A 72,089-nucleotide genomic window follows, 5' to 3' on the forward strand; every position below is an offset into this window, starting at 1 on the left:
GGCCACTTTTGGCTCACATCCAGATGAGACAGTGCCACTGAGCCATATCTTTGCCAAAACTGGCCCAGATGTGTTTTAAGATAACTGGGCCACATTTGCTGAAACATATGTGGGCCACTTTTGGCTCACACCCAAATGAGCCAGTGCTCACTGAGCCATATCGTTGCCAAAACTGGCCCAGATGTGTTTTAAGATAACTGGGCCACATTTGCAGCATTATATGTGGGCCACTTTTGGCTCACATCCAGATGAGCCAGTGCCACTGAGCCATATCTTTGCCAAAACTGGCCCAGATGTGTTTTAAGATAACTGGGCCACATTTGCTGAAACATATGTGGGCCACTTTTGGCTCACATCCAGATGAGACAGTGCCACTGTGCCATATCTTTGCCAAATCTGGCCCAGATATGTTTTAAGAAAACTGGGCCACATTTGCTGAAACATATGTGGGCCATTTTTGGTTTACATCCAGATTAGTCATTGTTGATTGTGCCACGTTTTTGCCATAGGTGGCCCACATTTGGTTTGTGATATTTGGGCCATATTCATTATTTATCATATGGGCCACTTTAGGCTCACATTCAGATTACACTTTGCCATAAGTGCCGCATCTTTGCCTAAAAAGGCCCACATGTAATTTAAAATATTTGGGCCATATTTGCCATTTTACATGTGGGCCACTTCAGGCTCAGACACATTTGGTCCGGGCCATAAGTAGGCCTGAAGTGCCGCATCATTGCCTGAAGTGGCCCACATCCGTCTGCTATCTGGGATCTCTTCCCAGGTGTTGGGGGTTCTAAAATCTGCGTAACAGACTGGATCCAAACTGGAGCTGGCAATAATATCTAGTTGGCATCCCGAGTTAGAAACCGAAAAGCAAGGAAATAATCAGCGTAGCTGCTGTTCATAATATTTCAAGCAAAAAGATAATCATGTGCACTCCATCTGATATAACTGGACTGGAGTATAAGGTTATGAGATGTATTATTTGAATGCTTGGCTAAAGAGATGTTTCTTTAATCTAGATTTAAAGTGGGAGACTGAACATTATCAAAAAGGCTATTCCAGAGTTTAGGAGCCAAATGTGAAAACGCTCCCCCTCCTTTAGTGGACTTAGATATCTTAGGTACTAGGAAAGTCCAGAGTTTTGTGACCTTAAAGAGCGTGATGGATTGTAGGGAGATAGAAGAGCGGAACTGAACCATTTAGGGCCTAATAGGTCAGTAGCAATACTTTGTAATTGTTACGAAACATAATAGGTTACCAGTGTATATGATAAAATTGGTGTTATATGATTATATTTTCTTGACCTAGTAAGAACTCTAGCAGCTGCATTTTGGACTAACTGTAGCTTGTTTATTGAGGATGTAGGACAACCACCTAGTAATGCATTACAGTAATCTAGAGGTCATAGGATATTGGATAATTTAGAGATTTTATCAGGTCATGATGAAATGTATAACTGAGTATCATCGGCATAACAGTGAAAACTAATTCCATGCTTTCTAGTAATATTACCAAGGGCAGCATGTATATTGAAAGTAGCAGAGGGCCTAACACAGATCCTTGCAGCACTCCATAATTTACTGATGTTACCTTGCATAATTCCCTGTTTAAAGAAACAAAATGGTAACGGTCTGATCTAAACCACCTAAATGCTTGTCCCTGAAAACCAGTGTAATGTCATGATGTATAGTGTCGAAAGCAGAACTGAGATCAAGTAAAACTAGTATTGAGATGCAACCTTGGTCAGAAGCTAAAAGTAAGTAATAAGGCCTGAATCCCAACTCAAATGTTTCATAGATATCTTTTGTATTTATTTTTTGCAGGAAGGAGCACAATTGATCGAACACAACTTTTTCTAGTATTTTAGACAAACAGAAGATTTGAAATGGGTCTGTAATTTGTCAATTCATTTGGATCTAATTGTAGTTTCTTAATGAGAGGATTAATAACTGCCAGCTTAAAATGTCCTGGGATAGAGATGAGTTAATAATATTGAGAAGGGGCACGTCTGCTGCAGGTAACAACTCTTTCAGTAGTGGGTATTTGATCTAGTAAGCTTATAGTTGGTTTAGATGTAATAAGTTTATTTAGCTCTTCCTGTCCTATAGCTGTAAAGCACTTTAGTTGTTCTTGAGGGGCGATAATTGAGGCTGAATCATAAACTGCTGTCAAAGGTTGTACATTTACAATTGTATTTCTGATACTTTCCATTTTCTTAGTGATGAAATTAATAGTCATTACTAAATGACAAATGGTGCAAAAACAAGCAAGAGAGAAATATGACAGCTTGTTTCATTTTCATTTTTTGAGAGGATGTGTTGCTTATACAGTATGATGCAATGTCATGATGCATCCTCAGTCAAGGACAATCCAAATCACAGGCAGGCGGTTTGAGCCCTGTGCTTAAATTAAACCCCCTGTCCAATCTGTCCAGTCCTTTACAGAGGTAAACATCTCTCATCACCATAGCAACACAAGCCTTTCTGTCTCTGTTGTCAGTCAATATGCGCTTTTCTTCATCCAACTCGCATGTCAACTCGATACATTGACAACTTCCAGAGGGCCAATTTTTTTTGCCATTTCCCTGGAGAGGGCAATATTTGAGGGAGGGAGACATCGAGAGTGATATGCTTATAAGAAAAACAGCAGCCTGTACTTGTTTCTATGAGTTTTGAGATTGAGTTAGTTGTCTTCGTCATCCTCCTCTCTGCTATGAAGTGGTGGCTGATGAAAAACACTAGATAGATTGGCATCAGAATTCTGCTTTAACCCTCTATTGCATGCATCAAGAAATGTCTATTTCTGTTCATTGAAATGAATTCTGTAATACTACAAGTTGAATGTGTAATGTCAGTGTAATAGACTTTAACTGCTACATGACAGAATCTACAAATCTATTTCAAATAAATGTTCTTTTGTACTTTATATTCCTCAAAGAATCCTGAAAATAAACAAAATGGTTTCCACAAAAATGTGAAGCATTGTTTTCAACATGGATAATAATAAGATTAATAATATTAGAATGATTTCTGAAGGATCATGTGACACTGAAGACTGGAGTAATGATGCTGAAAATTCAGCTTTGCCATCACAATAATAAATTACTTTTTTAAATATATTGAAATCGTCTTCCTTCAGGCATCCTGCACCTGCATTGTTTCAGAGAGCACGTTTAACAGCGAACAACCTGATTATCTCTCTCCCCAATCATTAAACATCTCCTTTATCATTGGAGAGCTATTTTGACTTTTCTCGGAAAAAAGCTCTCCTTTAGACACAAGCCACGGAAATGACCCTTCCACGCATAAGCGAGCCAATGAAGAGGCCTGGAGCTGCATTCATTAAACCTCACTACAATGAAGCCTTTGCCTTCACAATAACTCCTGACGCTCTCATGGCATCACGTTCGCTCTCATCAGAGGTGATAAACATTAGCTCCTGCATGTTTGATGGCATTTTAATACGGCCATCAATACACTAATACTATCAATGCACGCTAACTTCTAACCAGGAGGATGAATGGGGCCCCTGCTAACCTGCTGTCACATTGTATAATTTCCTCATTCCCCCTGATGGTGCCGGTGGACGTCTAGAGTAAAAGGCTGCCTGATTAGTGATTAACATGTTTACAGGGGAAAATGGGTCCAGGCAGCAAGACAACAAATGACGCTGACTTCTCAAAGACAAATAGCTCAACGCCTGATGTCTTTTTAACAATACGCCCCGTTTGCCACCAGACCTCCTTCTCTGAGGCATCGAGGAGGAGTAATGTGTAAAATCATAAAAACTGACAAGTGTGCACTTTAATTTTAATGCTGTTGGCCACAGATGAATGCCTTCACAATCAGACAGAATCAGACGATAATGTTACAAACTCATTGCAGGAGGCTAATGGCTCCCTTGTCAGTGTAGCAGATGTTGAAACATGGCGGACTTACTCTTGCGATCAGCATTGGAGGTTATTGATCCGTCATCCTTCTCCTGAAGGCATTGAGTTTTCATGAAAGTTAGAGGAATCTCAGCAGGCTTTTTACATGGGCAAAACAGCCATTTTTAATTGATGATGTATTTATATGTCCTCAAAGAGGAACTTCTTTTCCACAGTGGTGCATACATAATGAAGACACATAGAACATTCAGACTTCTTATACAATAAATAACACACCAAATTACAAACATTGACAAAGGCGTAGCACACCAGTGGCTGATCCTCTCTGTGCATTGAATTGTTTGTTTAAAACCCGTATGGAAGTAGGGATGAAGCTCTTATAATTAGCCTTTCTACACATGGGTATTCTGTTCCTATGGCCAGAAGGGAGGGGGGGTAAAATATTGATGAAGTGGAAGATCGGAATCATGTATAATTGTTAACACTTTACGGCTCATGAATGACTTAACAGTCAGAAAAATTTTAAGGTGAAACACCAATAATTTTGCTGGCTAACTGAGTTATCTTTACAAGTTTGTTCTTATTAGTGACTAAAAGGATATATAAAAAAAATGGCACCATACAGAAGAACTGGTTTATTATAAGTGCTCTAAGCGATGTCACGTGTTTTTTAGGCCAAAACATTTTTTGGTCACATACGGCAAACATCTCCTCACCATCCGCTAGCTGCCTGTCCCCTGAACAGACTGTAAAAAAACGCGTCTCTGTAGACAGCCTTAGGCTACGTTTACACGGAAACGATCTGAAGAGAAAACGCAACTTGATCACTATTTATTCGGCGCTTAGACGAGCGTTATGGGGGGGAAATCTGCGTGCATATGGTGACGCAAAAGTGTGTGAAATTCAATGTAGTATGCACTCCAGGCGGCTAGGTGGCAATGTGAAGCACTGATCGGTGCCTTCACTGTCTAGCAGACTTTTGCGTTTTACCCTTTAGACGGGAACACGACGGTGGACGGTGGAGATTTCCACTCTGGAGGGTGGTTTAACTTTTTTGCGTTTTTAAGCCCCAAAAACGCCGTCGCCGTCTAAACGAAAGGCACATCTGATAAAAAATGTATACATTTTCACCCGCGAGCGTTAGGCTCCACAAACGGCAACAAAAACAAACTGGGCTAACCCGCACCACGAAACATAACAAACTGTTCCAGCCAATAACCGACAAGAAGGATTTGGGGGTGGGGGTTGGGGGGTTAGTGCGCGGATGAGGAGGAGGGAGGGTCTAGCTAGCCTCCGTTTTGATTGACAATACTTTAAACGTCAACAAGAAGTGACGTCACTCAACATCACTTAGAGCACCTTTAATACTACGATACAGAAGAAGAAGATGAGGTTGGTTTTTAGTTTTATTTAAAATAGTTAATTCCATTTCATATAATCAATCACATTAGGGTGGTGTACACATAATCCTTATTTTTGCATTCAAAAACAGCTTGTTGAAGTGCAAAGTAGATGTAAGAGATCTCATGAAAGGATGGGCATTCAGAGAAATTTGTAGTCGAGTCAGTGTTGTTTAGTATAATTGAGATACTATTATAGTTTCTATTGATATTTCCAATTAGTTATGGATAGGGTTAGGTTTAGTGGTAGGGTTAGGACAAAATTTTCGACCCAGGAACATGTCTTGGCAAAATCGTTGTGACCACCATGCAGTGTTCTTGGTTAATGAATTAACATAGCACAGTTAATCAGATATTAACATTCTGTTTTATTATTATATTAAATGCAGCTTTGTCATTGTAGGGTCTTGGACTTAAAGTGAAGATCTGGCATGGGACTGGAAACGTTTAATACTGAAAGGTGAGAGGTCGTGTGAGGGAACCTGCCCCATGGCCAATTGAGAGAGCACCTTCCCTATGATAGGGCCGAACTTGAAGCCGTGGCCTGTGGAGAAAGAATGAGGAAAAAAAATTAATAAATCAAATTAACTGAGAGGTGAATCATCATAGGATGGAGTTGACATTCATACAATCCACTGGGGTAAAAGAACCGCACCTCACGGGAATGAACAACGGACCTCTATAAATAGCTATTATCTGTCGTCCACGGTCTGACTCAGAAAGCTTTGCATGAGAGAGCATAGAGAGAGAAAGAGAGAAAAAAAAAGCTGCCATGCTGTCATGGGACATTTAATGTTTGGGTGGGTTTTGGCAAAATGGTACAGTACATTAAGAAAATTGTTCTCCTTTATCGAAGGGAGTGGACTATCAGAGGCTTCATTTTAGCATGGTTCTGTACATGTATGTTTTATTTTTTTGTTGTGTTAAAGAGATATATTTAGCTTAAAATGAAAATTCTGTCATTATTACTCATCCTCATGTCATTCCATACCAATCTTTCATTCAGAAAGAAGTAATAATGTACACTACTGTTCAAAAGTTTGGGGTCGGTAAGATCTTTCAATGTTTTTACTGTATATGTCTCTTATGTTCACCAAGGCTGCAGTTATTTTATTTAAAAAACAAAAACCAGTAATATTGTGAAATATTATTACCATTTAAAATAACAGTATTCTGTAAATTATTAAATGCAAATTATTCCTGTGATGTCAAAGCTGAATTTTCAGCATCATTACTCCAGTCTTCAGTGTCACATGATCCTTCAGAAAACAGTAGTTCTGCTTAATAGTTTTGTGGAAACTATATTACATTTTCTTTCAGGATTCAAAAATAGATTATTTAAAAGAACAGCTTGTATTTGAAATAGAAATTGGATTTGTGACATTATAAATGTATTTACTGTCACTTTTGATCAATCTGTTCTAAATTTTTTCTAAACTTTTGAACGATAGTGTACTTGTCTGTATTTTCCATGCAATTACAATGATCAGAGACTTTTAAGCTTCTAAAATAACTCAACAGCACCATCAAAATATAATAAAAAGTGGCCCATATGAAATATAAACTGTATATTTTGTGTGAGAAATTTTAGTTATATCTACTGAAAATCTTGATATTATCCATCCCTGAGTTAATGGGATTAATAATAATAATAATAATATCTGATTCATGAACAAATAGTTAAGTGATTTTCTTTTTAATGAATCAGCTGATTAGGTTCACAAAACTAGCCATGAATCAAGCTGATACGATTCTCAAATTCAAATCATGAGTGAATAATGATTGAATTTCAGTCTGTTCCTCACAAAAAAAAACTATTCTATGACTTTAGAAGACATGGATTGTAAAAACTGCTTTTATAATCCTTTGACATGTTTTTGAAAAAGCTTCAGTCCCCATTTATAGTGACTGCATGGAACAGAACAACCAGCACAATCTTTAGAATTTCTCCTTTTGTGCTCCACAGAGGAAAGAATCCAGTTGAGTACATGACAGAATAAAAATTTTCAGGTGACCTATCCCTTTAAGAAAGAGATGGAGATGGAGCTGGGTGAGATGTTTAAAATGCACTGCATTCTTCTCCGACGCTCTCAGCTCTTGCCTTTGCGGATTGGGTGGCTGTTTGAAGTCTGCGAGGCTGGTCTGTGAGTGGATATGGCTTCGACCGGCAGATGTGCGCGTGGAGGGTCTTCTGTTCTTGCTTAAACCCCACTGATGTGACTGGGTATCCATGGCAACTGGAGGGCCTTGAGCTTGGAGATTGGCTTGAGACAAATTCCGAATGGAAAGAAGGGCAACTTCCCGCCCAAACTCTGTAGTTTGTGTGTTTGCCCCTGAAACTGATCCAATTCGCACCCTTTAGTTTTTCCCAAGCCGCAAATACAACAGCTGCGCCGAGGGCAGGAGAGCAGCGGGAAGGCGAAGCGCTGTCATTATGGTAGACAATAAAATGAGAAGAGGCAGGGAGAGGTTAATAGTGAGCATTCCTCTGCTCCTATCAGAGTTGTAATGTATTATTAAGGCAGAAGAATATATGTCATAAATCATTAGTGCGCGATGTGCCAGAGCAATGGGACGGTACCGGCAAAGTGAGGCAGCCACACAATGCTTCCTGTGACACCTCCAAAGCAGCTCCTTTAACTGGAGACAATGCATCACAAGATGAATAGCTACACAGTGCCGCCATAATACTGAATTTCTCTTCCTAACCCCTTCTTCCACCAAACGCCACTATCCGCGCCCCGTGCTGCTAACCAGCGCTTCTCCGAAGTGATTACCAGCGGAATTTAATTAGCCCCATAATTAGTCTAAGGAGGAGGTGATGTGAACAGATGGAACAAATGTCAGGTGAACCCTTTGGCCCCCTGAGAGGCGGGTTCGGGAGCACGCAGGAGCCTGGGGAGCCAGCAACCGCCTTTAATTAAACGATAAAAAGACCCCCGCACTGGGGGCTTCGCTTCCTGTCCTTCACCAGCGCCCTGTTCCATTCCCTCATTAAAAAGTTAAGACACCTCTCCGAGTCTTTGTGACTCTGTGCCTGTGTTTTACAGGGACGGGAGTGTACAGAGTTCATTAGAGCTCGAACTGACCTGAGAATCCAGCACCGATGATGATGTTGCCGTAGGTTGGGTGGGAATCAAGGACAAAGTGGTGGTCTGGTGTGACCTACAAACAACGAAGCAGGGGAATGTTAAACATCAAGACTAGATTGTAATTATTTCTGCAAATATTTGACCTCTCCGTACTATGAACATGCACACGGCATGAATTAGAAGCGCTGTTTGAACTGAACTTAAAAATTAAAGATAAGCTTAAGAGATGAACAAATTGACTGAGGAATGACAAACTTTAATTTTAACTACTTCGTTAGGACATGTAGTACACTACCGTTCAAAGGTAGTTTTGAAAGAAATGAATACTTTTATTCAGCAAGGACACATTCAATTGATCAAAATTGACAGTAAAAACGTTTACATTGATACACTGAGAAGATTTCTATTCCAAATAAACTCAAATGTTCTTATGAACTTTCTATTCATAAGAGAATGCATCACAGTTTCCACAAAAATATTAAGCAGCTCAACAGTTTTAAACAATAATAATAATAATACAGTAAATGTTTCTTGAGCACTAAATCAGCATATTAGAATGATTTCTGAAGGGTCATGTGACACTGAACACTGGAATAATGATGCTGATCACATGTTAGATATACTCAAACCTGATCTTTAAAAAAAGTTTTTTTTTTTTTTGACCATATTGCTGTTTTTACTGTGTCAAATAAATGCAGCCTTGATGAGCACGAGAGACTAAAAAAGACTTGAAAAATCGTACCGACCCCAAATTTTTGAACAGTTGGTTTGTTTCTAAAGACGCTTTTTCACTTCGTCCTAAACAAATGTCATTTCTGATTACTACAAACAGAGACCGGTTCAGCAGAAATGATTGTTTTGATTCATTTCGAGCCACTTGTATATTTTTCCTTTGAAGTATGAAAGTAATCGATACAGTGGTTGGCTGACTGAGATGTTGCTCTGTTCTGTAAATTGTATCGAAGAAGGCAGCTCTGTGCAGCATGCTTCTGGAGAACTGCTTTATAATGTTCCACTCAGTTTCTTGCTTTAATACTGAACTTTATCTCGGTGTGCTCACAGACGTTCTGTGGATCTCCTGACAGGGCAGTTTATAAAGGATTTAGGTTGTGTTGCATCATCACTGTCCTTTTCATGTTTGATGTGATTGTACCTTGCATTTGTAAGCTGTGTTTGTATTATTTTTTCATTTCACCCATCTGGATGGAAACTTTGCTTGGTCATGCTGAAAACCTGCTTTGAGAGAATTTACTTTTTTGATGTACTGATGCATCAAAGGCACTATATGCACAATTTTTGGATTAAAATATCCAAAACCCACTAGATCAATGTTACATATTTTGTTGACTTGTGAACTTACATTATCCCATTTTTTTTTGCGCAATTTTAACCAGTGTAACAGCTTGTGTCATTGCGTCAATGTCATATCCGTGTTACCCTCGATTTCCCATTTTTAATTGCATGCATTTAGCAACAGAAGTCATCCAGCTTTTATGATATTCCAATATCGATCAATATCGAACAAGTAAAGCACTGCGTTATAATATTCAATAACCCAAATATTTAATTATTCAAATAAAGTGACCTGTATGAGTAGTAATTCAGCTCTTGCAGCTGTTTCATTAGAATGAAATAAAATAATGTGAATTTAAGTGGTCAAACGTAACTCTAACAAACTTCAAGTTCAGGAAAGAAGAAGGCGGGAACCGTCAACCTCCCACGGCTCTTGGCCCCACCCTGCTTCATACCATAGTAACGTAAATAAAACTTTAATACATTAGCTCATCCATGAACATGATTTCTACCTGAGTCCCGTCGGATTGCTTTCCATCGGCTGTGGAGGTGAAGACGACAACTCCCATGATTTCACGCCATAGCCGCTTCACGCTCATTCACGCCGACATTAAGCTACGCCTTTGTTATTGTTTTGAATAAGCGACCTCTTGCGGCGAAACTTGCATAATGTGCCTTTCAATGAGAGGCTAACACTGTGACCCACTCAGATGTGATGCGACAAGTAATTGGTCGTCAACAAACATTAAATGGGCTTCTGTATCCAGTATAGACAGAGTCAGTGGTTATAAGTGTCAGACTGAATGCCATTGGGTGGGGCTTATGGTTTGATAATGTAAAACTATTGTCAATGTCTTGCTTTAGAGGAATATGCAAATGTATTTGGCTGTGTGAGATCACATATCCAACATAACCATTTTTGGTTTTGGTTAAATGTTTTTTTTTTTATAATGAGGAGAATGTTTTAAACTATGAAACTTGCAGAATGTTTTAATGGTACAAAGACCTCTCCCTCTTATATGACAAAAGATCAAGGACATTTTTTATTTCTCATGTAATGACCCCTTTAAAATATATATATATTTTTTTTTTATGACACTGTATTTTGCCTTACATTAATGAGAATGGGTTTGGGGGTGGGGTTAAAATTTGCTGAGGTTCACTGTAAAAGTGAACTGAAAAAATTTCTGAAAAAGAAATCAAGCATCCCACAAAATATCCCATCATGGTCATGTCTGATTAGGACAAAAGTCTGATTTACATGAAAGAAATAGCTTTAATCGCTTTTCACCATATCAGGTCATGTCAGAAGTAAAAAAAATCAAATAAATACATTTCATTTTCAAACCCATGTAGAACTGAAATGAATGGCTTGGTTCGATTCCAGCAACCGTTTAATCAAATGGCATGTCAGAATAAAATATGAGCCATGCATTCAAATACGGTATCCTTCTTCTCTCCTTAAGTGAGAAAGAAAGTTTGGTCTGGGGCACACAGTGGCAGATCAGTGATGGCACCTAAGGACAAGCAATGAAGTCACTCACCGTGTACATGCAACTCTCCACCACAGCGGGCACTGGCACCAGCCCAGGGAGACAGCGGGTGATGTAGCGCATGAGAATATCGATGTCGCCTCTATCCGTCTGTTTATCTCGCTCATCCGGTTCAGTCTCGCTGCCCATGTGGTAACACACCTGCTCAGACACATGCACGCACACTATGATCCATAAAGCCAAACTGACCTATGATACATTACGGATCTGTGATCCACCGCTCGGTATGCTTGGAGGAGCAGCAGATATACGTGCAGAAGGCAGGCTCCAGCGACTAGAGCAGACATAATGCATCTAACATGACACAGCCATCTGTGCTCTCCCATTCAGCCTTGCTAAGTGTGATGAGACTGAAGACTCCTGCTGGGCTCTCCTGCATACTGAAACTGGGCCATTAGTACCAGGAGAACACAGACCAGAGGAGAGTGCTTCTTCTCTGCTTCTGTAAAAGCATCAAGGACTGTGTATCCATTCGGAGAGCTATAGAGTCACTGATGTACTCGGTCTCTGAAAGCTCTCTGAGTGTGGATGTGTACTGTATTGCGACATGAGGGAATTGTGGATTAATTAAAGGATGAAACACTATGGTGTTGAATCTTTGTGGCTTTTTTATGAGATGTGGGCAGGCGGTACAGTAACGCAATGGTCTGTGGTACATATTGTTATGGTGGTTTAGAGTAGGCTATATCTATTGTTGCCAAGGAGAAGTGCTTTTTTAAATGAAAAACATGGGACAAACAGAAGAGCAGGCTAAGGGGCCATTCACACAGAACGTGTTTTTGCAGTTAAAAACACGAGACACAGGTCAGTGGAAAGAAAAAAACACCACAAGGTCTTGAGATGAGTTTTTTAAAAGTTTAACAACTTTTAACTTGAGAGCCACATTTTGCTGCAGGTGAGACGCGAATGTAATGGTCAAACACGTCCGTCTAGCGTGTTTACATATAAAACAATCGAAAAGTGGCACGGTGCAATAAAAAAAACGTGGTTCTGTGTGAACGGTCCCTAAAGATGTGGTTTAAACTGTATTTGTACCTTTTTGTCCTTTTTTTTTTGTGTGTGAAACATGTCATGGACAGGAACCAGGGTTTTTAATTTTTTTAATTTATTATTTATATACTATTATAGTATTTATTAATATTTTAAATGAGCTTTTATTTTTATATTTAATTTTGTGTTTATTTTAGTTTAATTTTGTTATGTGTTTTTGTTAATTTTTTTAAATATATATTTCTATTTGGCTTTAATTTATTTTTATTTCAGATTTTAGTACTTCAACTTATCTCAGTAGCTAATTTTCGTTTTAATTTTTTTAAGATGTTCATGTCATGTCATTTTATTTCAGCTTTATTTCATTGAATGGAAACTATTATTAATAGTTTTAGTTTTAGGAATCTATAACAACACTGACAGGATCTGGAATGACGCAAGCCAGACTTCAACCTGAGCACCACAAGCTAGATAACCACTTGGCCATGGCTCCAACCAAACCTGTTCTTTAAAAAAACAAAAAAAAACAGCAACCCTGCCGTCACTCACCTTCATTAGTCCTGGATACTCATTGGACGGGAGGCCGTAAATGTCATATTCACCCTCTTTCGGCTCCATCTGTATAAAACATGGAAAACGTTGGCTGACACTATAGGTGCCTGGGATCTTCTCCTTCCAGTAGCATACGTTAATCTTTACAACCTGCACAAAAATAAATGACCCATATTACAGATAAAAAGCAGCATGTAAATTAAAATGAATATAAACACTGATATTGAGCACGCATCAGGGTAAATGTAATAAGGAGTGAAGATTCGGTATAGCTCAGAATATTCCAGCCTCTCTTCTCATTCAGAGACCATAAAAATTCACCAGTGCAAAAATTCATTGCTCATATATTGTCGTGCTCACCCAAGCGTAGACTTTCAAGCCTGTGCTATCCTGAAAAATGCAATTCCAATTCTAGGTCCAATTCGGAGTTTAACTAACACAGAGTACTTTTTCCATCACTTCTCTTGTGGCGTGTGACGCATAAGAGATCTCTGTGGACTGGAGACTCTGGGAGCTGTTTATAGGATTGGGAGGTGAGTAAAAGGTGGTTTCTGTACATTCACAAATAACTCACTTTTCATTCTGCCTAGGGGTGTAATCCAGATCAATCTATATGTGTCTGGGTGTGTTTCACAAGCTATGGCTGTTAGTCAATATGCTTTATATATTCCCACGCTCACATTATTCAGAACTTGTTTTCCAAACCCAGACATTTCACACTGATATATTGTTCCATGATGCCTTTAAAGAAAGAAAGAAAGAAAGAAAGAAATTATAGGTGAGAAAAATTAAATGATGGATGGATGGAAGAAAGGAAGAAGGTGAATGAACAGATAGATTGAAAAAGTGAGCAATTGAGAAAATGAATGAATGAACAGATGAAACAAAGAGGGTAAGTAGGTGAAGAAAGAGATATAACAACTGGATGGATGGAAAGATGAAAAAATAATGTGTTTAGATGAGTAACTGAAAGAAACAAAGAAAGAAATATGTAGGTGAGAAATATTTAATGAAATAATGGATGGATGGACGGACGGAAGAAAGAAGGTGAGAAAATTATTGGAAAAATGGAAAAAATATGACAAAAGAATGTATGAATTAATGAAAAATGTAATGTTACTAGGTGAGTAATTAATCACATAAGAAAGAAAGCAAGCAAGAAAGAAAGAATAATAAAAAATTATGTAAGTGAGAAAAAAATAAATTGATGGATGGATAAAAAAAGTGACTAATGAGTAAACGAGAGACTGAATGAATGAACAGACGAAATAAAGAGGGTGAAGATAGAAATATAACAAATAGATGGAAAGAAAAAAGAAAGAAAAGGTAAGAAAATGAATGGATGGAAAAGCAAATAAATGAAAGAATGAATGAATAAATTAATTAATTATCAAAATAAAGAGGGTAAGTAGGTTAAGAAATATAAGAAACTGATGGATGGATGGATGATGGATGGATGGATGGATGGATGGATGGATGATGGATGGATGGATGGATGGAAGATGTAATTAATTTAATCATTCATGGATACATGAAAAATGCATGAAAGGTGATTGGTTGAAATAAAAAAAAGTAGGTGAGTGAAAGAAAGAAAGATGAGTAAATAAAAGAATGCATGGATGGATGGATGGATGGATGGATGGATGGACAAAATAAAAGGTAGGTAGGTGAGTAAATGAAAGAATGAATGAATTAATGAAAGGGTGAGTAAATGAAAGAAGGAAGATGACAGTATGTATGCACCTTGAGTGGCAGCTGCAGTCCAGTGTGTGTCAGTAGTCTGTTAGCCCAGGGTCCAGCTGTGATCACCAGGCTTCTCCCTCTGTAGACTCCAGAGCCTGTGGTTACAGTGACCACAGCGCCAGGCGTAATGTCAATCACTTTCTCCCCGTCCTTTATCACACCCTCACTGGACTGAAAGAGCCTCTGAGAGAACACACACAGACAAACACCACATGCACAAGCAGATTAAAGCGCTTCAATCTGACTACAGGATGTTCAACTTTACTGCATAGACGAAACTTCTTCAAACCAGCTCACCTAAGACAGAACCCCCTATTAAGAGCAGTGAGGAGAGCCTGGTTCAAATTTAACAGCGGCTGAGTTTGACACAGAGAGATGTCAACGGGGATCAGTTAAAACTGAAAAGATCTGGTCAGATTCGGGCAAGAGATAATAGAGTTTCCTTAGTGAGAGCCAACAGGGAGCTTATCACTGCACTCTGTAGCTGCTGTAGGCAGAGCTTATTGAATCCAGAGAGGCATTGTGTATAAAAGTGCATGACCATATTCCCTAGATAGGGTGTAAGGAGCCTTTAACAAGCAAGTTTTGCAGCCATATCTTATCTCCGAGAGCTTTAAAAAGCACAGTGAAGGCGACACTGAAGTACAGTTATGTACATGAACATTTCTCACAGTGAAAGTTTAGGAGTCTCACACACTAAGAGATTTATTTCCACAGTACACTGAATTTATTTCACTCTACTTGAATTGCTTTAACAGAGCTGAGCACTCTTATCTGGCAACCGAAATAACAATTTGAATAATAATAACAGCATTTATCATAAAAAGAGAATCTAAAATGTCAAATAAAAAGTCTACACTTGAAATTATACCCGAAAGTCATATCATTGTTATTCTTGTGTTATTCTTTTTCAGTCTGTATGCCTCTTTGCCAACTGCTACAGTGAGCTAAAACTGATTCTGTGGCTCCCATGAGGAGAACATTTCAGTGATACTTCTGTAAGGATGTGATGAAACACAATCGGTCCAAAGCGGGGTTTTGGAATGCTAGCAAATGTATTCATTTTGCATACATAATTAGATGAGCATCTGATAGCTTTGAGCTGCCAAGCTAAATATAAGATTGACGTGTGACATTCCAACAGCCTCCTGGAGATTTTTTAAATAAATATTTTAATAATATGATTCACTGAAACAAGAATAAAAAAAAATAAAAAAAATCATTTTACACTACCGTTCAAAAGTCTGGGATCACTAAGATTTTTATGCTTTTGATAGAAGATTTTTACGTGCAAGAATACTTTATTTACTTTCAAACACTGTAATATAATGAAAGTCATCTAATGACATATTCATTTATTGTATTTTAATATATTTTACTTTTTTATTCTGTGATGGCAAAGCTGAATTTTCAGCATCATTACTCCAGTCTTTAATGTCACATGATCCTTCATCCTTCTAATATGTTGATTTGGTGCTCAAGAAACATTTCTTGATCAATATCAATTCGAAAATAGGTGTTTTGCTTAATATTTTTCTGTGTAAATCATAAAAGTTACGTAAGTCATGATATAAAGAACAGCATTTCTTTGAAATAAAAATCTTTTGTGACATTCTAAAATATTTACTGTAACTTAATGTGTGTTTACTGATTAAAAGTATCAATCTCTAGCAAAAAGTCTTACAGACCCTGAACTTTTGTACAGTAGTGTATATGATCAGCTGACCTGTACAGCTCGGAGGGCTCTGTCCGCATACAACACCCCGGCATTGGTGTCTATCAGCGCTCCGTTCCCGTCGGTGAGATTCACATTGGGAATGTGCTGCCTGAACTCCTGCTTCTCCAAAACCACTCTGGGAATCTTGTGGCTTTGCATCGTGGCCTGTAGGCGTGAGAAACCCTCGCTGTTCTCGGGACCCATAACCAGTAGGCCTGTGCGCCTGCGAAGGGAAGCGCATAAGATGACTTACGTGTCCATGTTGAACAGCTGCACCTTGATTTAGAAGTGGAAGTGCTTTGAGGCATGTGTAAATTGCCGTATGCGCCTGCTTGTGATGCAGGTGTCTTAATGTTAGGAGTTATGGCACTATGGATGAGAGGTTGGGAACACAGGTTTTAAATCAACAATGTGTGATAGATGGTCGTGCTGTTTTCTGTGGATACTGTTTTTCAAGGCCTACTTCATCTGCCAGCCATCATGATGCATGGGCAGCACGAGTTCACAGGTCCAAGTCATTCATCAGAGATTTTTATGACTGAATCCCCCACTGCGTGTGTGTGTGTGTGTGTTTGATTTGGGACACTGAAAGAAGGACTCCTTGCAACATTTGTAAATGCCCTTGTCCTTAATAGCAAAAGGGTCAGGTCACATAATGGTGGGGCAAGATCCTTTCTGAAGTAAATTAGTGTTTCAAAGATGTACTTTCAATTTGTCATTTTAATACTGACCGAATCAAACATGCATAGAGGAATCATTTCCTTACACAACCTTAAAAATGCCTGCTGTTTTTAACTACCTCTAATCCTGTCTCGTTAGGAACGTCTGTAATTGCACAATCCTCATTTATTTTGACCTTCGTTGCACACTTTAACTAAAGCTAAATGAATTTTGACCTTTTTGGCAGCCCTCTGGGTAAAATAACAGTTGGTGGTTCAAGCTGCTGGAATCCCATCTATTGTAAAAAGAAAATGAATCAAAAATAAGAGTCAGAACAGCAACTGTAACAGTGTCAGGGATGATCTCCACCTTAATTATATGCATAATATTGTAGTTTTCGGAAACGCCCTAGACAATTTCAGCATAAATGTATATCATTTTGTGAGAACTTTGCACTGATAATGGACAACACAACCTACTGTATGTTTCAATAATGAATTCATACTATGACAAGGACTATTTATAATAAAGCATCTCTAAACTGTGTTCTAATTGGTCTGTCACGTAATAACCTTAACTGGCAAACTGTAAAGCTATAAAGGTGTTCTGATATTAATCAATAATCTTCAGAAAAAAACTGATTTTGATGTATATGTACTATTCAAAGGTTTGGGGTCAGTAAGATTTTATACTGTTATTCAGCAAGGATGCATTAAATTGATTAAAAGTGAAAGTAAAAACATTTAGAATGTTACAAGCTTTCCATTTCAAATAAATGCAGTTTTTTCTATTCGTCAATGAATCCTGAAAATGTCCCACAGTTTAAATAATATTAAGCACAGCTCAACAATATTAAGCAGAACAACAGTTTTCAACATTGATAATAATAAAAATAAATATTTTTTGAGCAGCAAATCAGCATATTAAAATGATTTCTGAAGGATCATGTGACACTTAAGCATGGCTGCTGAAAATTCTAAATATATTAACATAAAATCACTATTTTATATTGTAATAACATTTCACAATACTACTGTTTTTACAGCATTTTTGATCAAATAAATGCAGCCTAGGTGAAAATAAGTGTCACGCTGAGGCAAGGATGAAGCAGAGAGAGAATCCAAGTGCAAGCATACATTTAATAAAACAAACAGGTAATCCAGGCAGAACACGGAACTCAGAACAAGAACAGGTAACAGTACATTAAACAACGACCGACAACCAACAACTGAAGCACAGAGGTTTAAATACACAGACAAACAAGCTAAACAAGATAACAAGGGAGTGTGGCTAATTAGAAACACCTGGGAGAACTAATAAGCAAGAAAAACTACAAAGGACTACAAAACATGACACAGAACAGGAAATAACAAAAGTGCACACAAGACAAGGGAAACACAGGACAGGAAACATTACATAGCCCCCCACCTAAGGAGTGGATTCCAGACACTCCTCAGAAAATAAAAGTCCAGGAGGGTGGTGGGTCTGAGGCGGATCCGGGGGCGGATCCGGATCCGGATCCGGAGCAGGCTGTGCAGGCGGCCAGGGCGGAGCAGGCTGTGCAGGCGGCCAGGGCGGAGCAGGCTGTGCAGGCGGCCAGGGCGGAGCAGGCTGTGCAGGCGGCCAGGGCGGAGCAGGCTGTGCAGGCGGCCAGGGCGGAGCAGGCTGTGCAGGCGAACAGGGTGGAGGCGACCGTGCAGGCGGCCAGGGAGGAGACGACCCTTCAGGCGACCATGGCACAGGAACAGACACGGGCTCAGAGGAGACCATCTTGTCCGAAGATACAGGCGTGGTTTCGGCCATCTTGTCCGAAGACACAGGCGTGGTTTCGGCCATCTTGTCCGAAGACACAGGCGTGGAGTCGGCCATCTTGTCCAAAGACACAGGCGTGGAGTCGGCCATCTTGTCCGAAAACACAGGCGTGGAGTCGGCCATCTTGTCCGAAGACCCCTCGGGCGGCCACGGCGGTCATCTTGTCCGAAGACCCCTCGGGCGGCCATCTTGTCCGAAGACCCCTCGGGCGGCCACGGCGGTGAAGACCCCTCGGGCGGCCACGGCGGTGAAGACCCCTCGGGCGGCCACGGCGGTGAAGACCCCTCGGGCGGCCACGGCGGTGAAGACCCCTCGGGCGGCCACGGCGGTGAAGACCCCTCGGGCGGCCACGGCGGTGAAGACCCCTCGGGCGGCCACGGCGGTGAAGACCCCTCGGGCGGCCACGGCGGTGAAGACCCCTCGGGCGGCCACGGCGGTGAAGACCCCTCGGGCGGCCACGGCGGTGAAGACCCCTCGGGCGGCCACGGCGGTGAAGACCCCTCGGGCGGCCACGGCGGTGAAGACCCCTCGGGCGGCCACGGCGGTGAAGACCCCTCGGGCGGCCACGGCGGTGAAGACCCCTCGGGCGGCCACGGCGGTGAAGACCCCTCGGGCGGCCACGGCGGTGAAGACCCCTCGGGCGGCCACGGCGGTGAAGACCCCTCGGGCGGCCACGGCGGTGAAGACCCCTCGGGCGGCCACGGCGGTGAAGACCCCTCGGGCGGCCACGGCGGTGAAGACCCCTCGGGCGGCCACGGCGGTGAAGACCCCTCGGGCGGCCACGGCGGTGAAGACCCCTCGGGCGGCCACGGCGGTGAAGACCCCTCGGGCGGCCACGGCGGTGAAGACCCCTCGGGCGGCCACGGCGGTGAAGACCCCTCGGGCGGCCACGGCGGTGAAGACCCCTCGGGCGGCCACGGCGGTGAAGACCCCTCGGGCGGCCACGGCGGTGAAGACCCCTCGGGCGGCCACGGCGGTGAAGACCCCTCGGGCGGCCACGGCGGTGAAGACCCCTCGGGCGGCCACGGCGGTGAAGACCCTTCGGGCGGCCACGGCGGAGAAGACCCTTCGGGCGACCACGGCGGAGAAGACCCTTCGGGCGGCCACGAACCTTCAGGCGGCCAGGGCGGATCGGACTGGTCCGGAGGTGTTTTGCCCCCCCCCAAAATTTTCTTGGGGAGGCTCCCCGGTAAAGAGTCCTGGACCAACGGTGAAGAAGGTTTTGAGCTGGGCAGATCCAGCGGTGAGGGCTCTGTGCTGGGCAGATCCAGCGGTGAGGGCTCTGTGCTGGGCAGATCCAGCGGTGAGGGCTCTGTGCTGGGCAGATCCAGCGGTGAGGGCTCTGTGCTGGGCAGATCCAGCGGTGAGGGCTCTGTGCTGGGCAGATCCAGCGGTGAGGGCTCTGTGCTGGGCAGATCCAGCGGTGAGGGCTCTGTGCTGGGCAGATCCAGCGGTGAGGGCTCTGTGCTGGGCAGATCCAGCGGTGAGGGCTCTGTGCTGGGCAGATCCAGCGGTGAGGGCTCTGTGCTGGGCAGATCCAGCGGTGAGGGCTCTGTGCTGGGCAGATCCAGCGGTGAGGGCTCTGTGCTGGGCAGATCCAGCGGTGAGGGCTCTGTGCTGGGCAGATCCAGCGGTGAGGGCTCTGTGCTGGGCAGATCCAGCGGTGAGGGCTCTGTGCTGGGCAGATCCAGCGGTGAGGGCTCTGTGCTGGGCAGATCCAGCGGTGAGGGCTCTGTGCTGGGCAGATCCAGCGGTGAGGGCTCTGTGCTGGGCAGATCCAGCGGTGAGGGCTCTGTGCTGGGCAGATCCAGCGGTGAGGGCTCTGTGCTGGGCAGATCCAGCGGTGAGGGCTCTGTGCTGGGCAGATCCAGCGGTGAGGGCTCTGTGCTGGGCAGATCCAGCGGTGAGGGCTCTGTGCTGGGCAGATCCAGCGGTGAGGGCTCTGTGCTGGGCAGATCCAGCGGTGAGGGCTCTGTGCTGGGCAGATCCAGCGGTGAGGGCTCTGTGCTGGGCAGATCCAGCGGTGAGGGCTCTGTGCTGGGCAGATCCAGCGGTGAGGGCTCTGTGCTGGGCAGATCCAGCGGTGAGGGCTCTGTGCTGGGCAGATCCAGCGGTGAGGGCTCTGTGCTGGGCAGATCCAGCGGTGAGGGCTCTGTGCTGGGCAGATCCAGCGGTGAGGGCTCTGTGCTGGGCAGATCCAGCGGTGAGGGCTCTGTGCTGGGCAGATCCAGCGGTGAGGGCTCTGTGCTGGGCAGATCCAGCGGTGAGGGCTCTGTGCTGGGCAGATCCAGCGGTGAGGGCTCTGTGCTGGGCAGATCCAGCGGTGAGGGCTCTGTGCTGGGCAGATCCAGCGGTGAGGGCTCTGTGCTGGGCAGATCCAGCGGTGAGGGCTCTGTGCTGGGCAGATCCAGCGGTGAGGGCTCTGTGCTGGGCAGATCCAGCGGTGAGGGCTCTGTGCTGGGCAGATCCAGCGGTGAGGGCTCTGTGCTGGGCAGATCCAGCGGTGAGGGCTCTGTGCTGGGCAGATCCAGCGGTGAGGGCTCTGTGCTGGGCAGATCCAGCGAAGAGGGCTCTGTGCTGGGCAGATCCAGCGGCGAAGAGGGCTCTGAGCTGGGCGGAACCAGCGGCGAAGAGGGCTCTGAGCTGGGCGGAACCAGCGGCGAAGAGGGCTCTGAGCTGGGCGGAACCAGCGGCGAAGAGGGCTCTGAGCTGGGCGGAACCAGCGGCGAAGAGGGCTCTGAGCTGGGCGGAACCAGCGATGAAGAGGACTCTGAGCTGGGCGGGACCAGCGGCGAAGGAGACTCTGGGCTGGCGTGAAGTGCAGGCTTAGCTGGACTGGCGTGAAGCTCTGGATCAGCAGAAGCGACGTGAACCGTCTCTGGATCAGCAGAAGCGACGTGAACCGTCTCTGGATCAGCAGAAGCGACGTGAACCGTCTCTGGATCAGCAGAAGCGACGTGAACAGTCTCTGGATCAGCCGAAGCGACGTGAACCGTCTCTGGATCAGCAGAAGTGACGTGAACAGTCTCTGGATCAGCAGAAGTGACGTGAACAGTCTCTGGAGCAGCAGAAGCGACGTGAACAGTCTCTGGATCAGCAGAAGTGCGCTCTGAGCTTGACGGAACCAGTGGCGGCGAAGATGCGGCTGAACTGGACGGGACGTGAAGATCAGGTGTTGACCTTGTGTGCCACGGGAGGAAGCTCTTCAGACATCTGGAGAGTGCCTCTCTCCAATCCAGACCGGAGAGATTGGGAAGCTCCCTTGGGTCAACCTCCCTAGCCCCCAGCCGGTAACACACTTTAATTGCCTCGTCACCCAGAGAGCAAGAGGCAGCTAGAGGAATAAATCCCCAGGTGTACTGGATCAGATCGAGGCTATCCAGGGCCAAGGCCGCGATCTGTCCAGCAAACTCCCGGGTCAGGCTGTGAAAATCAGGCATGACGTGAAGAGACTCAGGCTTTGCAGGCATGACACGAAGAGACTCATTTAATGCTGCTGGATTCATCGTTTGGTCGGTCGTTCTGTCACGCTGAGGCAAGGATGAAGCAGAGAGAGAATCCAAGTGCAAGCATACATTTAATAAAACAAACAGGTAATCCAGGCAGAACACGGAACTCAGAACAAGAACAGGTAACAGTACATTAAACAACGACCGACAACCAACAACTGAAGCACAGAGGTTTAAATACACAGACAAACAAGCTAAACAAGATAACAAGGGGGTGTGGCTAATTAGAAACACCTGGGAGAACTAATAAGCAAGAAAAACTACAAAGGACTACAAAACATGACACAGAACAGGAAATAACAAAAGTGCACACAAGACAAGGGAAACACAGGACAGGAAACATTACAATAAGATACTTCTTTCAAAAAGGTGAAAAAATCGTATTGACCCCAAACGTTTAAATGGTAGTGTATATTTCCATTTAAGATAATGTTGCCATATGCATTTAAAAAGAAATTCAATAATGCCGGTCTTAAATGATTTTGCAAGCCGCTGCAAGAAATAATACAGAATTATTATCCAAAACCCCACTTTGCTTAAAAGTGTTTTTAAACTTTTGGAAGGCACTGAATGTTTATTCCAATGGATTTTGTGACAGACGCATCCAGCGTAAACGTCTTTGCATAACCCCCCACAATCACACAACAGACACTTCCACCTGTGTGAAAACTAGTCCTGACCAAACCAGTAATAACAACTGCCACTCATTTGGAAAGCAAGTGCCATCTAGTAGTAGTGCAAATATCTGAAGAAAAGAACAGAACAAATCCAGCACTCTTTAAAACCTTCCACACATTTGTCAGTCCCTGCCCAGCAGTCTCTGGGATGCTCAAGGGCACAGGTGGCCTCTCATCAGGACCCATCCATCAGAGAGCTGGAGATGGATAGCAGCGACTGATTCTGCATCAAGGCTGAGTGGGCTTGATCCACTTGTGATCCATTAGACCTCTCCGACACTGGAAAAACAAGTGTGCCCCACGGTCTGCGGATGATGCTCAGGGACTAGATTGAAAATGCTCCTTTAAGATATGATGAGTTCTATGACAAGTTTTAAAGTACTTCACACGCTGTACACCGAAACCTGGCATAGCACTCACCATAATTTTAAAGGAGCATTTTCGTTCTAGCCCCTTATCATCATCATCATTCTCAGACTGTGGGGCACACTTGTTTTTCCAGTGTCTACATGTTGCATAGGGGTTAGAAAATGTTATAATTCTATTCCTTAGATGCGTACATGCACTCACCTGTACAGCTCAACACCTGCTTCTTCCTCAAGCTGAGCCCAGAGCTCATAGCTTTCCTGCATCATCTGTATGTAGAAATTTTCCTCATAGGCTTTCCGTATGATCCTGGTCTGGCCATGAGAGCTCCCTCTGGAGTGGGGCAGAACAAACTGGGGAAAAGGGGGAATTCGAAGAACACTACTTATAAACATTATCTTGTTTCAATAATAATATAATATAATATAAACCGACCATAACCATCGAGTCCAAATGTTATATGCAAGAATTAATTCTGTCTTATAATTTTCTAACTGCTTTGGGTAAGTATTCTGCCTTGATAAGATAAAACTTTTCTAACATTTGTTTAATGCTGTCATTTGGGAATGAATAAGTCCGCAAATCATGCTGAAACCGACCTGCTCCAACAGTAAAGTTTTCTGCTGGTTTTTGGCCAGCTGATAGGCAGTGCAGGACCCCTGGATCCCTGCGCCAATGACGATGCAGTCGTACACTTCAGACGACATTTCCAGCTTTAGTTCTCTCTCGTGAGATTCTTCTGACACACAAACACGATGAAGTTGCCGTGACCTACTTTTCGTAGTAGTTCAAAGTTCTCCGGTTTCACTTATGTAACCATGATCAGCTGAATGTAAGAACCGCCTTCTGGGTTTATAGCACACACAATTTTTAGTGAATGAAATTTAGTTTCATTCAAAGAAAGTAGGACCGGTATACGTCATGACGTAATGACGCCAATTACATCGCGGCGTAAAACTTTTCCAATATTATTTTTGGATTGGGAAAATGTTTACAAACGCAAGGAGAAATCGTCAGGAGGATCCAAGCCAAATTTAATGTATTTCCTCCAGGAGTCCAAGGACTGCAGCATTTGTTTGGAGAACATTGTAAAGCAATTACAATATATATATATAAAAAATATATATATAGGCTACACACACACACACACACACACCAATATGTGCTTTATTGTAACGTTTTTTTAATAGAAGAAAGTATACAGCGGTATTCAAAATATTTACAAAAATGCCAGCGTGTACATAACAGCATTTTATTAATCAAAAACTATTATAATTTAGTAAAAAAAAAAAAAAAAAAAAAAAATAAAATATATATATATATATATTATAATTTTTAATTTAATAATTTTATATGTGTGTGTGTGTGTGTGTGTGTGTACTTGTACAACTATCTTTGTGTGGACCAGTTTGAGTTTTAGACCATTGGAGTGAGGACAAAGAGAGTAAAGTGAGGACATTTTGGCCGGTCCTCTCTCTGAGAGCCTTTAAAGGCCTGTTTGAGGGTCAAGACTTGGTTTTAGGGATAAGGTTATTAGGTTAAGGGTAGGTTTAGGGTCAGGGTTCGGGTTAGGCACTTAGTTGTGATGGGTAAGGTTAGGGTAAGCGGCTAGAGATTGCATTGTGTCAATGAATGTCCTCATAAAGAATGTGTGTGTTTTTATTAGAATCAGAATCAGAATGAGCTTTATTTATGTTTACACAAGGAATATGTCTTGATAATAATTATGTTTATTGTAATTTCAATTTGTTTAAACCTGATTTAACTAATAAATAAAATTTAAAATTTAAAACTAAATTTAACTAAATAATTTAGAACCTAAACATAATTGTACATAATGCAACAGATGTACTTTCTTGGCTGAAATTGTTTTGCAGGTTTTAATAAAATGCTATTTACTTAAACCAATGTTCTGTATGATTGTTGAAAACAGTATCATAATCATTTCGTCAACATATTTCCAGTAGACTACCAAGTTCATTCCAAGACAGTTATCTTATTATCAGCTCACTCACATATCAAGTTGGGTTTGACTTGAGATGCGCACGCACGCATCGATTCTGTCCGAATCATTCAGCCATTTTTTGAATCAGTTCAACAGATTCATTGAAAAGAACGATTCATTCATGATCCGGACACCATAAGCTAGTTAATCGAAACTATGGGGTCGCAGTTACTACGTGCTTGTAGTGCCTGCTGTGATTCGTTATTAGGATGTCTTTTCTGTGTTCTAAATTATGAGAGTTTATCTAGTAGTGCGATAATCGGACTTTGGAAAGCCAGTGTGTCTCCATCTTTTGTGCTTGCTTGCTTTCGTTCGTAGCAGGTTTTTCTCAACAGTGAAACACAAAATCTGGAGTGAAGTTATTTCAGAACACATAGGGAATATCTTTTGTCGCTCCGTTCCACTCCCCGTTCCAGACTTTCAAGCTTAAAGTTTTGGATTATTTGTTTGTCTGAGGTAATTTACTCTATATTTATTTATTCAAATGTACTTTTTACATTAAACTGTTATATAAAACAATAGATTAAACTGTTGTGTAAAGCAATATGTATAAAGCAAATGACCTATATGGGAATTATATTGTTCACTAGAAGCAAACGTTTTGACCAGTAGCTAGTTGCTTGTTGTAACATCAATTGAATGATTTTACAAAGCTAATTGTTCATTTTTGTATACTTTTTTAAAACAATTTTAACAATTTTTTAATATGTTTCAGACAGGACGGATATATTTATTTATGGTTTACTTGTCCAAGAAAAATGCAAATAGCAGTTTGTTGTGAGTTGTTTGTTGTGACAAACTGACCACAAACCTGTGTTGAGAAACGTGGTAAACTGACTGTTAGTAGGCTATATTGAATGTGTAATGCATGTTTGTTTTAAAAGTCAGGTCAACGAAAGAGAGACGAGTAGCAGGACAGGAGGGACAGGTGACATGGAGGTGAGTAAGATAAGTGTGAATGGGTCATTCCTATTATACTGTACATTTAGTTTGTTTTAGGAGTCTTGAGCAGATGAATATGAGAACAGGCCGAAGCAAAGAGAGAGTGCTGTGCCTGGCAGGGTTGTGACTGGGTTCCTATGTGTGTAACATGGTACTGTGGAGTCAGTTGCAGGCTGAGCAGATGGATCCTGTGGATGGTCAGGTCTGGAGAGGGTCAGATGGTCCTGTCCCCTGCCGCTGAGGCCTGTCATGGACAGATGTAGTCTGATCTTCCCCACAGACATGCTTGGTAGAGTGCCTTTTGTGTTTAGTATGCAAATAGGTCTACTGAAGATACAATATTTTGATTTCAATAGTTACAAATCTGTTTGTGGCATTATAGAAACGACAACCAGTATGGCTGGTTCTTTTTTAAAAATTTTAATTGCAAGTTAACAAAACATAGTAGCTTATACAAGATAAAAGATCAATGACATACAGTATATACACATACAGAAGAGAGAAAGACATAAACAGAACACACACACAAAAAAAGAACATCATAAATAAATAAATACATCGATATAGTGATGTATACAGGTACATTGGTAAGTTTAAGCAATGGGATATTTTAGTGATATAGATAGAGGCAATTTGAGACAATCATAGTAATAGTAATAGTACTACTACTAATAATAACAAAAATAGTAGTAGTAGGTAGTGGTAGTAACAACAATAATATTCATAATAATAGTAGGAGAAGTGGCAGCATTGTAATTTATAATAATAATAATAGTAATAGCCTACTACTACTAATAATACATTTAGACCAGTCAATAAAATTATTGTAGATATACACTATTCTCAGTGAGCACAACCAACAGACCGCCCCAACATAGAAGGCGCCCCCATAGATGGAGGTATGGCAAATGCTTTTCCATGCCAATACAACAATGCTTGACTAATGCATATAATCAGATCAGATTGGATTTCTAAATATTACAGATAATTATTCATCTTACATAATTAGGTTTGGCCGACCATAACTGGAAACTCGTGGCAGAAAGACATGCATCTGACAGAGAGCTATTGTGTTGTTACGCCGGCATGATCAAGACACCCCCTCAGTCTCATTCATCTTTAGTTGGTTCTGTTCACTCTCCAGCTTTTGAAGGACAGCTCCAACATGCCAATTAACCCCTCTCTTCCCCCCCCCCAGCTTGTTAGGATGGATTTGTGCTCCATCAGAATGGTACTCTCGCCGAGATGTATCAGCCTTCCGAGACATATCTGGAAGCTTATTGATTTTGGCATATTATTTTATGAGTGGGAGTTGGGAGGCTGTAAATGGTGAACAGGCTGTTTCATTGTTTGAGCTGCTAAGCTGCTGTATAATTACGTCGGTGACCGTAAAAGCCTGCTGACTGGGCCCGCATCTGGGCAAAAACACAGCTAGTGAAATAAGACAGTGCCTTCTGCTCTTTCTGAGCCAAGGCCTTGCTGGGACCCCAGAATCACCATCTGTAGGTAGTGAAAGTTTATTTCCTTTTGTGGCATGGGCACGTACTGTCTCCCCGTGACATGATATATGACAGGCTTCTTAAGCATATTAAGGGTTTACTGCCTGGCAGCAGTGTTTAAACTGCAGTGTCAGGACAATCTCATGAACATCACCATGTCTCAACATCAATAACTATTTGAGTGGAGAAAATGATGCTGCAAATATTTTACTGCCTGTGGGATAAAAGTGCTGTCACAACACTTCTTGTGATGCAGACTCATCAGGGAATTGCAGTATTTTCTTAGCTCAGTGGAAAGGTAAAAGCCAAGTCCACGTACGGATAGGAAAATATTTGTTTACCAAAACTAAATAGTGATATTTTTTATTCATGTGTAATCAATAATAGTGTAACAGTGACTTCCCATTTTTTAAAGTATTTTGCCCATTAATTTTTCTCATGGTTTTTTTTAAAAAGGTTTTTGTTAAAGAGTTATAGAGTCATAGAGTCATGAACCAAACCAAATACACACACATTTTTTTATTTATTTAAAGGGATAGTTCACCCAAAAATAAAAATTACCCCATGATTTACTCACCCTCAAGCCATCCTAGATGTATATGACTTTCTTCTTTCAGACTAATACAATCGGAGATGTATTAAAAATGTCCTGGCTCTTCCAAGCTTTATAATGGCAGTGGATGGAGGATGAGATTTTGAAGCCAAAAAAAAATGCATTCATCCATCATAAAAGTAATTCACACGGCTCTGTGGGGTTAATAAAGGCCTTCTGAAGCGACGCGATGCGTCTGTGTGAGAAAAATATTCACATTTAAAACATTATAAACTAAAATAACTAGCTGACGGCAGTACGCATTGATTTACGGCGAAAGAGTAACCTTTGACCTGACGCGTGACATATTGACAAACGCTGAAGCGCAGTGGATAGAAACACCAGTCACAAATTAGAAGTCGAAAATGAGAATTTTTAAAGACAAACGTCTGAGGATTTGGATATAAGAGAAGAGGAGCTTGAGTTTGCTGCCCAGCCCTATTTGTTTGAACCGCGAGAGGTGTCAAAGCTTACGCGACTCCTACATCCTACGTCATACATCGCTTCAGGGGTTACTCTTTTGATGTAAGTCGACTTGCTTAGGCCGGCATATGCCGGAAGCTAGTTATTTTAGTTTTAAATATGGATGTTTTTCTTACAAAAACCCATCGCTTTCCTTCAGAAGGCCTTTATTAACCCCCTGGAGTCATATGGATTACTTCAATGATGAATGGACGCCCTTTTTTGGACTTCAAAATCAGGACCACCTTTCACTACCATTATAAAGCTTGGAAGAGCAATGATATTTTTTAATATAACTCAGATTGTGTTTGTCTGAAAGACGAAAGTCATATACACATACTGTAGGATGGCTTGAGGGAGAGTAAATCCATGGGATAATTTTCATTTTTGTGTGAACTATCCCTTTAAGTATTTTGACTCAATTACGTTATTTGCAAACTCACCAGCCACTTTATTAGGTGCACCTGTTCAACTGCTTGTTAACGCTAATCACATGGCAGCAACTCAATGCTTATTGGCATGTAGACATGGTTAAGATGATCTCAAACTGAGTAAGAGGGGGGAAGAAAGGTGATTTAAGTGACTTTGAACGTGGCATGGTTGTTGGTGGTCTGAGTATTTCAGAAAGTGCTGATCTACTGGGATTTTCACGTAGATCAATCTCTAGGGTTTACAGACAATGGTCCGAAGTGCGGCAGTTCTGTGGGCAAAAATGCCTTGTTGAGGTCAGAAGAAAATGGCCAGACTGGTTCAAGCTGAAAGGAAGGCAATGGTAAATTGTAACCACTCATTACAACCGAGGTCGACAGAAGAGCATCTCTGAACACACAACACGTCAAACCTTGAAGCAGATGAGCTACAGCAGCAGAAGACACACCAGTGCCACTCATGTCAGATAAGAACAGGAAACTGAGGCTACAATTCACACAGGCTCACCATTCTTGGACAAGCATCTTGGATGCTATCATACCAATTTGGACCAAAATTTCAGAATAGTTGCCAGCACCTTGTTGAATCTATGACGGACAGTTCTGAAGCCAAGTGGTACGAGCAAGGTGTAGCTTATAAAGTGGCCGGTGAGTGTATATGGCTTCAACAAAAGCATACCACCCATTAACAATCTCGTAGCTCACAGTTGGTCTGTTTTTAAAGAGGACCTATTACACTTTTTTTTACATTTTCAACTTTCTTTAGTTTGTAAAGTTGCTGTTTGTTCACGAAAAAGGTCTGCACAGTTACAAAGCACAAAGTCCACTCCAAAGGGAGTTACAGGATTCTTCATATCTGTAAGCACCGTTTCTGAACTCCCTGAAATGCCTTGATTGTAGTTTTCTTCCGGGAACGTGCGTCACAATATTCCTTATTTAAAGGTGACATATTTTTGAACATTCAAGCATGAAAACCTATTCTAGTAAACCCCCAAAACAAAATCAAGACTTTGTAAAAGAGCATCATATGGCCTCTTTAAAGGTTTGTATGTTGCTGTTCAAATTAAATTTCTCTATGGAGAAAATTAATTAGATTTAGGTTTTTTTACTTCCGGTATCCGACTTTTGCACTCTTTAATATGGAAGCTTGTTTCCGCCACAGAATAAAACATTTTAAGAGATAATTGCGACTTTTTATCTCACAATTCCGAGTTTACATCTCGCAATTCTGACTTTATTTCTCAGAATTTTGAGATATAAAGTCAGAATTGCGTGAAATAAAGTCGCAATTGCGTGTTATAAAGTCAGAATTGTGAGAAACTATTTTGAGGATAAAAAAAACCCCTTAGAATTGGACTTTATATCTCACAATTGGACTTTATATCTCACAATTGTGAGTTTATATCTCACAATTCTGAGAAAATATGTCAGAATTGCGAGATATAAACTCGCAATTGCATGTTATAAAGTCAGAATTGCGTGATATAAAGTCGCAATAGCGAGAAAAAAAGTCAGAATTCTGACTTTATTTCACGCAATTGCGACTTTATTTCACGCAATTCTGACTTTGTATCTAGATGTAAACTCGCAATTGTGAGATAAAAAGTCGCAATTATCATTTACATTTTTTTTATTTTGTGGCGGAAACAAGCTTCCATACTTTAAAGATAAGGACATCTTTCCATTTATTGTTGGACATTGACTTGGCTAACATGTGGACCTACAGCTCTATGGCCTGAGCCTATTGTTACTGTTTGACTGTGGAGAAATAACTCAGCCTGGGTCTGCTCGTTTTTTATTCATAATTTTATTTATTAATGCATTTTTTTTTTTTTTTTTTACTCCCAAAGTGTTTCAAAAACCAAGAGAAAGTAGCAATCTTGCAATGGAAAGGTCATGCTTTAGAATAACAGGCATTGGCAAGCAGCAGCACACTGTAACTAACGTGCTGTGCTATTTACTTGGCATTTACTTGCAGCGATTTATTCCATGCCATGTTTAAATATCAAGTCTCCCTTGTTAATATTCATGGTCTTCCACACCTACAGTATGGGATGGTGCCCAGTCTTGTCTAATGAATAACTTAAGACCTATAAATAATGCATTAAGAGTAGCTGCATTACTGTGGGTGCTTCAGGTTTTCCAAGTCTTCTTTGGAGAATAAACCGAATTGAATTTGGAGTTCTTGTGTGGTATATCGAAGTCACGAGAGGTAATGTTTCACTGAGCTCTTGCTGCCGTTTGTAATTGGCTTCCCCGCTGTTAACGCAGAGCTAATGACTTCATTTGACTTTGTGCTGTGTATGAATTGGTGTTGGATTAAACAATTTAATCTCTTCGTGGTCTCATTGGTGACAATTTACAAAAGCTGTGCCGTTGCAAGAAAATGTTGTGCCGGTGATCTCCCAGGGAGAACGGGATTACCTTGTATCATAACTGAATTCTCTCTCTCTTTATATATATATATATATAATAAACATTAGAGTTAAAAAGGTTTTTTCAATTTCACAAATTACATTTTATATAAAATAAATGTGTATATTGTGACGGTCACAGATTGGCCGCACATTTAACGGTAACGTGCAAAATCATGAAAAAAAATTCTAACCCAAATTAGAAATTAATATCTCTGCTTTTTATTAGTTTTATTTTTCATTTATTTTGAAAAACAATTGTATTGTAGGCCTTGCATGTAAATATGTATCTAATTGACTCACAGTGTACTGACTATACATTTATATGTGAGGAATGCAGTGGACGTAACATGATCCCACATACTTTGCGCCAAATCCTTAAATGAAATGCGTGAGTGTCTTCAATTATGCAGTTACCGGTACACACAGTCTCCCCATGCACCGTTTAAAAGCATCTCAGGGGTGAAATCACCTACTGCAACTACACCATCAAAGGATAGCAAGACTCCTGGACTTCCTTCCAGTCTTGTTCTATTATTATTATATACTGTTGTAGTTTTTTTTTTTTTTATCATTTGAATTAGCTTTTATTTTTTATATTTTCAGTTTTAATTTTAGTTTTTAAATAATTTTGTCATGTGCTTTTGTCATTTTTACTAGTTTTGTTTTTTAAAAATAAATCTAATTTAAAAAATTTTGTTTCAGTTTTAGTTTTTAGCAATTTTAGTACTTCAACTTCGTCTTTTCATCTAATTATTATAAATATATATTTTGGGCTCCACGATGTATATAGAAATGATCGAAATATCGCAAATATACATATCGCGATATGCATATCGTAACGGCTTGTAATAACTGCATGATTTTAATACTCAAAAATATTACAGAAAGTATGCACGAGCACAGTAAGCCATCTCTCAGACAGCATGTAATCCTGAATTCAGTTCTCCTCCTCAGCTTATATAGCCAAATACACACAAAATTATGGCAAAATGTTGTCATATTGCTTAGTATTCACGCAAACACAGTTATGTCTTAAGTGGAATAAAGAGTGGAAAGAAAGTACGCGTGTAACAATTTATTGGATCCGTGCAGCTCTTAAAGTGACAGCAGCCTAATAATCCTGCTTCGTTTTGTCTGCTTAATGTTAATAAAACAACAACAGACAAAATCACTCACTGCTCTTGACTGAATAACTTTTGTAGCTTTAATAAGAATCTGTATATGTATATACATACACACACATATTTGTACATTTATTACATTTTCAGTTTTTAAATAGGGGCCTATATTTAAAGCTGCATTATGCAGCTTTGCCGACTTCTTCGCTGTTTTCTCGCTTTTTGCTCGCGGATTTCTCTATAGAGCTCCCCCTACAGCTTCGGAATAGATATTTGACAACACTGTCGTTAAAACTCGTTGGCTCGTCCCATCTTCTCCCGCTGGTCATGTGTATTTGTTTTCAAAGAACCCGGCGAACGCACGGAGCCATGTCCACTGAGGTATGTATAATACACAGAAGGCTAGCATATAAATGTTTAGATAGTATATGTGTGCAGTGCCGTAAAGCAGTTTGTTACATCGCGAGACCTGATATCACGCGATACTTCCTGATGTACTTCCCTTCCGCCGGCCCAAAGTTGCAAGGGTGGTTTTTCGTCTCACAGGCGCTCGAGGGGTGCGAGAAGACCACCATTCAACCCGAAAACAGTCATATAACCATTCCAATGACTCCGAAGCTGTTCGGTTAGGATAAAAAAGTTACTTAGTTCACCTTTAAATATAATAAAAATGTATTTTACACACTTAAAGCAATATATCGCAAATTGAACATCGCATTAACGAATTATTGCATATCGCATTTTGCATTTTCTTTAATATCATGCAGCCCTAATATTTATATTTTATTTCAGCTTATAACACAGCTTCCTTCAGCAGGTCAGACTATTAGGCCTATGCTTGGACATTTGTAATTTTGATTATTATATGTTTGTCTTGTGTCCTTTTAAGTTAATTAGGCATGTTGGTTTTTACCTTTCAGTCTAATAATAGTTAGTTTCATACACCAATATCTCCTGTACCACTGATTGTCAGCTTCGTCCTCTTTTCAGATAATAGAGAAGATCTAGGTCCGACTGACCCCAGGGGCCAGAGCCTACTTTTCGGGGGCAGTCCGAAGCTCTGTCATTTGTAGAATATGACCATAACATCGGCTGAGCAGTGAAAAAGCGTGTCTGGTTCCTTCACCCCGCAGCACTCCTATCTGCTCTGATGAGCATTGCCCTTTAACTTTTGATGTGAGGTTTATGTGTCTTGGTGCATTGCTGGATACAGTGTAAGGAGCTTAGGGTCACTATCTACTCACAGATGTATTGCTTGAATAAATAGGGACTCAGAGGAAAAGCAAAATATAGTCTTCTGACAGTTCAAGTCTAATGGGTTGAGAAATAAAAAATTTGCCTGAATTCATTACTCTCAAATATTCATACACTGAAATTTCTAAAAAGAAATCTGCTTAATGTTGTTTTAGGCAGGTTCAAAGTGGCAGATCTTTTTGTGAAGCTTTTGAGTTCTAAGACAGATAAAGGGATTTTCTGAAGCATGATAGTCTGTTTCTGCTTGGCGAAGCAAGTTTAGGAATTAATATATTGAAGTATAGGACTTCTGTAAAACACAAGTTGCAGGTTCAGTGATTTTTCTTTCTTTTTTTTGGTCTCCATTTAATTTACTACTTGCAGTGTTTTGTTGTCTTTTTTTTTTTAAAGTGGTCAGAAACACAGAAATGCCACTTGCGACAATTTTTCTTTAGGACAGATGTCACCATAGTGCAAGGCTTTCATTTCCCCTCAAGCTAAATGCTTTATGCTTGCCCCTGAATTTATGTGTGAGACCAAGCACGCAGGTGGACTGCTTGATAGATCCCTGCCCAGTGGGGCTGAATGGCCGCTGGGTCTGTGGGTTCTTTGTAGCGCAAAAACCAAGGCTCCACAGACTATCTATGCTGCGGTGACTGGTCAAGCCACAGTCTATATACTGTCTGACATGGACACTCACTGCGACAGAGCACTACGGGAACTACCAGAGAGCACAGAAAGCTTCTTAAGGATGATGAGGTTGTTTAGATGTACTGCTGAGCCCTTAGGACATATACAGTGAGGCCTTGAAACCTTTAACCATGTTAATGTGATTTGGTCTTTTATGTCCTATAGTGTACACTTCCATTCAAATGTTTGGGGGTGGTAAGATTTTTATGTTTTTGAATGTAGGGTACGTTTATGATGTACTAAAAACAGTTTTGAAACCCGTTTTCAAAAGTTTTCGTTTTCAGGCCCCTAAAACGTCATTGTTGTGTAAATGAACAGCCAAAACGCATAAAAAGTTTTCGTTTTTTTCTAGTTTAGTTGAAAATGGTGTCATGTAAGTGCCCCTTTTACGCTCACCAAGGCTGCATGTATTCGATCAAAAATACAATGATCAAAAAAAATATATATATATATATTCTATATATATTCTATAAGTTTTCTATACTTTAATATTTTAAAATGCAATTTATTCCTATGATGGCAAAGTTTCCAGTCTACATTGTCACATGATCCTTCAGAAATCACTCTAATATGATGATTTGGTACTCTAGAAACATTTATTATTATTATCAATGTTGAAAACAGATGTGCTGCTTCATATTTTTGTCGAAAATTTTTCAGGATTCTGAAGTTAAACAATTTTTTATTGAAGAGATTTTTTGTAACATTATAAATGTCTTTACTGTCAGTTTTATTCAATTTAATGCATATCTGCTGAATAAAAGTATGTGTAATTTGAGTTTCGCCGATTCATTGTATTTGAATCAGATGTATTTATGTCCTCAAGAGATAGTATTTTTTTTAAATAAAGATTTAAGGTACAGTGCCTTTAAAAAAATAAAAAAAGTTTTTACTTTATAAGTCTCAAAACAGAATTATACATTTCTGTTATCCAGTATACATATTTAGATACAGCCACTGGAATGATTATTTCCATATGTTTTGGATGCGAGTCATTCCATCAGCCTCAGGATCCACAAGACAATAAATGTACTTTACAGAATGCTGATGCACTCAGGCTTGTATCTCATAAACAATGAGAGAGGCTATTTTCCCATGGCATAAAGAAAGAACAAATATTCAAAGAATCACACTGTGTTTTATAATGCACAAAACAAGGTCTTGAATTGCAAGGTTGTTGTTTGTATTTGGTTTTGTGGGATTTTGCCAGATGGCTTGTGCGGGAAGAATTACCTCATCAAGAACAAGCTTGCAGTCGGCTCAGTTTGTGGTATGGACACGATGTCCTACAAAAAAAGAGAAATCTCTGCTTTTTGCATGAAATAAACTGATAGAGTTTGAAGACACACATTTTAAATAATTTAAATAGCTCAGCGACTTCCGACAGAAAGATCTGGTGGTCAGGCTTGATGAGAGTTGATTGCTCTGTGAACGAAGACGCCTGACGAGGTTGGGATTGTGTAAAACCATAGTGCATTTACAGTTCAAGATCCTGTTCTCAATTATTGTGGCGAGATCAGAAACACAGATTTCATTACGATTGAAGTAGAAAGTACATTATTGCCTTTCTCAGCCCGGATGATAAAAAGATGATTGAGGTTTTGTTTTTGCGGCATGTCGAGACAAGCTTTGTAGAACAGGAACGAAACTAGATACACTATCTATGCGAGTATCTCTCGAGTTATTCTCTAAATAAAGTGATTACATCTTTTGTAATGTGTATATGTATTTGTTTTATTCTTGGATTTTAGATATTTACAGTTCAGAGAAAAATGGAATTGTCAAGTGTCTCTCATTCCTTTTGCGTTGGCTCATCTCCTTTGCAAACAGTGGTAGGTGTTTAAGCTGTGTTCAGACCTTGGCCCTGAATGACAGGGTGATTGACAGGTGATGAGCAGGCAGGAAATGAGGCCCACATCCTATCTGGGGTGGCTCAGCGGCGTAGAAAAGACTCTTATTAAACTCGTTTAAACCCTGAACTCTCCAATTTGTTTAGCTGTATCTCGAAAAGCAAGCAAATTCTATTTCAAGGGAAGATATATTGTTTTGTAGCATGAAACAAGTGACCCAGCTTTAAAACTAAATTACACACGCACAATCAAAGTTTCCAAGTTACTGTAGTGTCAATGAAGCAGATAAGTCTGAACGTATTTTCTCTGACGTGGTGTGACTGAGGTCCTGAAATACGGACTGTTTCTTGCCATTAGCTTCTTGCAAACAGCAGAGAGAACTCACATCTCACACTTGTTAAATAAGTCACAGGCTGCCCACATTAGCTTGCACATTTGATGAGTAACTTTCCATCCTGATAAAGCTGACAGACGCTAGCATAACGTGTTCAACAGTTACGACTAAATATAAACCTCCAGACTGCTGTTGTTTTAGGCAGGTTCAAAGTGGCAGATCTTTTTGTGAAGCTTTTGAGTTCTAAGAGTTTCTGAAGCATGATAGTCTGTTTCTGCTTGGCGAAGCAAGTTTAGGAATTAATATATTGAAGTATAGGACTTCTGTAAAACACATGCGTTAGTGCTCTGAAGTTGCAGGTTCAGTGATTTTTCTTTTTTTTTTGGTCTCCATTTAATTTCCCACTTGCAGTGTTTTGTTGTCTTTTTTTTAAAGTGGTCAGAAACACAAATGTATTCGAACAAACCCTGAACTCTCCAATCTGTTTAGCTATAATCTCGAAATGCAAGCAAAATCTATTTCAAGGGAAGATATATTGTTTTGTAGCATGAAACAAGTGACCCAGCTTTAAAACTAAATTACAAAACTAAAACCCCTGAAGCCATCCAGAGCCCACAAAGCCTGACCCCCTTCTTGTCTCCCAGCTGCGTGTGAGGGCACAAAATTGCTTCCCTTTGATGACCTTAATAATTAATTTGCATGCATTATTGTCCAAACTGGAGATTAGTGTGGGTGTGTTTGACTTCTGACTTAATTTAGATAAATGCAAAACGTTGTTGCTCGTGATTTATAGCAGGAGATGAAATATTAATTAATAAGCCTAGCTTTTGAACAGTTTTCATTATGGAACCCAGAACTCAGCTGCAGAGCCACCTATCATAGATAGACCCACTATACATAGGTGGTTTTCATTTTTCAGCACAACTTACCATAGCAAATCATATAAATGAAATACTACAACTACATTGATAAATCTTTTATATGAATAGGACATGCAAAAATTCTTAATGCTCCAATTTGTCTTCCAGTTCTGACAGAATAATTTAGATAATTTTATTTGTATGGTAAATTGTGTCGTGGTGATTCGTTTGTTATTATAGTATGACTTTTTTAATATCTTTGCATTAATGCTGAACAGCTGTGAACCTGCATCTGAATATTCCTACTACCGTACTACTGTAGCACTCTCAGGCCCAGTTTCACAGACAGGGCTTAGATTAAGCCAGGATTAGGCCTTAGGTCAATATTTTGTAGTTCAAGCCCATATTTCACTTAGTTCAAACCCATATTTTAAGATGTGTCAGTGTAAGTTCCGGCAAATTTAGATTTGCTCTGCAAGTAGTCTGGCAAAGAGCCCATTCAAGCCCATTTCTAATCCGTCGAAATCGCGGCACCAATCAGAAACGTTGGGGCGGGCTTTACACAATGACGATCGCTCTGATTGGTTTTAGGTCTATCCAATTGCGCCCAGAGGCATTTGAGCGACGTACGTTGGTGAAGCGCATCAGCTTTTAAATCCATTATTATATTCAAATTGCAAACACATGAGGACAGTCTCCATGAAAGACCCACTGGCAGATGAACGTGCTACTACATTTCTCTCCGAAACGGTAGGAAATTAAATTAGATTTAATAGAGGATTTTAACTGTGACAAGATGATTGACAGGGCAGTTTACGTGACAGGATGCACGCGACAGATCCGTCCGATAAAGATGACGAAGTAGTATGTCCCAAAGCTTGCCTACTTTTTTGCTACACATTCAAAAGTAAATACCTTTTCTTCACAAAAAGAGTACATACTTTTATGGCGTAATGTAATTTAGGCGAATTGGGACGCAGCATATGGCTTTACACGATGACGATCGCTCTGATTGGTTTTAGGTCTATCCAATTGCGCCCAGAGGCATTTGAGCGACGCCCCTTTGGAAATGAGTTATTAATGAAGCTTTGCCAGACCATAACTCAGTTACTACTGAGAATGGTCTGGTTTTAACCAGGCTAAGTGTAAGTTGCTTTCAGTTAAAACGGCACAAACATGCATTTTAGTCTGGGACTAGGATTAAGCCTTGTCTATGAAACTGGGGCATTAAGGTGAAGTATCTAAGATGTTTTATGTTAAAATGCATTTTCTTAAATCAGTTTATTGTTCATTGACTACTATTAGTATGCCATTCATGGGTTTATCTCTCCCAAAAGTGTAAACATTGAGCCTCCTAGGCACCATCAAAACATTGAGATCTGGTCAGATCCATCAATCTCTTTCCAGCTATTTATCCACCTTTTTCCTGAATGTGGAAGTCTCGCCTGACTCGCAGCGGAATTATCCTTTACAATGTCCTCAATATAATAAGAGCGCACATTTACCTTTTATGGGGAGTATTTTACATGCTCGTTTTTTTCATGTCAGTCTTTGGCATAAAATGCAGGCATATGGCGTCGTATACGGACATTCTTTTCAGATTTGCTGATGCTCAAAAAACACGGACTTTCCAGGAATTTCGTCAGTTTATTGTTGTTGTGGCTGTCATCAACAGCAGAGCTTAACTGTTTGCTCAGGAAAAAGGTTTATAGTGAAAATTTGAGGTGTGGCTACTGTAGCAGGCAGAGCCAGAAGGTGTTTAGCCGTTTTGGGACCATGACTGACACGTTACATGAGAAAAGTTACCTTTAAAATTACCTTTATTACCTTTTTACAATACAGATTGTTTGAAAGCAGCTTTTTCAGAGATAACAGGAAAATAGCGTCGCAGTCCAGTTTAAGTAAGTTGAGTGATGGTTTATTTTTGTAAAGAAGTTATTAATTTAGTTAATTTATAAATAAATAATTTAGCCGCTCTGGAGAAAACCGGGATGTCAACGTCCAGCTCAGTTCAGTTCTTATTTAATGATGTCATTGCAGGCAGATCAACAATATTGTTGAATATTAAATTAAATGTCCCCAACTAAGCAAGCCAAAAGCCAAAGGCGAAAAAAGGCGACAAAGGCGAAACAGGTGACAGTGGCAAGGAACCAAAACTCCATCATCGGGTGACAGAATAGAGAAAAAAACCATGGGAGAAACCAGGCTCAGTCGGGGGCCAGTTGTCCTCTGGCCAACGAACAGTGTATGATTATGATTCGGGCAGCATTATAGGTCAGAAGTCAGATTGGATTGGAACATTCAGAATATTATCCAGTTCCATCTGACTGAAGATCAGAGTCATGTGGGTATGGAGACGAGTTTGTTGAGGATCAGTGCCGATTGCTGTCATGTCGATGAGGTCTTCACAGGGGAGAGTCTAGTTGACACAATCTCTGCTGACACTTTAGGGATGCGTTGTGGTCATGTCTAGGCTAGGGATGCGCAGTATATCGGTACTGCAAAAATACCGGTATATATTATATTTCAAACGGTACAATATCATAATTTTGCTCACTTCGGTATTTGATGCGCTGCTGTTTCGAAGTTCACCGCTAGGCGGCAGTGCGCTATCCAAACTGACGCGGGTCACGCAAAACCGGCAAACGGTGACAACGGAGGAACACGATGGATCAAACAGATGAAGCTCATTCTACACGCCCGAAATTAATAAATAAAGAGAGCAATAGGAGTGAAATATGGCATTACTTTGCCTACAAAAGTAATGAGAAAGGTGAAGCAACAGACCTCAATGCACCACTGTACAAACGCTGCTTTAAATTTGCCACGGGAGGCAACACATCAAATCTGGCTAACGTTGACCACTTGTCACTTGATCATCCTGACTTGTTCAAAGAGTTCAGAGATCGACACGTGAGTCCATCATTCAACTGATTTAATTTAGACTTTTATTCACAGCGCACATAGAGCTTATCAATTAAATATGACACGGTAAACACGAAAGCTCAAATGTGCTTTCATGACACGCTAGAACCAATGAAGTTTAGTTCTCATATTTTTTTTGCCCTTTCAAACAATCATATATAAATTGAATTTGAATGAATAAAGAGATAAGTGATATTAATTTTAGTATTGGTGATAGTAAAATGAAAGGCATATCTATCACTGCTGCTGTGGCGACCGACTGAGGAATCAGCTGAGAGAGAGTAATAGTAGTAATATGGATATTACTAATATGAATGTTAGAGTAACACTTTACATTTAAGCTACATTTGTCATCATTCATTAGGTAACCTGACCTGACAGTATTATAGCATTTATTAATCTAGAATAGATCAATCCGTAATTATTATTTAAATATACTAATACATGTTTAGCATGTTAACATTACTTTATGCATTAAACTAATATGAACCCAAACCAAACAGTAATCAAACCAAGATGAATAAATGCTATAAATGTTGATAATTCTTTTGATGCATGACAGCTAATGGTTTACATTTCATTTCATTATTCTATTATTATTCTATATTAATCAATTATTATAGATAATAGATATTAACCTATTTTAATTGTATCATTTCAGGTGTCCTTTTCTTTTTTTTCTTTTTTTTTTTAAATCAAAATTTAACCTACTGTAAGTTCCCTGACTGTTTTTTATTTATTATTATTATTTTTTTTACATTTTGATAACTTTTTGTTTGCACATTCGGTGCAGCAGAGTTTCAAGCAGTGTTTTTTAATAAAACTGTTTCAATTCACTTAAATTTTGAGGCTGGTTATTTGTCACCTGTGGTATCGATTTAGTATCGATACCGAGGTATTAGGTTCTGGTACCGTACCGAAACCAAAATTGTGGTATCGAGCCATCCCTAGTCTAGGCGCAGGTCCACCATCTGATCTTGATACGGCCCGGATCCGGCTGACTACATCATGCGTTGTGGTCATGTCTAGGCGCAGGTCCACCATCTGATCTTGATACGGCCCGGATCCGGCTGACTACATCATGCGTTGTGGTCATGTCTAGGCGCAGGTCCACCATCTGATCTTGATACGGCCCGGATCCGGCTGACTACATCATGCGTTGTGGTCATGTCTAGGCGCAGGTCCACCATCTGATCTTGATACGGCCCGGATCCGGCTGACTACATCATGCGTTGTGGTCATGTCTAGGCGCAGGTCCACCATCTGATCTTGATACGGCCCGGATCCGGCTGACTACATCATGCGTTGTGGTCGTGTCTAGTCGCAGGTCCACCATCTGATCTTGATACGGCCCGGATCCGGCTGACTACATCATGCGTTGTGGTCATGTCTAGGCGCAGGTCCACCATCTGATCTTGATACGGCCCGGATCCGGCTGACTACATCATGCGTTGTGGTCATGTCTAGGCGCAGGTCCACCATCTGATCTTGATACGGCCCGGATCCGGCTGACTACATCATGCGTTGTGGTCGTGTCTAGTCGCAGGTCCACCATCTGATCTTGATACGGCCCGGATCCGGCTGACTACATCATGCGTTATGGTCGTGTCTAGTCGCAGGTCCACCATCTGATCTTGATACGGCCCGGATCCGGCTGACTACATCATGCGTTGTGGTCGTGTCTAGTCGCAGGTCCACCATCTGATCTTGATACGGCCCGGATCCGGCTGACTACATCATGCGTTGTGGTCGTGTCTAGTCGCAGGTCCACCATCTGATCTTGATACGGCCCGGATCCGGCTGACTACATCATGCGTTGTGGTCGTGTCTAGGCGCAGGTCCACCATCTGATCTGGATACGGCCCGAATCCGGCTGATGAGAAAAGACATTCAGCATCGGTTACAGAAGTGCAAGCCAAAATTTGCTGCATTTTAGACCTTCAAGGATTAAACGTCATGAACACGTCAAAGCGAACAGGGCATTGCTATGCAACATGCTACAATGCTGCTTTGATACAATCGTAGCAATTAAACGTGCTACAATGCTGCTTTGATACAGCTTCCTAGCTGCTTTGATACAATCTGTATTGTGAAAAGCGCTATACAAATATACTTGACTTGACTTGACAATGGACGCTTCATTATCATGCAGCATTATGATGCAGTGGTTCAGAAAGACAAATATACCCGTTTATAATGTTTACTTTGTCTCCAGTGTAGACAGCCTCAAACAGTTGTGGCGTGTCATGTCAAAAAATGCGCCTGGTGCAGATAAGCTGAATGGGTTTATTATAAGCGTGACGCTTGCTAGACAGTGTTTTTCTACTCAATTACTTTACTACTCAATTGCTACTCAATTGTTTCTTGCATAGCAACACAGCTAAAAGTATTCCTAATATGTTGGACCTTTTATTGAAAGTAGCCTACTTTTACTTGAGACATGCCTTCACAAGCACCCGTAAGAGTTGTATAGGCCTATTTGTGATGTTTGAGTTGGGGGAGGTGCGATTTGCTAAAGGGATGTTCTCAAGGTTGTTTGAAAATATGCATTATTTTTGTAATTCCTCTAGTTGCCAGTGACACTAGTGTTGCAGAAACCACATACCTCGCCTTTTAAAAATAAAGATTCTTCACTGGCATGGCATCTATGGTTCCATGAAGAACCTTTAACATCTATGAAACCTTACTATTCCACAAAAGGTTCTTTAGATTGAAAAAAAAAAAAGTTCTTCACACTAAGAAAAAAAATGAGTTCAGCTCAGAGTGGAACGTCACAGGTTGTTATCTCATGATTACAGTAATTACAACATGGGATGAACGCAGCATAAGACCATCTCTGGTGAAGTGACACATCTGTCATCATGAGTCACATTACAGTGACAACATGGCGTCTGAATTTCACTACACATATTATTGATATATAGAACTTACATTTTTAATGATGGCTAAGTAAGTTCTTGTAGTATCTATTCTGAGACTATGCGATTTCAGTTTCAGATTTTGTTTCTGGTTTTTACTGATTGTTGTTTTAATGGGATAGTTCACCCAAAATGTAAAATCCTGTCTTGTCATTCAAAACCTGCATGAATTTTATGGAACACAAAAGATATTTAGAAAAATGTTTTTTTGTACTTTCTTTGTACTTTTTTTTTTGCACGAAATTAGTCAATGGTGTTTGATGTTGTTTTGGACCCTGTTGACTGTCATTGTATGGACAAAAAAAAGCTTTTTTGTGTCTTCCTTTGTGTTCCACAGAAGATAGAAAGTCATACAGGTTTGGAATGAAATGAGGATGATTAAATAATGACAGATTTGTAATTTTTGGTTGTAATATCCCTTTAAGCACTGACACGCAGAGATGATTTAACCTCAGGATACTGACTGCTGGTAGGCACAGGCAACCTTAATGCTTCAGTGAACCCCGGCCCAGTCTAGCTTCAGGGGAATAACCCTGTTCTTGTGAAACATATGCATTCAAACAGACAGGAAACAGTGTAGCTGGTTAAGGCTGCACAACTTCAATCAAGAAATCAGTCATTTGCTCCTTGTTAAGTTTGTCTAAACAGGTTGTAATTTCAGTATTCTTACTTTTACAGTGTGCAATCACAATTACCAGTTTCAGCAACGCCACTGAGCTTGGAATAGTAATTATTTCACCGACAGACAGAGAACATTTTCACATAAACATGAGCGGGCTCCGAGGGAAATACGGTGAAATGAAAAGGTGATGATGGCTCCCTATAATTCCAATAATGGCCAGCAGATGAGGACTGCATTATCATTTGGTGCTTAACGTTCATAACTCTTCTCTCTGCGGCATCACTTAACATTTCTATATTATTGCCACAAAGTCCTCTCTCTCACCTCATGTATATTTCATGAGGGTTGCTCTTTTCCTTACCATTTAGTTCTTTGTGGAGTGCAAATACTGGGAACTGATGAGCAGGTCATTGTATGGGTAATTTTTAGGAGAGGTATGTTTTCAGATTTTCCCTTTTCCCTTTTCCACTCTAGATTACTTTAAACTATCGCTATAAATGGGTGGCAGTTTGCTAATTAGATGTTTTTATTTACCAGAATAACCCGTTCCAGAGGGAAAGAATGCAGCAAAACAACAAAAAGATCTTAACAGTGGCTCTGTTGCAAATAGCAGTGATATTGCTGTAATTGGAAAGTTATTGTTTAGAGACAGGCATAACAAAGCTGTGTAGCCATCAGGTAAAAGGTACTAAAATACTTTTCTTACACTTTGAGTTATTGTTGTTTTTAAACATTTTCATGGCAAAATATTTTTTATAAATATTACTACTTTCTAAATTCTTTCTAATGTCAAAATGGCTTTTCATCGAAAGGTCAAAATATCTTGATTTTTGAGGGTTGAAAATAACATGAACATGATGTTTTTTTTTGTAGAATTACACTATTTGACCTGAACTAAAGTTGCCCTTTGATTTATGGTTTAAGTATGGGATGTACACTAACCTTCAGAATTTTTTACTGTTTGGAGTTTTTTGAAAGCTCTTTTTTTTTATGTTTTCACAAAGGCCGCATTTATTTATCCCAAAATACCATCAAATTGTGAAATATTACAATTTAAAATCACTGTTTTCTTTTTGAATATATATTTTTAAGTGGTCATGACCGATTTTTAAAAAAAATTTTATTCTAATATACATGAGGTTCACTTATTTTAATAGTTTTTTTTTTCACACAACCTAATATATCCTAATATATATGTGAAAGAACACTTTTTTTCAACATTCATTCCGACCCTCTGTGTCTGTGTGTGTGTGTGTGTGTGTGTGTGTGTGTGTACCTTCTGCGTGTGCACATTACGCCTTCTGCGTGCCTGTACCTTCTGCCTGTCTGTACCTTCTGCCTGTCTGTACCTGTTTGGATTATATTGTTTGTAAAAGTTTGCTTAAGAACTTTTGATTCTCCCTCGTCTTCTTCTGCCTGCACCACACCGTGACAAACGGGACATAAATTAAGCCTTTAAAGAAAAGGGCTATTGGGCTGTTTACAGTGTCATATATAATAAAAGAGCCTGCACAGCGACAGGAAATAGAAATGAACACAAAAAACCTACCTAGTGCTATACCTTACACAACACTGACTGTGGATCTGCGCTCAGGAGTTTTTTTTTTTTTTTTTTTTTTTGAGCGGATGCGGACAAATTCTTTCTACGCACACACAATTTTACGTAACACATGTTTTAAAAACATAATTTAACATATAAATAACACTTTTTAAATAGCCCACTTAAAGTGTTTATTACAAATAAATAACTAAATGCTAAAAATGAATAAATGTTAATGAACAAACATTTGCGTTGCAATCCTGTGAAAACAGGGGGTGCTGCAGCACCCCTAGCTCCCCCACTTCCCGCGCCCCTGGCCACAGATGAGATATTACGAAGTGTAAGGGGTAGTGAATTCCATAATTTTCCATAATTCCACCTACAGTAGACAACCAGAAACGAGGGATGGACAATAAACCAAGTTCAGCTGATCTAAGTGACCGGGCAGGGCGGTAAGAGTAAAGTAGATCAGACAGATATGGAGGTGCAAGACCATTTAATGCCTTAAACGTTAGCCACGGGTAGCCAGAGAAGGTCATGAAGCAGAGGAGTAATGTGAGTAGAACGCCTGACGGAGGTGAGAACTCTTGCTGCTGAGTTTTGAACATACTGTAATATTGCAATACGTTTTTTGGGCAGACCAAGAAATAGAGCATTGCAATAATCCAGACGTGATGTGATTTAATGCATAAATTAAGGTTTCAGCATCAGCTAAAGTGAGAGAAGATCGAAGATATGCAATATTACGAAGATGGAAAAAAGTTTTTAACAAGACAAGAAATATGAGGGCTAAAATATAGTTTAATCGATTAAGACACCAAGGTTACGAATAGATGACGAAGGCTTAACATGAACTCCATCAATATCAAAGGACAGGTCCATTCTTTTGACTGAGGCAGCAGAGCCAATCACCAATATCTCAGGTTTTTTATTATTTAATTTGAGGAAATTCAGGGACATCCAATGCTTGATGTCCCTGATACATGCAGTGAGTGAGTCAGGGAGGGATGGCCTATCAGAGCTGGTGGTAAGATAAATTTGAATGTCATCAGCATAGCAATGAAACTGAAGTCCATGCCTGCGTATGACGTCACCAAGTGGATATATATAGATGATGAACAATAGTGGGCCAAGAACTGAACCTTGAGGAACACCCTATGTAAGCGAAGCAGTGGCAGATCTATACCCTTGTATGGTGATATAGTACTTTCTGTCGCTGATGTAAGAAATGAGCCAGGAAAGAGCGTAACCAGTGATGCCGATATCAGAAAGCCGAGAGATCATTCGAGATTTCTTGGCAGACTGTCAAATGCAGCGCTTAGATCGAGAAGCATCAAGATGTTTATTAACCCTGAATTCACGGACAAAAGAATGTCGTTAACCAGCCGAAGAAGAGCAGTTTCAGTGCTATGAGATGGGCGAAATCCTGACTGAAAAGGTTCAAAAAGATTATTAACACCTAAATATGATCGCAATTGCGAAGCCACAACCTTTTCAAGGATTTTGCTTAAGAATGTTAAATTAGATATTGGCCTGTAATTGTCCATGTTTAGATGGTCAAGGCCTTTTTTTAAGAAGGGGGGTCATTTTTAATTCTGCTGGGACAATGGTGGAAGCCAAACTACAGTTTATTATATGTGTTATGAAGGGTGTAACCTCGAGGTGGACACACATCTTAAGCAGAACAGTAGGTGTAGGATCAAGCTGGCAGGATGTGGAATTAGACTTCACAATTATATCACTTATAGTCAGAGTAAAAGCAGAGAGAGAGTTTGTTGAGTGAGCTGAATCAGATAACATCAAATGAACATTTGAGTCACTTGTATGAGGGATGTCTTTGGTGATGGATTCAGTGATTGACTTCAATTTGTCTGAAAAGAATTGGGAAAAGCTATTCACAAGCAGCCCAGAGCCCGAAATAACATGTTGTGGTGGATTAGTGAGTTTGTTAACCATAGCAAAGAGTGCTTTGGGCCTGCACGTTGCATTCCTAATGGTAGAGGAGAAATAAGAGGATCTTGCATCGTTGAGGGCTGTACGGTAGTTGAGCAAATGTTCTTTAAAAAAACAGTGGGTCCAGTTTTCCTATTTAGTCTTTCTAGACGACGACCCTCAGTTTTCATCGTTCGAAGGTCAGGAGTAAACCAGGGTGAGGCACGGGTAGATGGAATCAGTCTAGTTTTAACAGGAGCATGCCTCTCAAGTATTTGAGAAAAAGCATTATTGTGAATACAGCAGAGTTCTGACAGACAGTTAGATAGTAAACATTCTGACAAGGTTGAAGCCCTTATTGAAACAGAGAAAGAAGATGGATTCACAGAATTGATTTAACGATAAGTGAGCATTTTCTTCAGTGGTGATATAGATATTGGAAAACTTTTGAGTTTGTGATCTGAGAAAGCAAAATCAGAGCCACTAACAAGAATATTATATAAGCCAGATGTACATATGAGATCCAGTATATGACCCCTGGACTGAGTAGCAAAAGTTACATATTGAGTTAAGTTGAAACAGTCCAGTGCAGACTTTTTTGCAGTTTTTTTGTATTGTGCAGTGTTTTCATGTATATTAAAATCACCAAGCAAAATAACAGATGAATGACAGACAAGAGTAACTCACTAATCTCAGAGAAAAAGTCAGAGGGAAATTTTGGAGGTCGGTTACCGGTAATTAAAGAGTGACGTTTGGCCAGTCATTTTCAGCGCTAGGTATTCAAATGCTGCAACTCGATCTTGGATATTTTAATAGTCTCATGGCAAACTACAGCCAGCCCTCCACCTCTACGATGAAGACGCGGTTGAGAGAAATAGATGTACCCAGGTGGTGTTAAAAGGTTCAAGTTGAAAAGGTCATTAGGCACCTGCCAGGTTTCCGTCAAAAGTAGCATGTCCAGGTTTGTGTCAATGATTATGTCATTCAACACTGATGCTTTATCAGTTAAAGAGCGAGTGTTCAACAGCGCACATCGCAAGTCTGAAGATGCGCGTCTGCAGATTCCGAGGTCAGGATCAAAACGCAATGATCTCAGATTTCCAAAGTTGATAAGTCGATTTTCCTGCTGTGTTTTACCCGAAGCACGGGTGTTGGTACAGACAACCGGAATATTATTTGAAGACGAGCAGTGATATATCCGAAGTTTCTTCCGCGAACGGTGTATGTAGCGAGGTCGGCGTAAAACTCCAAGTTGTTCACACCATTTTTAAGTGTCCGGAGCCAAGCGGGAAGATCCTTTTAATGTTCTGAGTTGAGCAGCAGAAAATTGTAAAGCCATCTCGTCCATCCACTTGTTCCTGATGCTGGTATCCTTTTTAAGTCTCTACTGTAATGAGCAAATGAGCTGTTTAAACAGGACTCCTTTATGCATTTACTTCTGTATACTGAATCCAGTGTAGACAGAGTCAGTCATATGTGCTGATTTATGTTTCTGCCGGTGGTGCCTCCACAATCTACACTCCATGATAAATGAGCTAAGCAAGGTGACACATATGCAATAATGACTCTTAAAACATTTTAACATTACTCAATAATTAATTATACTTGGTGTGAGTTTTTCAAGAGTTCTGTCTTTCTCTCCATGCAAGGGTGTGCTTGATGAATTAATTTACACAAAAGTTATTCGTGTCATGTGAAGAAAAACACGGACTGCAAATACATTACCAACCAATCGGTTATATTTTACATGACGCTCGCATCCGGTGTTGGCAAGTGCCAGCCATCGCATGACTGAACGCAAGTAGGCGGGGCCTATTGTGCCACAAAGTAAAACTATTTGGTGATGTCTTGCCTTGGAGGCAGGCATATGCAAATGTATTTGCCTGTGACATCATAAATCCCACAATATCTAAACCAGCTGTTTTTGTAGCTTGATTTAAATAAATGCTTTTATTTATAATGAAGAGGACGTTTTAAGTTATGAAACTTGCAGGAAATTTTAATGGTGCAAAGACCTTATATGTCAAAAGATCAAGGCAAACTTGATTTCTCATGTCATGACTCATTTTATTCCTGATTGCAAAGCTGAATTTTCAGCATCATTACTCCAGTCTTCAGTGTCGCATGATCCTTTAGAAATCATTCTAATATGCTGATTTGCTGCTCAAGAAACATTTCTTATTATCAATGTTGAAAAAAGTTGATTTTGATTTGGCAGACAAAAGTTTGTAAGCATTAATATTTAGATTTTTTTTTGTGTGCATGATTTTATAAAGAAGAATCATATATCAGCCTCTTTTTTTTTTTCAAATCTCTGCAGTTATACACATACATTTTTACTTTACAACCCACAAAATATATCCGAATGACTTTTAATACAGAAACAAAAACATGTTTCGTATGAAAAATGCTTAAATTTTTTGGTGAATTACATTTATTAGATTTTCTTTTTTTTTTTTTCTTTTTTTTTTGGGATTAACTGAATAGAGCAAAAAATAGACAAACTATTTAGATAGGAGTAACCTGTTTAATCCGAGCACTTTGATCTTGTAGAGCACGGTCGACCACTTCCTCCTTTCGCCTCAGTTAGCAGTTGAAATGAAATACAAATGGCAATACTCGAGCCATTTAATCGAGGGCACTATTAGATTATGTACGGTACAAACTTTGCGCGAAGCCTGAAGTTGTTCCAGTTGCTGACGCTAGGAGCTGTCCGCGGTACTGAAACGGCTCGACTCAGTCTGAGAGGTGCTGACAGAAATTGAACATTCTCTGGCTCTCCTCCGTTCACAATTATAAATCTGATCAGAGCTCCCGTCTCGCGCAGCGACCTCGTTCCTCACGGCGCGTGCGGCGGAGGTCTCGCGGAACGTTTGTGTCCTGCTCCTCTTTAAATAAGTGTTTTAATACAAGGACATATTCTGTGATAGGAACCCACTGCCGCGAGCATGAACTCGACAAGAAATTACAAACCAAGCATGGTCATTCTGATTCTGGCCGTATTTGCTGGCTTGGGGATGACACGAGGGCAAGGTAAGAATTTATATTTAAAATTCTAAACATTAGAAATACTTGTTCTGTTGTCCACGCGATTAGCGGATTGGATACGCGCAGCTCCACAGAGCCCGATGTGTAGATGATGCGAGCGCGAGACCCATTTCTCACTGTATTGTACCTTTGTTTGCGGAGGAAAAAAAACTCCGGTTTGAGAAACATCTTTGTGCCGAGGAGGCTATTTAAGACGTTTCAATAGTAGCCTACTTTGGTTGCACGCGAGAATCACACATTGCACAACAGAAGGACTCGTAAGTCACAAAGTCATCGGCGTAATTATGATAAAGCACGCATAGGATTGACAGCACAGCGCGTAACAGTGTATTTTTTTTTATTGCTCTACGCTCTGACTTCATATTTTTTTTAAAGCATTGCATAATTTTTATACGAGTCAGAGCTGTATATGTTTCATTCTCTCGTTTTCCATTTTTCATGTGTAATAGCTGTTCTCTGTATACACTGTTTATATGACGTAAAGTTAGAACACATTCCCAGATCTTTGTTTGGAGATTTATCTCATCAGTATGTTAAATGTGATTGTGTATAACAAGGTGAAAACTTTGAGGTTCAACAGGTTTTTAATTTGGGGATCACAGCGTGACATTATCTTCACTGATTTAGAAGTGAAACAGACTTTCAGTGATAATAAAGATTGGATCCGCACCTTCATTTTTTTCACTGTAACTGTCACTGTAAATTGCATTTTACTTAAAGGAAACATTGCATTCACAGTAATCTTATTTAAATATCTGAGACTATCATTGTATTTTATTGTGGTAGAGAAAAGGAAAGATGTTAAACAAAAGCACAAATGTTTGAATCGAGTATTATGTAGTTCTAATATAAACTGTAGGCCTGTTTCAGATCGTTCCTTTACACCACACTATTGATAGAATAAGTGAGTGACATCTTCTGTACAGTTTACATCATGTTTCATTTCTAGTAATTGTCACTTTAACAATATAACAAACTGTAACACACACTTTGACATGGGTGTCTCACAATTTGCATTCAGTTTGAAGGTTGTACCTAGTGTCTTGCTAGTGCATGTTCATCTTTAAAACGTTGATTTAAATTCACACAATATATAAACAGAATAACACTATATGCTGTAGCTCTGCAGTTTGCTCTATATACTGTAGCTCACTGAAACCTGCTACAGTCATTTCTCAGGCACAGTGTAGCCCATGTTCACTCAAAGCTGTTGTACACCATACCTCAGAGCTCTGTGTTGTTTTTAGCTTTTGTCTGACAATTCCCCTCACTCTTTTTGTCTTACTGTAAAAGCTCGGCGAGCAATACAAGGGATAATCCTGTGTTATTTGTCAAGAGCAGCTCCATGCAGTATACTTTTGAGAGATGCAGCACTCTTTTCTCTGTAAAAATCCTTTAAAAATATAAGAAACAACAGGAAACTGATTGCATGTCAGCCAAGTTACATGTAAATGTATTTCCATGTTGAAGTTCTTCCAATTCAAGAGTACCTTTACACTTTTACTCACCTGTCAACTGCTGTTGAGAGACTTGCAAAGCAATCAACTTGCCATCATTCGAGAAGAATCTTTCATTTGCAAATGTGATAAGTTTCCTAGTTTTAGGTGACAGCATATAAATTGCTCTTCGTAGTTAAGACTGATTGAAAGAATCTGAGCCTTTTCATCCTGTCTCATGTTTCAGACTCATTTTGTCTGTCTTAACTAATTACGTCTCGTGCTGTATTGATTATATATCGGTGATTGGAACATTGACCTTTTTTGCTATGAGTGTATGAGTCAGTGTTTTCCGATCAGTCACCTTCAGGACGGTGTGATGAGGCTTCAGGGCTGCGCGCTGAATGGCTCTTACCTTGAAAAGCACTCTGACTAATGCACAGCTCCATCATTACACAGTGAGCATAGACAGGAGGCTAAAAGCAGGGCCCACCACTCACAAATGGATGATGGGCTATACAAGAAACGCAGGAAGGTCGGGGGTCAATTTGCTCTGGTCTGTGCTGTCCTGCTGTGATAGACGCATATGTAAATACATATTTAGTGCCTGCGCACCAGGAAAGCACGCTGGAAAAGACTAATGTTAACGTGTAAAAAAATATGTGACTCATGTTACGGATGTTTTGAACAAAGCAAAGGTGCCAGTACAAATGTTTTTAAATGAGATTCAGTGGTGTATAGACATCCTCACGGCTCCCTAATGGCATTGTGGGCAAATGCTATAGCAGTGGTTAAATTTGTAATCTAGAGCAGTTTCTACACTACGTTCAGTAGCTCATCTAAGCATATGGTGCATTTACAAAGACTTTTTAATGCAGCATTGAATTGCATGCACAATGAATGGAAAACTATGGTGTGAATGTCATAACAGAGCTGCTTGTGTATGGTGTTGGAACCTTTACCAGCTTTACCAGCGGCTTCACTGTAATGCAGTGTTATGATTGTAATGGAGCTCCATTCTAGAATCTTTGCTGCAGAATGGCTTCTCTCATTTACAGCAAATTTACACTTTGACAGAAATCTCTTAACCAAAATATTAGAACCGAGCGAAGGAAAAGCGCAATGAAGATATAAATTAGGGACGCACAATGTATCTGTACCTTTATTTTGATTAAAATATGCTCTGTGGTTATCATTACTTTAAGGGACTACAAAATAAATTCATACTGTACCTCCTACATGAAGTTGCTATATAGGGACTACAACGGTTTTCTCTTTCATCAAATATCCTTGTGGTAGCTGTAGTCTATATTAATATTGGTTATTGATCGCTATTCGATATTACCTTTACCATCATCTTACGCTAAAAAATGAACAATGTTAATTGTAGTCTTTAGCAAATCTCAACCATACACAATGGATAGCTATTTTTCATACTGTACATTATAATGTTGTGATGCCTAAATTCACTTTTCGCATTTAAAATGCATTTTATTTGTAATTAATTTTATTAGACAACATAGTGTTGAATTGTAACATTTGCCATTTATTGGTCATTGACGTTAACATTAAAATAATTATTGACTTGTATCAGTCAGTATTGTATCTATGAATTTGTGCATTTCTAATATTATTAATAAAAAGAGGGCTATATTGCCCAACTTTGTTGAAGTAAAAAGACTGAAATAGTATTTTCTTATAAATCAAACTCCAATCATTTTGAAAAAAAAACAACATTTTTTTACAGTGTATAAGTCCTACAATGTTTTTCTCATTCATCAAGCATGTAAACTCACATCCTTGTGGTGGCTGTAGTCCATATTTAGCCACTTTTTAGCAAACGGAGCAGCATTAAAATCCACATTTGAGGAATGACTGTAGTGCCGAATGGTCTCAAAGCAGCCCAAGAAACTAACGCAGTCGTCTGAGCTGCTGTCTGTGCTCTGGCAGTGTGTAAGATCAGACATCCCAGGTCTCCACTGAGAGAATAAGTGTGTCAGTGATGGGTGGACTTGTAGTCAACCCAGCCGAGATCGGCCCTCGAGGTGGGTGAGTGCCACAGCCTGACTCCATTACCTGAAGCGCCAGGGGAAGGGTTCGGCCACACTTCCTCCCAACGCAGCTCATCCTGCTCCGAGAAGGCATTAGGCTCGCACCCTGTCTTTTAGGATCAAGCAATATCACTCAATCAGCAATTTATCAGTGCCCTGTGTCGTCCCAGGCAGTGCTGGAGAAGAAGAATGGAGGGAGGGAGTGATAGTCAGCTTGACCCCTTGACCCCCCCACACACACTCGGTTCAGCAGGAGCTGTGAGGTTGAGCGTCTGCTCTCCTAGTCTTTATTACGACCCTGATAAATGAGTCGGCTGCCGGGCTGGATGGCCTCCTACAGCCACACTGGCAGACCTGCCACTCCTGTAATGCTGATGAATGGTCAGCTGGGACAGCACTCAGCAGACAGTACTGCTGGGAGAAATCTGGACGCTGCCAGGGTGCCCAGCCTCCCGCTGTCAGCACAACTGGCACATACGCACCATGGCCATTGAGGCAAGAGAGGCAGGGCCTTCTTAAAAATGTCTACAGTACAAAAATAAAACAATGCAAATATTATGAAATATGCTATTAAAAAGTAGATAAGCAAGAGGGACACTGTCCAACAGCAACATAACATAAACAGTGTACCTGTACGTCCTTTGGGTTTGGTGGAGAATGAACGGGTAAACGTCACGTTAAAGGAAGCAAAACCTCCATTGCGCTATGATTGGCCTATTGCGCTGTTCACGTGATAAAGCCTCTCATTTTCATACGTTTTCCACATCCCCACATCAGTCTAAATTAATAAATATTATAATGGTGTTAATGGGAAGACTAATTATAAAATAAACAACTCATCCACAGAGATATCAAGGCTTTGTCACATCAAAATCAAACTTGGAATGACTTGAAAAGGCAACCTGTAAGTTTTTTTTTTTTTTTTTTAACTATCAGCTTTTCTGAAGTTGTGTGTGTGTGTGTGTGTGTGTGTGTGTGTGTGTGTGTGTGTGTTTGTGTGTCCATCATGACACCTGCAGTGTTTACTGAGCTTTGATGACTGATGATCCAAAAATTAGTTGAATGTTTAACAGAGCAGCTGAACAGCAGTTTACATATAAAATATACATGAAATTAGAAATTTGTTACTGTGTTTTATAATTATTATTTTGGAATAAATGTAAAAATGCTTAAAAATGCTACATTGGTGAGAAAACATCCATTCCATTGAAAATGCACACATTTATTTTTGAAAGTGCAAGTTATTTAACCTGGAAAATGTGTCAACATTAAATGTAACTGGAACATTAATTTACATTGTGTTAAAATACCACACATAAAAACTGTGCTACATGACCTGCTCTTACCATCGTACAGTATCTAACCCACTTAAAGAGCATTTGAAGTTCTTTTGTAGCGGCTACATCTGAACATCTGTGCATGATGATCAATGACTTTGTCAGGCTTCCAAAGGCCAGATGGTAAAGATGGAAATGTAGGGAGTTCAGATGTAGAGGCGAGATTGAAATAACGCTATTGCCTTACTGAACTCATCGTACTATAATAGATCTGGGCTATATACGGATGAGAAGAAGGCATAATGTGGCCCAGGAGTCTGACAGGCTTGAGTCTAATTATAAAACGCGTATTTTTGCAGTCTAGTCTTTATGTTTGCTCTTGACCTGAATATGCCATAGTCTATATCCTTTCCTAATGATTCCCGTGCTGTTTTGCACTGCAACATTGTGCTCGTGCGCACATCGTGCTTGCTTGACTCAAAAAGGATTAAAAACGTTGTTGCCCATTTTTGCTGTTTTCTTCGCCCTGATAAAAATGGAAGCCCTTGCTGTGGCTCTCTCGTCCTTTAACCCACACTGTATGTGTGTTTGTTTTTACGGCCCGTTTTAATCTCTGGCCGTGGCAGGAGCATGGGGTGTAATGGTGCTTTATGTGCTTGTCCTGCCCCTTCCATAACTCAGCCCGCCACGCTTTTTTACATCACTTTCTACGGCATTCTAGGAAGCACATTATGGTTTACAATTTAATTCAGTCATGTCCTTCTCCAGAAAATGAATGGGTGCAAATTGCCGATGAGAGCATGATTGAATTCACTGACCCCCTCCCCCAGCTTTTATTATACACACACGGTTATAAGTCAAGGGTGGCGAGATTATGTTTGTATAGATTAACCGCAGATGGCGGATGTATTATGAGACAGATGAGGACTTATTTCAACTGAAATAAATCAGATACTTTAAACTTAAATAGTTTTTGCAATGTTATATTAGATATCATGTTTGGCTGCCGTTTGTATTTATGCAGAATAATCGGTAAAACAGGGCTCCAGACTGCGACTAATATGCCTTTTCATCAAGATATCATCATGTGCATGAGCCACGATGAACAAATGACTCTTATGAAGCAGTTCAGTTTACTGATTTGAATCAGACTCGCTTGGTGAATTATTCAGAGGTGTTCACAGCTGACCCTTTCAGAGTCATTTTTATATTATGTCCGATTCTTGAAAAAATTACTCTTACAAGCCAGTTTTTATGAGTCAGTCAAAATGTTTCATGAAACAGCTTTTAGTTAGCGGTTTGAATCAGACTTGTTTTGTGAATCATTATAGGTGTAACCTCTGAACCACGAGTCATTTGTTGGTTAAGTCCGATTCGGACTAGGAACCAGGAACCATTTATGTAATGTATAGGGGAGAGCGGGGCACAATCTTTTTTGACTTTCTCAGTTTGTGTAAATCTACTTAGGGTTCATAGTATTTATTTTTCCCCACATTAATTTCACATATGTCTAGTAAAATTGTGGTTTTGTTTTATTAATACAGTGTATACTTTTTTTGATATATCCCGAAAGAATGGAAGTGAAATGTGACAACATGCCCCATGTGAGGGGCACATTGTAACATGACCATATGACAGCTTAAAATCTAATAAAAAAAACAGACTAACTAAAATATTTTCTCAATAAAATACAATTATTAACTTTTTCATATAACATAATGGCATTTTTTTAATAATTAAAAATAAAATAAAATTTGAGTTTGACAACGAACACACCGGAAAACACAGCTATACAACATAGTTCAAAACATAATAATAATGAATAATTTCTGAACATTGACTCTCAGTCTTTATTCATGTTTTCTCAATAGAATTCATAAAAGTATAGAATAGAATAGCATAGTTCTAATAGGGGCACATTGTAACACAGTGTTACAACATGCCCCACCTGCACAACTGGGATTTAAACCCTGCTAATGTCTTCTGCTAGTTAGCGAAGCATTAAAGAACCATATCAACTGTTAAATAACTGATATGATTAAAATAATATCAGATTTGTCTAATTTAAAATAAACACCAAAAATAGAGATGAAAAATTAACATAAGTAAGACATTTACTTTTGCTATGGTTAAATAAATGTTCAGTGGTATCGTCCAAAGATTTCTGAATTTTGGCGTAATTTTTTCTATATATAGTGTTGATATGGCAACTAGTAAATACACTAGTTTCAAGTTTTGTCATGCTGGCATGTGTGGAAGTATTTAAAACAAGGGTGTTACAACAAGCCCTGCTTTCCCACTTAAGGTTCTAGTGACTTATTTTTAAATGACAGTGTATAAATAAAGATAGATATTCACAGCAGATTTTGATATTCATATTTTTATAGACACATATTGGTTATTTTTAGTACATAAGATCCAATTGTAAGTTTGAATCAGATGTAAGGGAGACATGTTGAAGTCATAATACTTTTTTAAAAACAGGCCGAATGAATAGCCATCTTTATTGAGTGAATCTGTAATTTGGCTCCTAAACGTTTAAAAACTAAATGATGGAGTCATTGGCTTCTAAAATTACTAGTCCAGAGCCGTATAAAATATATACTGTATTTCGAACACGTTCAGACACTTCAGTTTGTGTAATATCCAGTATTTCCTCTCTTTTTGAAAAGTGACCTTTGAGTGTGTTTGGGCTTTAGACATATAATATGTCTTTACTGCCGTTCCAAAACCTAGCTGAAGGGCCCCCAAATGTTTTGAGCCGCTGATAAACGACAAACTCCCTCTACCCCCCCGCACCCCCCCTCCTTCACCCCCACCTCTGCCTGTCTCTTCTGCCGAGGAAAAGCAATTTGCTCTTGGTGATCCGATGCAATCAGTTGTGCTTCATGGCTTTCAAAAAAAAAAAAAAAAAAAAACAAGGCTGAAAAAAGGCAAACATAAACAGAAGGGAAGGAGAAAAAAAAAATTGCGAGAGAGGGACATCACTATTAATTAAACCACGCGCTCCCGAGTTCTGATGATCATGTGCAGGAGCTGCAAATATTCAACACCTGTTTTTTTGATTACCAGTGATTAACCTATTGCAGTGTGCCTCAGACTCTCATCAAGAGCCATTCAGTGCATGAAGACCCTCCTTAAATACTCCTTTTCACAGCGCTCACATGAAAATGAGTGTTATTGTGCCTGTGCGTCTGCCCCTCCTTTAGGACAGAAGTTGTGAATCAGGCTTTGACAGTTTCCAGGTGCCGAGGCGATGGGAAAGCTTTAACATGCGCTCTTTCTCTCTTTCTTTCTCTCTGGCATAACAGTCTCTGAGGCATGGCTGACGGTTCCACAGCCTTGTGAAGTGTATATCCCAATTGCTTTTTCCCCCAGCGCCGCTTCTCTCGGGTTGTGTTAGTTTGCTTCAGAAGCCCTTTTGCGGTTTGCCATGTGTGTGTATATATGCCTTTTCCCCTTTCGCTCTTGCTCCTCATCTCACTCAAGAGCTTGTCTGATGCGCTAAACATCTGCCGCGCTCAAAAGCACCTGCATGCCCGCTCAGCCTCTGTATTCTGACAAGCTTCCACTTCATTTGATCTCCACTTCCACTGTTTTTTTTTTAAAAAGCCCAAACTGTATATTATTGAACCAGCAGCTCACGTTGTGAAATGCGGCAGTCTTGATAGCAGGCAAAACGCCATCTCTGTCAATACCGCTTTTCAGAGCCGCTGCTGTCCTTTCATTTAGATTTCTTCCCTTGTCCAGCAAGATGCACAGCTGGGGTCCCACCAAAGCCACCGGTGACGCCTGTAAGGGGACTGTGGGACGCTAATAATTTGTAACTCCACAATAAAGGCTTTCAACCCACTTGAGGGGAGAATGGAAAGCTGGTGAATATTCATTACAAATCAATGAGCCAATCTCCCACGCCATCGGCTGGTGTCTACGGCTCTATATTCGGCCCATCTTGGCTTATGCTGGTGATGTATTGCGCTCATAAATTTTGTGGTTCTTTTCTTCTAGGTTTTATGTTAGCAGTATTGATGGATGGACGGTGAGTCCGCTGATCTCTTCACTATCTGAGAGATTGATCCAGACCTTTGTTTTACCTCTGTCCTTCCCTCCCCTTTTGCAAAAGTAGTACATTTTAGCATACTTATTATGGAAATAACATACTTTGAAAGAATATGCTTAAGTGCAAACTGAATGCAATGTTTTCATTTCATGTTAGTTACAATAAAATGGAAAAGGTTTATAGTTTAAAAGGTTTTTGACCCACTTATGTAGGACTTAAGTACATATTTTTATGTAATTTCATAATACTTCTATTGTCTTAGAAATATGGTTAAAGTGTACAGCCGAATGTACTGACAAGCATTCATGGTAAACTGAAATATACTTCATTTATATTGAAACTTTTATGTCATGAAATACACATTTAATTGTAATGAAGTTTCAATTTAGTACATTTAATATATTTAACAACACACTACAGTTAAATTATAATCAATTACTTTACAGGGGCTTTAGCATATTAGTCCGCACATCAAAATAAGTGTACTTTAAAGCATAACAAAAGATTATTAAAACAAAATACTCAAAGTGCACTCTTAAGTAAGCTTAGGTGGCCTTTTATTTCATTTATATTATCTGCAACTTTTAATTTAAAATTATAAAGTGCACTTTTTTAATAGTCTACTTAAGTGCATTAAGAAACAGTCATTAAAATGTACTTTTTTACTTAAGTATACTTAAATGATTTTGGTCAAACTTTAGATTAGGGTCCAATTCTCACTATTTACTAACTATGACTTTTTCCACTACTTATTAATAGAAAGTAAGGTTGTTGCTAAGTTTAGGTATTGGGTAGGAATTTGGTAGGATTAAGGGATGTAGAATACGGTCATACAGAATATGGCATTAATATGTGCTTTATAAGTACTAATAAACAGCCAATATCCTAGTAATATCTATGCTAATAAGCAACTAATTAATAGTGAGAATTGAACCCTAAGCTAAAGTGTTACCATGTTTTTCTTCCATTAGTATTATATTATCTGAAAGTGCAATTTTTAAAAACTATACTTAGGATTTAAAGTACACTACAAATGCACTTTCAGTACAATTAAGCACGCTTCTTTTTCAAAAGGGTCATCACTGCAATTATTTCTGAATGAGGCTGTCCATCTGGCCGAAGTGAGAGGAGGTATCCCCAAAACAAACAAAAAAACTGAAAAAAGGTGTAATATGCATGTGGATGCCGTCAGATGGTGCGCCAGCCTCTCCACCGCACATGTCTCCCACGCCCTGTCTCCATATCGATCCGTTAGTCAGAGGAAAGCAAACTACGGATCAGCTGCTTATTGTCCCTCATGGATTGGCAGACTGTGTACGCCCGGTTAATTGGGCCTGGCGTCTGTGGCACATGCAGAACCATAGGCTCTCCGCTACAATTAAGTCTCCGACAACCTTCCCGTCCCTTCCCTCCGTTTGAAGTGCCAGCTCCCATCTAGAAGCTACTTCATCTAGAGCGTTCCCCAGCAGGGTGCAGCAGTTAGGGAGACGGCAGGTAATCACTGGAGGAACATTTGGAGCGGAGCAGGAGTGCATCCTTGCTTTCTCCGCTTCAAAGCATTGAACAGAACGTGACTTAACATACGGCCTGTTTATGTGGACACTGTTGTAGGTTACTGATCGAGATTATAGGAGTAGTGATCATCAAACTTTCTGATGTCAAAGGGAGATCCTTCCTAAAATATGTAGGCAGCTAGTTTACAGTATATTGCTTAGGTATAGCCATTCAGAGGTTTGGGGTCGTTTATTTTTTAATGTTTTTGAAAACTGCCTCGTAAAATCACCATAAAAAGCAATTTATTCCTGTGATGGTAAAGCTGAATTTTCAGCATCATTACTTCAGTCTTCAGTGTCACATGATCCTTCAGAAATCATTCTAGTCATTCTGATTTGGTGCTTAAGAAACATTTCTTTTAATTTTGTTGTTAAAACATTTGTGCTGCTTAATATTTTTCTCTGAAACTGTGATAACTTTTTTTATACCATAATATACATTTCTTTACTGTCACTTTTGATGAATTTAATACATCCTTCCTTACTAAATTAAAGAATATCTTCTTTTAAAAAGGGGTCAGTAAATGACAGATTTTTTTCTGCCCTACATGAACATGATACATTTTGTCTCTAAAAATCTTTTCTTAAAAAAAAGAAAAGAAAGCTGCACAAACAGCACAGTTTTGAGGGCATTTATAGTCTGCCAAACTTGCATAGAAAGGAGGTGTGTTAGTGCTGAAACTAATAATTTAAATGCATAATGGCATTATTTCAGTGCTTTTTGTCTCTGGTTAGGCTGGATTGCGGTTGATTTGGTAAATAAGACCTAGGTTTCTGTGCTGAAGAACTGTTCAGTAAATCCACTCTGTAATATCTGTAAATACATAAGTTGCCACTCACTGGGATCTAAAATGTTGGATCATCTATGCGGCACAAATGATTGTCATTAGTTGTGTCTTTCTACGGAGAGGAAGAGGGAAAGAGAGGGATTTGAACTACGCTAGCATTGGCGACGACATACCTCAAAGTAATTTCCCTCCCATCACATTTTGCATTTACCATAAAGTCCCTCATTCCCCATAAAGGACTGATTGATGGCTTGCCAGGGATTGTGCCTAGCATACACCCCTAGTGCTTAAGGATATTCAAATCGCTTTGTGCCCTTGCTCTCACAGATCTCGCACTAGCAGGATGATTTAAAGGTGGTAACAAGATGTGCTCCAGGGCGCAAAATATTGAACACCATCAACGATGCAGTGACTGAACAAAATGCCTGTCAGTTAAAACAAGCTATTAGATCACAGGCGAAACTGCTCTTCTCTTGCATATAAATCCTGCCCTCTGCTCCCAAATCTATCACGCAGATGAAGCAAATCCCCGAATGCACTACTTCTTTTCTGCATTAATGTGTATTTACTTAGAAGATAGAAAACATATTGTGTGCTAGCACAATGCAGATATGATTCATCCCTCTAAACTCTTTAAAATATAAACACCTTGCAAGGTCTGTTTTCATTCCTCTATATAGTCCTTTTCTTTAGACTAACGTAATGAGCATCCTGCCGCAGGTTGTGGATAGAGCTCGTCCTGCGGAGCTCGAGTTAATGAACTTCGTTTATGTGCCGAGCCCAGTGTCAGGCCCTTAAGAGTCCCAGACATTTCCGTAATAAAGATAAATCATGCAAATCTGGGGTGTTTGCACAGGACTGTGTCGCTCGCTGTGAATCACTTCGCTCATTATTTACCTTTACTATGTTGCCACATCGCACCGAAAGCTAAATAGATGGATTTCGAGTTACTAAAGTAAGACAAATTTCCTACTGTTTTAACACCTACTTTTTTTGCACATAAACACACATAGGTTTAAAGGCATTCAAGACAAACCGAAAAGCAAAATGTTGAAGGAATAGACTGGACCAAGGCTTCAAGTGGCTTTAAACTGACAGTTCTTCAGTGATTTTTCTTCCACTGCGCTACCGTTAGCGGGAGACACTGTGGAGCGGAAGCACTAATAGCCTTGGTTGCAGCATTCTGGCTGCCATTTATGATTCTAATGATTACAGCTGAACACATCTTTTGTTTGCAAGTGTCAGAAGTTTTGAGCATACTAGGAATAGCAAGGTTTTTATATTATGTTGGAGATAGCAGGAAACGGGAGATGGGTGAATGGCGTTATTTGCCCCTTACCGAGGCCATATTAACTCTGCAGGCAGTGCAGTCTGTGAAGGAGCAGATGTGAGACTGGAATAGAGCAAATGCTCTGCACTGTACAACCAGCTGCGGCGTGGTTAGCCCTGATTGGAGCCTTTTCTGCTTTAGAGCACTTATTCATTGATTGATTGATGCATTCAAACCCAGCCGTTCATTATGGGCACTTTTTCTGCTTCCCCTGTGACTGATATTCAAAAGGGATGTGCGGTTCCTGAAATCGATCGTTGAATTTTCTGGCAGTGAGAAGGGGACAGAATTGGACACAGTCAGTGTGGGCAATCGTTTGCCAATTAAATGTTTGTTAATAAGCTTATCAGTGGTTTTGATTTATCCATTTTGTGCCTGATCTATACAGATAATGAATATCTTCTCAAATAGACAATGTACTGTATGCATATTTAATAGTGATGTTTTAATGGGGCACATTGTATTGCTTTTATTTGAATTTGAATAATGCATCTTAATATTGGCATCTTAATATTGATAACTGGCATCTTAATATTGAACTGCAAGTAAAGCCAGGGACACACCTAACGACTGCAAGGCCGATTATGAATGTAATGTGATAATTATCTGCTCCAGTCATTGGAAACCATCTTTAAGTGTGTTCAGTTCAGTCTTAGAATGTTTCAGCTAGTCGTTAAATGTGTCCCCATTTATAGGTTGTTTCTTCCTAAAAGCACTATGCTATCCCGACAGTTTGGGGCGGGGCTATCTGTTGTTTGAATGCAGTAATTTAGCATGTTTGGTGGGAAATAAAAAAAAAAAAAGTTTTCACACTTTACATTACGATGTTGTGAGGCTTAAATGCACATTTAAACCGATTAATTTATTTCAGATTTCTACTTTTTTTTTTATATATTTAGTTAGACAATATTATTATTTTCTTGTACTCGTTTTTGGCCATAATATGAAAATAATTGTCACCTGTATATGCTAGAATTTTAATAATGATAAATCTCTACTGAAGATATCAAAATAGATTCAGAATATTTGGTAGAATGGCCTCTTTAACACTTTAGAATTATTTTTTATTCAGTAATTGCAAGACAAACCCTCGGCTTTGGGGAAAAACAAAACAAAATGGCTGACTCTTGTTCCGTGCTGACAGATTTGGAGTACAGAGTGAACATCACAGCTCCTATAGGCTTTTAATGAATTGAGGGAGACAAGTGATGGTCACATTGATTACCTTTTTCGTCCCATGCTGTTCATTTCTTATTGTGTTAGTGGCCAGCAGCAGCTCTGGGTTTTGAATCACATGTAATGACTTACAGTTTGAAGGTTTGCCAGCCACTATTCATGAGCAGTGAGCCACTCCAATCAATGTTTTCACACAGCTGTTCCAAACCTAGCATTATGAAGACATTTTTGTTGTTCAGAAACTGCAAAATGCCAGTTGGTACAGCGGCAGGATGAAGTGGCATTGACAGTAATGATTACATTAATATTAATCCTGGTGTTTGCCATTTATTTGTCATTTTTGCTTTGGCAAAAGTGTAATAAATGACTCACTGAGGAACAGCAGGCTGTGGTTGATATTTCCTGTGGGTGTAGTTGCCCTTCTGTGGGAGCCAATCATGTTCCACAGAAATCTCAGCTGTTTTGCCTTTGGGAAGTTTAGTCTAGAAACCAGCCCTATAGATTCTGCATACTGATGAACTTGACAACGGCAATGAATTGTGTAAGTGTAGTACATCTGAAGTTGCTGATCAGATTAAACTGTATCAGTAGAGTTTTCACAAAAGAATCAATATCCAAAGTACAGATAACCCAGTAAATGTTGTTTGAATGGTTTGGTTTCTAAATAAGCAAGGCCTTGATGGAATTAAGGGAGCAAAAAAAGTTGAATGCAGGGGCTAGCCAGTCGCACTTTGTTTTGTGTTTGCTGATGCAATAATATTGAACAGTGTGCAATGTATCAGGATGACAGCAATCAGAGTGAACCGCTTAGTTCTGGTGACACTGCACTTAATAAAATCTGTGAGGGTGATGCATCTTTTCGCATAATATGCCACACTGGCACAAACAAATACAGAGAGACACTATTAAAAATTACAATATTAAAAAATAAAGAGAGAACGACTGTGCGCAACCAGGAGAGAGGAAGAAATATTTTTTATTTTGTTTTTGAAATGTCCTTGAGCCCTTGTGCTTTGGGGATTTTTGTTTTTTTGTCTCTGCTTCGGAGTCGGAGATCTTTATAATTAGTCTCTGTTGTGAAAAATGTCTTCGGACTCAAAAAATGTCTGTCTTGGATTTCTGTGAAATGGAAATGTGACAAGTGAAATATTGATCCGGTTAAAGTATTCATTCTGTTTGTTTCAACCTCACTCTCTCGTTTCCCTGATGTGTTGTATTGAGTATGTTTTGTTTTCATGGTCATACATACAGTATAGATGGGGAAAAAAATGTCAAGAACATTTATAGGTTATATTTAACATAAAAATGACAATTAAAAAAAAAAAAAAAAAACTTCTCTATACTGTGAATGTGAAAAAGATATTATTAAAGAAATTATTCATAGTACAATAGTGGTATTTTTTTTTGAGAATCCCCATTGAGAATAGTGGGAATTAATGAAGAAAAATGTGGATGTTCTTAATTGTCATGAAATTTGATTTTGTTTGTGAAATGCTTTGTGAGATTCACCCATGCATCTCTATATATTCACTTACACTGCTGTGTCTAATTGCTGTTATGCTGGATATTGTGTGCAATTCTCCAATATTCCGTTGCTTATTTGAATGTTACCCAGGGTGGGAATTATGTAATTTTAGGGGCAAGGCCATTTGGCCTCCACCTTTTTTTTTTTTTTAGGGGCACCAAGGCCATATGACAGGGCACAAAGGCCATCGTACAATTCGATGGTTTTCCCATTCAGATTGATACCATAACATCCTAATTTGGAATAAGACATGGATTATGACTTTTTTAATAAAAAAAAACATTTTTTAATGAGAGAGAGAGAGAGAGAGAGAGCGCCATTACATCCAGAAGGTATACACCCTCACACAACAATAGAAACAACACAAATGCCAATAAAAGCATTCAGAAACAACACAAATGCCAATAAAAGCATTCAGAAACAACACAAATGCCAATAAATTAATAATTTCCTGCATTGTCGAACGCTCTTCTTCATGTGTTTCAAATATGGACTATAATGTTCAGTAGAGCGCCCTCAGGCTGCTGGTATGAATTGAAAACACAGCACATCAGTATACAGCGCTCATAATGATTACATCGACGCATTTGGCTATAAATTCAATAAAATATTATTCCTGTCAATAGAAATCTGATGTAAACTGAGAATATATCAATATTTCTCCAAATCTGCACACTTTTGAGCTAAAAGCCGTGAGGGACGTTGTTTTGTGAATCGCTTTCATGACGACAGCACAGGAGTTTTTTATGAATGGGAGCGTCTGACGCTCATAATTCATATTAAAGGTATCGACTCATTTTTGCATTTCATAACTCCTGACACAAATTAAGACATAACTGTCAATATAAATTTCTCAGAATACAATAGTGTTCAAATACTGAAACGTGAGTCTTATATCTTTTTAATGATGTAAGTTATAGTTTGTCAAGGTAATAACATTAAATCTTATAGTAACTAACTTTGAACTATTACAAAAAAAAAAACGCTTCAGTGCGCCGACGCCGTTACCTCTGGAACCTTGCATAGGGCCCTTTTCTGAAAAGAATAGAATAGCAAATAGATTTTGATATTTTTAGGTCAGTCATATAATGCAGGTCTATGGTCACGGTCTAAAAGAGCAGCCATCCACAGAGTCCAAATTAAAACAATTCCCCATCGTCCAAATTAAACAATTCCCCATCATAAGTACACATTGATGGCCTAAGACACGAAACGAGCGGTTTGTGTGAGAAAACGAACAGTATTTATATAGTTTTTACCTCTTGTAACAGCGACGTCCAAGTGATCTGAGGGCGCGCGCGCTTCCTGCTGTGTGACGTGTGCGCAGACTGGTGCATAGATAGACATATAGATTTCGCCTTGGCTACGGCAGTTCATGAACGAATGCCGTAGCCAAGGCGAAATCTAGTGTATATATCTATGCCCCAGTTTCGACAACAGAGTGTCGTTCTTCTGTTGGTGCTGACGTTACATGCTTCTTGCACTGCTGTTTTGATGCGTGAGATCATCGATGTGATTATGACACTGCACCTGCGCGAATCCACAAACTAATTGAAGTTCAGAGACTACTTGGGTGGAACTTGGACAGGGCCAGGGCACACAGGCCACTGTGGCCGTACGATGATTTTTTTTTCACGGGGCATGAAGGCCAAAGTGTAGGGCAACGGCGGCCATGGCCGCGTGGCCGCGGTATAATTCCCACCCTGATGTTACCTCATATTTTTTTGAAGGAGGATGTCTGACAAGTTTCATTGCTGATTGACAACTCCCTGTGTCTGAATAAATCAGCCATATTCAAGAAGTCATATGTATTTTGATTGACATGCCATCACTCATGGGTAAAAAAGGAAGACTTTCAGGGTATGATGGCAGTATGTAGATCACTGTGTGTTATGTGCCTCCTTTCTTCCACATCATGACGCTGCATCGGATGGGGATGTTTTCATATTAACATTAACGAGATGCCCAAGATATTCAATGCATGAACAAGTACGGTTCATGTCTGGAGCGCCTCACTGCTGTTTTGTGTGTTTTTTTTTTTTTTAAATCCTATTACTGTCGGGTACGGATTTTTTCATACGTCAGCTTAAATATGACTCACTTTGACAGCGTGCCGTAGCGAAAATGGAGAAATCATTACAGCACAAAGCGGTTGATGAAAACCCTCTGATCGGAGGGGTATAATGCGTGTGTGATTTGAGTTTGTAGATATATGTTGCACTGGGCTTGTAACACTGTTGTACCCTGGGAGTAAAGGAGGCTTGGAGCTGACCCCAGGCAGCCTTTGGAAATGCAGGGGCTGAACAGTTCAGCTCACAGGGAAATTGGCCGGCTCGCTGAAGACCCCCCCCAGGCCTGCCCCAGTAAAACCTCCATTAAACAATGTGTCCATTGTCAACCCTTAGCCATCTCTGCCGCGACCCCCTCCAAACCCAATCGTATTGGCTTAACCAGTAAGAACAGGGGGCGGCTGACACTGTAGGGTTGTCTTTCTCTATGGCGTTCAATACAGTGGATTATTTTTTAAGTCTTGTCAGTTTTGTGGTTGAGATTATTGCCACAGTTAGCTTTATTGCTGTCTGGAGGGTTTGTTCTGGCAGATGTGGTTCACTAAGTGTCATGCTGACCGATCTGGACTGTCTAAATTGATGTCTAGACTGCACGCAAAGTATTAAATTGGCCATTACAACAGGCCATTGAACAGTTTGTGCCCACAGAATTCCACGAAAAGCTCAGCAGATTTCCACAGAAATTGAGCGGCCATCCATCACGAAGTCCCGCATATCTTCCATCCTTTGTTTTTTCATTTATGAAATATTTTGGCTTATTTGACAATGCTTATAAGCTAAAATAAGAATGTATCATTTAGTTTTTGTTGATTTTCTCATAGAAAATGTCAGGAAAAAATGCACAGGTTCTGTGTGGGCTTAGCCATGACAGTTTTTGCTTTTTCTCCTCTTCTCTTCTCCTCTCTTTGTTTCTCAGCTGCTGTAATGAGAAGAGAGAATGGAGTTCTTCAGAATGTGCAGAGGGTCTGTAAAGCTCTGAGGCTCAAGAGAACAGGCCAGTACTGTAGGATGACAGTATGGCTGGATCTGAGGATTAATTTGAGATTAGACCAGAGCCGAGATCAGGGAGACCTGGAATAAAGCTGTGCCACATGCATGAGACAGGGCTTTGAGAGAGATGGAATTTATTTCAACAGTAAATCAAACATTAAATCTCTAAACTGGTGCTAATATATAAAGAAACTAGTACAGTTTGGGGCCGTTTACACAGAATGCGGTTTTCCATTCCACTGCTCTACTTTTCCATTATTTTTCTATGCAAACGCGCTAGACTGATGTGTTTGACCGTTGTGCTTGCTTCTTACGTCCCCGTTCCACTTCCTGCATCTAGCCTGGCTAACGTCAGACCTCGTGGTCTGGGAACCACATGTTCATTTTCTCGTATTTGAGGCGTGGTTTACGAATGCCCAGAGCCGTTTATTGGGCGCTACGAATGTCTATCAAATGCGCCTGTACGTAGCTCATAGCCAGTCGTTTCAATTATACCAGATGACGTATGTAGAGCGACAGAAATTCGACGAGGAAGAAGACGATGGGTCAGAGATTTATTTGTACACGATGGCGTTCAGCGACTAAACTACTTAGAACACCATCTAAGGCTGCATCGAAAGGTAACTTCAGGTCTGCTGCCATGTTGGATCCATAGATATAAACAAACTGCTTCGGTGTGTCGCATAGACGTCGTAATCGTCTTGCTGCTCCCTCCCCGTTCTGTGATTGGTTCCCTTTTTGAGGGGAAAATCTGGTCCATGGTGTCCAGGCTCCCTAGCAGCGTGAATAAAATCGCACTGCGCAAGGCAGGGGGAATCCCAGGCTAGCCTGCATCTTGTGTTTTTCAAAGCAAAAGTGATAAAGTGCAAACCAGGTGTGAACCAGGTTTTAGAATTAAAATGATACATCAATTTGATCTAAACACATAAATGTAAATTATATTTTTTCATATATTATACAATGATACATTTCCATAACTTTTATAATAACACTATATATAACTATATTGTATAGGAAATAAAATAACAATAATATTATTATTATTATCATACAATTTATTAAAATATTTTTTTGCATAACACATTAAAATATTTATATTTATGCAAGTGATTATTATTATTATTATTATTATATAGATTATTTTAGTGTAGTGTCATTTATTACATTTCACACCACATTGCTAAACACAATGCTTGGATTAAACCCTAGTCATTTTCATTGGAAACTGAAGCAAATATTATACTCTGCATACTACAGAATTACCAACCTACCCTACCTTTAACTGACAAAATTGCCTTCCCTACCTTTAACCGACAGTTATAATATACTGCATTTTAATAGTGTAAAAATAAAATTTGCTGTTTACCCGAGGTTAAAATCCAACACTACACCCCCATAACAGGCTTAGTCCTTCAGTATAACAGAACAACGTAGGTTCACAACCCTTCTTGCTGCACTCAAAGGAATGAGTCAGAGAAAGCAAGTGAAAAATACTGCTTTTCTCTAAATATTTGATATCTTTTGCCTTTTGCACTGTCCTCACATGCAACACGGTCTGTGCCTGCTTATCTGCCGCTCGGCATTGGTGAGGCTGTGTGGGCCAGGTTGTGTTTAAAAGCACTCAGAAGCTGTCACTAAGTGTTTTGTCTTTGTACTTGCACATATTTGCTTGTGTGTAGCCGTCCCTCCGGTGCGCTGCGTCCTTGTACCTGTGAGAGGATGAGACAAAGCTTGTCTTTCACATAGAGTGATGCTCAGAGGATCTGGAGCACATGGCTTTCAGTGGGCTAGAATGAAAGAGAGGAAATGTGGTGACCCTTAAGTTTGTTCACTGGCCCAGAACTCCTGAATCGTGACTAATATATAACGTCTCTTTCCTGACTGTCTTGTTTTTCCTGGTGTTTTAAAGCTTTACATTGTGTTTTGCAACCAGACATGATACATAAATCCATCTATGAGAAATGTGTCTGTCCACACAAAATGAAACTGCTGCATGATGTGATACAATCAGGGATGCACAGTATATCTGTATCAGATTATTATCTGTTTTTTACCCTATTTTTACATTTCGATTAACACTGCTGTTATCTAACACTAATCTTTAGCAAATCTCAAAATGAATATCCATTTTTCATACTGTACATTATGTTGTGATGCCGAAATTCACTTGTAGCAATTGTTGTAGCAATTGATTTAATTTTTTTTATTTGTTTTAACTAAATATTATTGCATTTTAATATAAGCCATTAGCCTGGCTAACGTCAGACCACTTTCTCTTTGAGACGTGGTCTGGGAACTACATGTTCATTTTCTCGTATTTGAGGCGTGGTTTACGAATGCCCAGAGCCGTTTATTGGGCGCTACAAATGTCTATCAAATGCGCCTGTACGTAGCTCATAGCCAATCGTTTCAATTATACCAGATGACGTATGTAGAGCGACAGATATTCAACGAAGAAGACGATGATGGGTCAGAGATTTATGTGTACACCAGAGTCCTGCACGGGTCCGATTTTGTAAATCCGCACCCGCCCGTACCCGCAGTGCTTAAAACAGCACCCGACCAGTTTTCCGACAGCAGCACTAATTAAAATCTGCACCCGACCCGCTTAAAATAGAACCGACACCCGACCCGCACCCGAAATAAAATCAGTTTAGATAATCACATTATAGACACACTTACAAAAATGTTTATTGCCAGGTCATACAGAAGTTATTACACGACAATTAACACAAGGACAACTTCAGCCGAAGCTGTCAAAAGGCCGGTACATGAAGAACATGGCTAACGTTACCACAAAACTGAGTAGCCTAATAACAGATGCGGCTACAACACTATATCTGCCACGCAATTTCGTCTAGCCTACATCTGACAATTCTGGGTTCAAACACGCCCTGCACACCACACATACTTAACAGTGTTAAATATGAAAAATACTGTTCGATAGAACTGCTTTGTTACCACAGTTTCTGCGTGCTTCCTCAGGGATGAAGTTCCACATTTGCGGCTATCCAACACGAAAATGTTTGCAGCAAAGCCTTTCACAATATTTTCTTCAGATAACTCCAAATTTCTCCCACACACTGGACTTGATTTTTGATGACGTATTGTCGACAACTTTACAATCTCCTATTCTTTTCTTCAACTCCTCAGCATCCAT

The 72,089-nt window shown here is 39.9% G+C and overlaps 2 protein-coding genes across 6 annotated transcripts in view; one reads left to right on the top strand and one right to left on the bottom strand.

Moving 5' to 3' along the window:
* Positions 1-3,798: 3,798 nt before the first annotated feature.
* pipox (pipecolic acid oxidase) lies at positions 3,799-24,056 on the bottom strand. The gene is made up of 8 exons (XM_084419494.1): positions 23,859-24,056; positions 23,464-23,612; positions 16,245-16,458; positions 14,519-14,701; positions 12,773-12,925; positions 11,225-11,374; positions 8,385-8,460; positions 3,799-5,839 (listed from the first exon to the last, which is right to left on the bottom strand). Exons 1-8 carry the CDS (start codon positions 23,964-23,966, stop codon positions 5,709-5,711), a joined length of 1,164 nt encoding a protein of 387 aa, XP_084275620.1. The 5' UTR covers positions 23,967-24,056; the 3' UTR covers positions 3,799-5,708.
* Positions 24,057-50,364: 26,308 nt separating this feature from the next.
* Positions 50,365-72,089, top strand: part of sez6b (seizure related 6 homolog b) — a 198,004-nt gene continuing 176,279 nt past the window's right edge. For all 5 annotated transcript variants that reach the window (XR_014628838.1, XM_084419962.1, XM_084419960.1 and 2 more), the window contains exon 1: positions 50,365-50,659. Coding sequence is in view for 4 of the 5 variants with exons in the window: in XM_084419962.1 (XP_084276088.1) it covers positions 50,575-50,659 (85 nt within the window). In the remaining variant the exon portion in view is untranslated. The remainder of the gene's footprint in view (positions 50,660-72,089) is intronic.

The sequence above is a fragment of the Rutilus rutilus genome (assembly GCF_951802725.1).
Source record: "Rutilus rutilus genome assembly, chromosome: 9".
NCBI classification, from domain to species: Eukaryota; Metazoa; Chordata; class Actinopteri; order Cypriniformes; family Leuciscidae; genus Rutilus; species Rutilus rutilus.

Coding starts and splice junctions, on each gene's coding strand:
- pipox (XM_084419494.1), bottom strand. CDS start 23,966: ATGTCGTCTGAAGTGTACGACTGCATCGTCATTGGCGCAGGGATCCAG. Junction 23,613..23,858: donor AAACTTTACTGTTGGAGCAG/GTCGGTTTCAGC, acceptor CCTTTTCCCCAG/TTTGTTCTGCCCCACTCCAG. Junction 14,702..16,244: donor GAGCCCTCCGAGCTGTACAG/GTCAGCTGATCA, acceptor GTGTTCTCTCAG/AGGCTCTTTCAGTCCAGTGA.